Source organism: Miscanthus floridulus, chromosome 17 (assembly GCF_019320115.1).
Source record: "Miscanthus floridulus cultivar M001 chromosome 17, ASM1932011v1, whole genome shotgun sequence".
NCBI classification, from domain to species: Eukaryota; Viridiplantae; Streptophyta; class Magnoliopsida; order Poales; family Poaceae; genus Miscanthus; species Miscanthus floridulus.
Window position 1 is genome coordinate 76,106,804 of NC_089596.1, and position 72,089 is coordinate 76,178,892.

Below are 72,089 nucleotides of genomic sequence, written 5' to 3' on the forward strand. Positions count from 1 at the left end.
ATGCTTACCTTTGGTCGAGTTCTCATACAACAATAGTTATCAGGAAAGCATTAGAATGGCTCCATTTGAAGCACTCTATGGTCGTAGATGCAGAACATCGTTGAGTTGGTCTGAGCCTGGAGAGAGAAGATTCTTTGGAGTTGACCTTGTGAAAGAAACAGAAGACAAGGTTAGGCAAATACAAAGTAATTTGAAGATAGCTCAATCTTGACAAAAGAGTTATGCGGATAGAAGATGGAGACCATTGGTATTTAACAAAAGAGATTTTGTACATCTGAAAGTATCACCAATGAAGGGAGTTACCCATTTTGGTGTTAAAGGAAAGTTGGCACCCCGATACATTGGACCATATCAAATTTTGGAGAGGTATGGAAAAGTAGCATATCGCTTGAAATTACCTAAACATCTCGTAGCTGTGCATGATGTGTTCCATGTTTCTCAATTGAAGAAGTGTCTCCGAGTGCCTGAACAGAATGTTGAAGTTGAAGGAGTGGAACTAGAACTGGATTTAACTTATTTCGAATATCCTATCTGAGTGTTAGATTAGAAAGATCGTGTTCTATAAAATACAATGGAATCAACATTCAGAAGAGGAAGCTACTTGGGAATCAGAAGATTACTTGTTAGAAAAGTTTCTAGAGTTTCTAGCGTCAATATAAAATAGAATAATGTTAGTTGAGCTCGGTTACTACAAATGGTGTTTTGTAAAAGAACCTTAGTTGTATTATGAACAAGTTGTGAATGTTTTTGGATTGACACATTTCTTTTTCCATTACTTACCCTTGGACTTTGAATCTCGGGATGAGATTTCTTTTAGGGAGAAGGATTGTAACACCTCGGGTGTTTAAATACTAAAACATGCCATGTAATCATATGCATAGCACATCATTTATGTGTTAGTAAAATTTTTGATATGCATACACTAAAACAAGTTTACCTTTATGTTACATGTGTTGACTTGTATGGCTTGAATTGAGTTAAAATTCTTTGTATTGAATTGAATTTCCGAAAACTCTGATTTTCAGTATTTAAATTCTACCCAGAAAACCCATTTCAAAATCTAAGTATATTTTGGGGTTGAGCCTAAAAGCAAAAGTGTAGAGCTTGTTGAGTTGTACATAGTTTGTTTTTGGAGATTTCAAAGTTGTTATGAAAAATTTGAAGTAATTTGAAAAGGCGAGATTCTTTAAATGTTCCCTTTTTGAATTCAAATTTGCATTTCAAAATGTAGACTGAATTAGGGGGTGGTTATAAAAGCAAAGTTGTAGAACTTTAAATTTGGAGCAACTTTTATTTTTGAAGATTTTTGAGTTGTTACATAAATTTGGGAGTAATTTGGATTTTTAAATCGAATGGTAGTTTGGTAATTTTGATGAACAGTAACCACGGAAGCCAACTCACCGTCTACGGTCTTCCTTCTGCTTACAGACGCGATGGTGGCCGCCCTTGGCTTCATGCTGGCATGGGAAAGGCTCCTGCATGGCTTCTCCTTGCTTCTGAGCCACTCTATAAGGACTTCACCGTCACCATTTTTCTCCACTCTCCTCCTCTGTTTTCCAGTCGCCATTACCGCTGCTCCGTCGTGTGTTTGTCGTCGCCGTAGTGCCTCCACCATTTCAGCAAAGCTTGTTCCAACTCCGCCTACTCCTTGCACACCTAGCCAACCGAGTCTTGGTGCCTGATTCCACCGGGAACCCGCTGTGCGTGCCTTTCTTCCTCTTGGCCGGCAACCTCACCGTCGTGCTTGCGCCGTCGTGGCCAGCGCTTTCCAGTGAGCTGTTGCTCTTGCTCAGTGTACCTCCAGCTTCGCCTTGATGCCGTGGTGCTTAATACCTTGTTGCTTGATAGTTTTGTCCACCGCAGTCGCTGGAGCACCGCCACCGTCGACGTTTTGCTCCGCCATGGTTGCTCGGATCGTCGACCTGCTTCACCGTTGCTTCTCCAGCCCCGTTCTTTGCTCCATTGAGCTCAGAGTGAGCTACTGGTGCTTCCTGTGCACGTCAAACCACTCATCCGTTGTTCTTCCGATCCAGCTTTATGCTCCAGTGCGTTCAGGGTGAGCTCCTGATTCTTTCCGAGTTGTTTATGTGAGCTCCTGGTTCTTCCCGAGTTGTTTGTGTGAGCTCCTAGTTCTTTCCGAGTTGTTTATGTGAGCTCCTGATTCTTTCCGAGTTGTTTATGTGAGCTCCTGGTTCTTTCTGAGTTGTTTATGTGAGCTCCTAGTTCTTCCTGAGTTGTTTGTGTGAGCTCCTGGTTCTTTCCGAGTTGTTTGTGTGAGCTCCTAGTTCTTTCCGAGCTGTTTGTGTGAGCGGGTGTTTTGAAAATGAATTTTTCCTTTTTCAGAAATGATTAAATAGTGCTATAATTTGTTATTTTTGTGTAGATTTATTTAGAGCTAAAAAAATTATGAAATTTTTTGTGTGACCTCTCTGAGATGAATATTATTTAGTAAAAATATGAAATATTGATTTACAGAACTTTTTGAATGTAATGAAAATTGCTCAATTAATTAATAAATGGATTTCCATGATTTTTCTAGGCTCAATTAATTATCCAAAAATTATGAGATTTGTTTTGCCACTTAGTTATCATGTGATGAATGTTTACAAAAATTTTGAGGTTAATTGGAACAAGTTGATTTATTTCATAATTCTTAATTAAATAATTCATTCATAAAAGCAAATAGTAACTTTTAATGATTTAGGTTTTGATTGAATTTTTGATTGAGTGGTGTCCTTGGGTCATTAGTTGGTAATGATCTTTGGCAATTGATATAAGTAGTACGAAAAAGAATTGGTTAGTTTGACTTGTAACTGTACCGTGAAGGAAAGTTGTATTCAAGTTGTTAATTTTTGCATCCATCATCGAGCATCATGTTTTGTATTCTGCATCATGTTAAACATGTCATTGTTATTACATGTAGTGAACGAAGGTGAACACGTGGTAGTTAATCAAGTTGTTGAGGAGGTTAATCCGTCTGTTGAGGTCGGATCAAATACTTGTGAAACGTCGCAGGAGCCAGATTTTTCCGTTAACGAAGGCAAGCCCCAGATGCATACAATCCTACCTTGTGTTTTATAAATTAATTTCACTTTTGCTTTCCATTACTGCATTAAGTGGTTAAGAGTTAAGTAAGAGCCTAATTGGTGCATTACCACCCTTGTTATTCCATATTTACCATATTACCAGTTTTAAACTCGTATATGCCTAGTTTTGCTTAGCTATGCGTAGAACGATGAAAGTCGGGTGACTACCTGCCACCTGCAAATTTTAAATGGAACATTGGTTAATTATGTTAGCACGTGATATGGGAATGTGGAGTAATAAATCTAGACCGGGCGGACTCAGTGAGTGTGAGCCACCAGATATGGAGGTCTTGTGAGCGGGTTCTTTCCGCCTGTGTCGATTAAGGCACGTCTGTTGTTGAATTGCATGAGGTGAGAATTTGTAGTACTAACCACATACTCCGGTAAGCCTGAACTTGGCAATTCTATTACGAGAAGGGCTACTCGTGCACTGGGAGTGGAGAGATAGCAGGAATAGCGTGTACCCATGTGGCAATGGGCTGGATTGGTGGAGTACTGTATTCTCGGGTGGCGCAGACCCATTCTTGTTTTAGAGGATCTGAGGGGAGGTTGGTATATGTAGGTCTGGAACCTGCATATGTCATGTGGTCTGGAATTCCCAGCTAGGCTTAATCGGTTCGAATCGTCATTGCTCCTCGGTTATGGAGACTCAACTCACTGTTCATCATCGTAGTACTAATAACTGGAACTCGAATAAGGCTTGTGAAGGTGTTAGATATGAAGTTTCATGATCTCAGCGCGGATCGTGTCAGCTTTGTATATAATTCTTATGAAGTTTTCTATATAAAGAATTTTGTTAAAAGAGCTTTTATGCAAAAGAACTTTGATTATTGCTAAAGCCATACCTTGAATCCCTGAGCCTGCATTCCTGAGTCTTCTCAGTGTTATTTCGGTTAAGTCTTGTTGAGTACTTTTGTACTCAGGGTTCGTTGACCCTTGTTGCAGGTGAGCCTCATGAGCAGATCTATTTTGGATCGTGCTGCATGACTATTGTTCATTCTGATAATGAGAAGTAAATGTGTGATCCTTGGGCAGGATGTTTAATTTGTGTGTAATGTATATGTTAATTATGCCACTCCACTACTACTATGGTTTGTAATAATTATCGAACTTAGTTTACAAGGTTTGAAACAACTGGTTTGTAAACTATGTTATCGTAAGACTTCCGCTGTTTTTACTCTAGTACTGATATTTGAATAAATGTTGTAATACTACTTTGACTCTGTAACATGATCCTGCTCGGAAATCATGGATGATTCGGGGTTCCCCGAGGACACCCGATAGTCTTTTTAAGTTAATGGAAACATATGCATAGATGTCAAAGGTCGTCGGACAGTGACAGGTGCATGTGGGCCCTATAACTTAGGAGGTTCTGCCACAGAGAGCGAGCGATTTATCTTTCTAGTAACTAAGTGTCGGTGCAAAAAGTGACCAACAAGTAAATATTTGTAGTTTTGTCATACGTTGTGATCGAAGGTGGCCTAGCACTCAATGACATAGGGTTTATACTGGTTCAGGCAACGTGCCCTATGTCCAGTTTGAGTTGGTCGGTGACTTTATTCCTGAGCCTAGGTGCTCGAAGTTTGTAGTGGGGTTACAAATAGGAAGGAGAAAGATGGGGGGCACAAGAGGTCCGGTCGGGCTTCGGTCGGAAGGGCCAAGAGTGGTAGGAGCTCCGCTATGAGCTAAGTGTTCAAGCATGTGATTGAGGATCGAACCTGGTGGTTCTGTGGTTGTGTACTAGGGAACTTGATCGATCTAGTGAGAATGGAATGACTTGAATATTGGGAGAGAGCACATCCCCTTTTATAGATGAAGGGGATGGCCTTACAAGTGAGAGGGAGAGAGTGCGTATGCTTCTAAGTCTTGTTGCCCATGCCGATGGGTATAGGATGATGGCAGGTGCCCACAACATTGTTGGATGTCGGTTGCATGTGGGAGGTTCTATCGTTTTGTTCGGGTATAGCAGATGTCAGTACCTGCTATACTGTTGATGCCCAGAGACATGTGAGGAGTTTCATCATGTTCACTTGGTACGGTAAATGCCAGCGCCCACAACGCTGTTGATGCCCAGAGGCATGTGGGGGAGCCTTATCGTATGGGAGTTTAATGGCGCCCACAATACTGTAGGAAAAATGTCGGTGCCTACAACACTATGTGTTAGGGAGATTATAGAGTACTATTTCTATAGGCGTACAGGGTATGGTCCCTGGTATCATGGTTTGACTTGTGCATCCTACCTTGCTTTCTCTGTTCGTTCCCTAGTTCTTTCTGAGTGGGCATCCCCGGTCGGTTGGTCCCAGTCGGCTCTGATTGCGCCAGTCGGAGAAGAACGGTGAGCGAGGTTTTTGCGTACCCCAGTCAGAGATGTGGGGTTGGAGTCAGAAGTGGTGCTTTAGCTAGGCCTTCCAGTCAAAGATGCCATCCGGAGGCGGCTGGAGACCGAAGTGAGTGCTCCGGTCGGAGAGGTGGCTGGAGTCAGAAAATGGGCGCTGCTCCTCCTCGGCCAGACCTTCCGGTCGGTAATTAGATCATCTTTCTAGCCTGCTGTTTAGATACTTGGGCCAGTCCATGAGTTGCGTGCTGTCTGCTTGGGCCGAGCCTTTGCAAGGAAACCAGTCCACGAGGGACCCTAGGTTTATGAACCCGATAGGAGCCCCTGAGCCCCCGAGCCCCCGAGCCCCCAGGCGATTCGGGTAGAATCGTCTGGGGGATTTTTGTTTTGATGGCTGGTGCATGTGAGTGCACCCATGGGTGTAGCCCCCGAGCCCCTGGGTGGTTCGGGCAGAATCGTCTGGGGGGTTTTCACATTGCCAGCGGGGGAGGTTTTTGTTTTGTCAGCGGGTGCGCACGAGGGCATCCATGGGTGTTGCCCTCGAGCCCCCGGGTGATTCAGGCAGAATCATTTGGGCAGTGTTTGCCAGTGGGCATGTGTGCATGTTTGTTAGTCGAGATGAAGTCATTTAACCAAGGCATCGTTGCGCAGCCGAGGTGGTTGGTTTTCAGGGATCGGGTGAGATGAAGCTCGTGGATCCTAGAGTCGATGCACACCGCGGGATCAAACAAGGCAGTTAGTCTTTTGGGATCGGACAAGATGGAACTCGTGGGTCCTGGCGTCGGTGCGCACCATGGGATCGGGTGAGTTAGAGTCATGGATCCTAGCCTTGGTGCACCCCGCGCAGCCAATGCAATTAGTTTTAGTTAGTTTAGGGATTGGGCGAGCCAGAGCTCATGGATCCTGATGGGGCGAGTTCAGGGTCGCAAACCTAGGTGTTTGGTGTGTAGTCAAAGCATAGCCAGATGGGGCGAGTTTGGGGTCATAGACCTAGGCGTTTGGTGTGCAGTTGGAGTGTAGCCGGATGGGCGAGTTTAGGGTCGCAGACCTATGCATTTGGTGTGCAGTAGGAGCATAGCCAGATGGGGCGAGTTTGGGGTCGCAGACCCAAGTATTTGGTGTGTAGTTAGAGCATAGCTGGATGGGGCGAGTTTAGGTCGTTGACCTAGGTGTTTGGTGTCTTGAGCCTCCGAGCCCCATTGGGCTTTAGTGGGGTCGGTTTGAGTTGTGTGCGTTACCCTGTCCTCGGTTCCTCCCAACCAGAGGGGCTAAGTTTTGTCAATTGTCCCAATCTCTCGGGCTCGAGTGACGCGCTCGGTGAGTTCGCTAACAGGTATGATCGAGTGGAATCTGGGTCCATCGTTCATGACGGGGTTGGTATAGCCCTCTTATGACATTCCACTACTCCTTTACCTATCACCCGATAGATGCCTGGGTCATTCCGGAGACTGACCCGAGTGGCCGAATGGCCTCCCATCGATGGAGATTCTATGGGCTTGGTAGAGGCTTAGGATCGAATGAGAAGGTTTAGATGACCCTGTCTGCCAGACTGGGCGAGGGCCACATGGGGCTCATTTGTGTTTTCTCCCCTTTCTCTATTGTTGCTCATGTCGAATGAGGTAATTGCCGCTTCATGATGCAACACAGAGCATTGTGATGCATTTCACTACACGTGCGATGCTTAGTTCCCAGGCCCCTAGGTGGTTTAGGGCCTGAATCATCTAGGAGGCACGGGCGTATGGAATGAATGTGCGTATGGATGTATGAAATGATTATAAAGAAAATAGCGGGGGTCGATAGTGTTACCTTGATGACTCGAGTGATGGGGTTTGAAGTGCTTCAGATGAAAATGTCTGACCAGGACCTATGCTCGTCGTTCGTGACAGAGTCAGCATGGCCTACATGGGGTGTCCCTTCACTCCCTACCTGTCTCTCGGTGTGTTTCCTGAGCCGTTCGATCGACTTAGGAAGCCCAATGGTCTCTCCTGGCGGAGATCCCGTTTTGGGTTTTTTCTAAGTCCCGCCTGGGGATGCGGAGAGCCGCTTGTGTGCGGTGGCGCTTTGGTCCTTGTGCCCGGCGTGTGGTAGTGGCTGGTGTGCGGTAGTGGTGGGCCATACCCAAGCCACGCTCCATCTGATCAGGAGTCGTTCCATTGGGCAGGGAATGTCTCATCAGCCAGTGTGCGTCTCATCTGCATTAAATGGGAAAGAGAGGGTTTTTCGCTCTAATCTTTTGCCCCTCTTTGGCTGTGGCATTTCTTCCTTAAATAGGGGGAGGGAGAGGGCTCTCCGTCGTAGTCCTTTGCTTGTTCTTCAACTATTGTCTCTCCTCCTTCTTCCTCTTCACCAAGAGTGCCTGTATGTCACGGCAGTTCCTAAGTGAGAGAGGGGGAGGACTTATAGATCCTTTCATGAATCCAAAGCGTGATGTCGAGCTGAAGGCTGCCTGGGGCGGTGCTGGTCGTCTTCGCCTAAGAAGGGATGGCTTCTGCCAAAGGGGGTGGCATGCTGGATTTATCTGCGAGGCCTTCTTTGGGATGGAGCCATGTGTGGCCTTTCTCTGGTGGATCTTCACTGGGTGAGCCTTGTCGGAGGGGAAGTCGCTCAGGATCGTGCTGGTGGAGGGTTCCGCGCCTATAGCTGCTTAGGTTGGCCAGTTCATAAAGTTTGATGAGATCTCTCCTAGCCATGGTGGCCATACCTTGGTAGCAACATCCCTGCCTAGGAGCTGCCTCAACTACATGAGAAGGTTAGGAGCTCCATGTCCCTCTGCTAAGCATCTATGGGTGCGACGCCCTTGAGGTACCTGTTGCACTCACCGAAGTTGAGGGGACAAAACCGGGCAGGGGCCCTGTAGCGGTGGTTACATCTAGCAGTGTGTGTCGTAGTCTCTCCTTTGGCATTAGGCGATGTCGTCGAGGGGCCACAATAGTATTTGGATTAGAAGTAGTTTAGAAAAAATGTAATAGTTGTGGGTGAGCCCCCGTGTGAACGATTTTTGTATACTTAATGACTACAGTCGGTTTCATTTTTTGTGATGGAGTCACTCCTATTCGGGAAGCTTGTCCCTTTCGTTCCATTAGTTTTTCCCTTAGTATAATTTTGTTTTTTATTCTTTCTTTCTTGTCCTTGCTCATTCTTCCTATAGGACTACAACCCTGGGAGCCCGGGGCATGGCCCGCGAGGCTCAGCTAGTTCATAACCGTAGGAAAGGCGGGGTGCGATCGGTTCGGAATGTTTTAAAGCAAAGCTATGTAAGGCAAATTGAAGGAACAAACTACCCTTTTGTTTGGGTAAGAAGGAGTTTCACCATATGATAGTAAACGAAAAAGAGAGGAAGTGGTGTACCCTCGTGGAGCCCCCCGAGCAACCTGTAGCCGAAAAGTGTTCAGGGTCGGGGTGCTCTTATAGGAGCAAACACTAAGTAAACAATGGTAAGACTAAAATTTAGGTGAAGAAAAAACGCCATAGTTGTTCCAAGCATTTGGTGGGAATATCATCGTTGTCGTCCTTCAATCGGTAGACATCCGATTAGATTACTTCAACCTTCAGTCGTCCGGATCCCTGCCTGCTTCGCCCCCTTTCTTGGCTGATGCTTCTACGCCTTTTTCTTCCTTCGGTCCACCGATCTATCGCAGAAGGCGCTTGAGGAGTTCGCAGTGCTTGTAGAGATGTTTGACAGGGTAGGCATGGTTGGTGCACGGGCTCTCCATGAGCTCGTGGAAGTGGCCCAGAGGGTCCTGCTGGGGCTGCTTGCCCATGTGATCAGCCGTGGCGACCAACGCAGAGTTGGTTGGTCGGCAGCGATCTTTTCTATTCTTTTTCCCCCTCTACGTGGAGAGGCCCTTGTCCTGATCCTAGTGCTTGGCCTTGCCTTTGCCTCAGCCTTCGTTGGAGCATGGCGGGAGCGACGCTCGCTGGAGGCGTTGGACAAAGGTCCGTGGTCCCAAGCCATTAGGGCTAGGACTTCGATCGCTGCTGCGTGCGTCTTGGTTCAGCCCAAGCCGCGCGTAGACAGGTGGTCGGTGCGGAGCGGTCATCAAGTCAAGACGAGGCATAGGTGTGACCTCTTGTGCCGTGCTCGGTGGTTGTAGTGGTGAGCGGGTGGAGCGACTCGTCTGTTGCATCCCCATTCCCCTAGTGGGGAGTGAGGCCACGAGTCGGTGTCACGATACGGAGCTCTCCGCTTGTTGAATGGTGGCGGTCTCCACTAGTGCCTGGAGGTTGTAGTGGATCGCCTGTTCCTGAGGATTGTTTGGCTCGGGTAGGCCGTGCAGAAGCATTGCCACAGTGGTAATGTTCTGATTGGCCTAACCAAAGTGTGGGTGATCGTTCCCCCTATCCATGGTGTTGTGCTGGACCCGACGGGTGCGACCTCGGGCGCCACTCGCCGGTTTATGCGCACGGGGCATAGTGTGGTGCGCCGAGCGTGCTGGCATAGTTGGTGGCTGGTGCAGCCACTATTGTCGTAGTTCCTCGCCGTGCTCCCATGTGAGCTCAGGGGTCTCCGCATGAGGGTCCGGAGGGGTGTGAGTCTACAAGGACTCCGTTATCACCAGTGGCTGTCCCGAAGTGTCTGCCATAGCACACTCTTGGGACACATGGTGGCTAGGTGCCATGTCACCGATGCTAGAGCCATCACTCTCAACATCATCATCCATGAGGTCGAGGAAATAGGTAGGAGCATAGCTCGCCATCCCCATGAATTCGGGCATGAGAGGGGGCGGCACCGACATCCTTTGGAGCCCCCAGGCATACGGGTCTACAGGAGACGTGAGGCCATAGGGGAACCGGTCATATGGTGGTCGTAGCAGGGACAATGGGGTCCCTCTGGGTGATTGGCAAAAGATAGAGAATAACAAGTTAATAATAGCATGTACATTACTTACAGTGGGATTTGAGCATAGAGTTTGCTCGGAATAAAGCGCAGATGCCTCGTTGTTGAAGTCGTGTGTCCTAGAGTCAATGGGGGGTGCCCCTTCGACAGGTGTCGGAATGAGTGTCTCCTCATAGAGGTGTAGTACGCTGAGTTGGTCGACGATGAAGTCCAGGCTTCCAAAGAGGAAGGCCTGGGATAGCTCAAAGATGGGTGGAACCCACATCCCAATAGGTGATAGCGTGGGAAACTCTAGTGAGCCAAAGCGAATCAAATCGCCAGAGCCTACCATGGCGAGGGTGGCAGAAAAGTGGGCCATCCAATGACCAAAAAGTGTTGAACGTACAATGTCTTCCCCATGGACGGTGCCAACTGTCGGTGCAGAAAGTGACCAACAAATAAATATTTGTAGTTTTGCCGTACATTGTGATCGAAGGTGGCCTAGCACTCAATGACACAGGGTTTATACTGGTTCAGGTAAGGTGCCCTACGTCTAGTTTGAGTCGGACAATGACTTTATTCCTGAGCCCAGGTGTTCGAAGTTTGCAGTGGGGTTACAAATAGGAAGAAGAAAGATGGGGGCACAAGAGGTCTGGTCAGGCTCTAGTCGGAAGGGTTGAGAGCGGCAGGAGCTCCGCTATGAGCTAAGTGTTCAAGTGTGTACTTGAGGATCGAACCTGGTAGTTCTATGGTTGTGTACTAGGGAACTTGATCAATCTAGTGAGAATGGAATGACTTGAATGTTGGGAGAGAGCACATCCCCTTTTATAGATGAAGGGGAAGGCCTTACAAGTGAGAGGGAGAGAGTGCATATGCTTCTAAATTTTGTTGCCCACGCCGGCGATACAGGATGATGGTAGGCGCCCACAACACTGTTGGATGTCGGTTGCATGTGGGAGGTTCTGTCATTTTGTTTAGGTATGGCAGATGTCTGTACCTGCTGTACTGTTGATGCCCAGAGGCATGTGAGGAGTTTCACCATATTCACTTGGTACGGTAAATGCCGGTGCCCACAATGCTGTTGATGCCCAGAGGCATGTGAGGGAGCCTTATCATATGGGAGTTTAATGGCGCCCATAATACTATAGAAAAATGTTGGCGCCTACAACACTATGTGTCAGGGAGGTTGCAGAGTACTATTTCTACAGGCGTACAGGGTATGGTCCCTAGTATCGTAGTCTAACTTGTGTTAGAGAGGTTGCAGAGTACTATTTCTATAGGCATACAGGGTATGGTCCCTGGTATCATGGTCTGACTTGTGCGCTCTGCCTTGCTTTCTCTGTTCGTTCTCTGGTTCTTTTCGAGCGGGCGTCCCCAGTCGGTTGGTCCCAGTCAGCTCTGATTGCGCCAGTCAGAGAAGAACAGTGAGCGGGGTTTTTGCGTACCCTGATCGGAGACGTGGGGTCAGAGTTGGAAGTGGTGCTTTAGCTAGGCCTTCTGGTCAGAGAGGCCATCCAGAGGTGGTTAGAGACCGAAGTGAGCGCTTCGATCGGAGAGGTGGTCGGAGTTAGAAAATAGGCACTGCTCCTCCTTGGCCAGACCTTCCGATCGGTGATTGGATCACCTTTCTGGCCTGCTATTTAGATACTTAGGCTAGCCCATGAGTTGTGCGTTGTCTGCTTGGGCCGAGCCTTTGCGAGGAAACCGGTCCATGAGGGACCCTGAGTTTTAAACCCGACACTAAGGGTAAACAAATTACTAGGATAAATATGATAGTACTTCGGGGCACAGCCCAGCCTACCAACTAGGAGAGTTAAATAGACAAGGTCTGACTATGAGCCCCATGATTTAATAACTAGGTCCAACATGGGGGAATACAGAGGATGGACAAGGCTATCACTGACTTACCACCTACCCCAATCTATCCGGAAGGCCTAGCCGTATCCACAGGTAATCTATAGCCTAAGCACCACGCTTAATATATAAACTTACTACTTCGATCCGAGCTCCTGATGAAATGAGATCAAAGCACCCTAACTAGATGGTGGAACCAGGTACTAACTGAAAGACTACTAATGATAAGATAACCTATGCTACTAATGCCAAACAATAAGCATCTAAGCTCGCTAATGATGAACACTAATGACTAAGTACTTAAGTAAAGCAAGCAATACTAGAATAAAGTATTGAAATAAATAATAAATAAAGTAATGCAGAAATGAAGGAATTACAAAGGAGCTATACCAGACCCTAGAAGAGTTTTCTAGACTCCAAGAAGCTCCGCTCTTGCTCTACTCCACTACTAGACTACTGCTCTATAGCTAAAGCTATGCTAGAGAAGCTTTGAGAGCTTGGAAATGACTAGAACTGAATGGGACGTCTTCCACTGACCTCCACACCCCCCTATATATAGTGTAGAGTGAGGGGAGGGGTATTTGTAGGCAATGGCAAGGTTGGTGGAGCACCTAGGGCATCGGGCGGCCCTTGGATGCACCGCCTTAGCATCCAAGGGTGCTAGTTAGCTCCCAATGACGGTTGTGAAGCCAGCACATGGTGAACCTTGGCAAGTATGTCAGTTGGTAAGTCAGTGGAGAGCTCCATGTGTACGACATTGGGCCCATCAATCCACTGTGAGTTAATCTTGGCTCTTGATCAAACTGACTTGAATGGAGGCTTCCCGTTGGCTGAGGAGTGGCTCCCATGGATCACTGACATGGCATGGCCATAGGTGGGGCCAAGCGGCACCCTTGTGGGGCTAGGCAGTGCCTGCCTATGGGCCCAGGTGGCCCTACCACAGTCCTCTTGCTCCTATGGTCCATGTTTGTCACCTTTTTGGCCAAAATTTGCCATATTTCCTACATACAAATAATTCTCCAAGTACAAGTGGAACTCGGTGAAATTTAAACATAATCCTTCACATATGATGATGATTTTACATACTTTTGGTGGATTGTTGATGGTCAAAATGGGTGTCAGTGACCTGTCAACATCGTGCAGCTTGCCCATTATGCAGGATTAGACCCTGGTTCTAGGCTTGACCCTGCATGGCATGGCATCGGCTACTTGTTGGTTGACCCTACAATGACGCCACATGGTGGAGGGTAGTTTCAGTCATTTGCTGTGCACCCTAGTTCATTGTGTTTCGCTGGTGGTGATGCTGCCTATGGTGTGATTCTATCGTAGGGTCTAGTTTTGCCACACGACGAGTCTGGTTAGGGTATGAGCGGATGACAGGGCAGTTGCTCTGTTGGTTCGAGCAATCTCATGGTTCCCTAAAAGGATGTGGCCTCTAGGGGCCATTCCTTGGGTGAGATCGCTGTGAGCCATGGCCATCTGGCTTCTTAGGTGGAAGTCACGGCTATGGCCAGTAATGAGAGAGCGCATTGGGCCCCTCACGCAGGTGCACTCCGAGATGCAGCCCTCGAGGGTAGTTCCAAGAGTGTTCTGCCGTGGATCGTAGGATCGAAGCCTATGAGACAGAGGTTTAGGGTCGCAACTGAGGGCGGACACGGGCGTCGGCCCTTTGGTGCGGTTAACCGCGTGGTTCCCCAAAAGGATGTGGCCAGTTGAGGCCATTCCCTAGGTAAGTTCGTTGTGAGCCATGGACCTCTGGTTTCCCGAGCAGGAGGCCTGGCCATGGCAGGTGATGAGCGAGGGTACTAGCCCTCTAGGTGGTGAACTCCAAGATGCTACCACCGGAGGCAGTTTCGAGAGTGTGTCCTGTTGTGGGCTACATGTCCTGGATCTCTATGGTAGAGGTTTGGGTCATAGCCACAGGTGCAGTCAGTGGGTGCTGGCCCTTTGATACTGATGAACTTGTAGTTTCTACGGTGGATGTGGCTGCCATGGGCCCATTCCACCAGTGAGTTCACCGGCAGTGCAAAGAGCCATCGCTTCCTTCTCAACAAATGAGAGTGCGTGATTGTCCCCTACCTAGCGCGTTCAACTATCGGTGTTTTGTAAACCTAGACTAGTAAACTTATACGATTGTCGCGCTACTCTAGGAAGACAATGGTAGCATCTAATGGACACAAGCATTTATACTGGTTTAGGCCAGAGCCCTACGTCCAGTCTCTAGAGATGATCGAGTGCGTGTTCCTCGCTTGAATGCTCTAAAGTTCTTACAATAGGGGGTGCAAGAAAGGTGGAAGAGATGGAAGGATCTATGCTAGGCGAAGGGCTACCCGAAAGAGAAGCTCTAGGAGGCCTACTACAATGGTGAATTAATGGAATGGTAGAGGATGTGAATCATCCCTAGATGGGTGCCCTAGGCTACCCTTATATAGAGTTTGGGGTCAGGGCTTATACAAAGAGGAGGTTCTCATGACCGAAGGGTCGAGAGCCTGAGGGAGGGCCTAGCTAACTTGGCTTGCAAGCTACGCCGTCTTCTAGTGCACGTCTAGTCATGGCTATCGTCATGGTCTTCTAGCCACGTTGCGGCCAGATGTGACATGGCGCTACTATGCTGGCCATGGTGGCACTATAGCCTCGATGGTGGCTCGTTAGCCGTCCTATGCAATGCGTTGTCTGTCATGGCCTTTGTCATCGCCTCCTGGTTCCCAAGGGCATCATACCCAAAGTAGGTAGCTGCCCAAGGTCATTGTTCTCTTGGTCGCTTCATGGGGCCGAGGGCCACGACCCCAATCTTTGGGGTTGGGGAACTTTGCCGGTCTAGATGGCCTTTTCGTCGAGTCTCTTGTCGTGGATACCATCCCGTAGTGGGTGGGATCATACAAGCGTCTAGTTGGTTCGTATTTGGATGGTGGGTATTGTACCCATTGCCACCAGTGGTGTGGTGTTATCTTGTCGGTGCAACATGGCACAAGGATGGCGTGTGACCGGGCCGAGGTGACCCCTTGGTCCTTGTGGGGTCAGTGCGGCCTACTTGTTCTTGTTAGAGCAGGCGCGCCTAGCCGCGCTCGACCTCCCCCCATCCCTCTTGGGGGTCATGATGGGGAGAGGTTGTGTGACTAAGGCGGGTGGAAGGGGTCGGGGCTGACCCCGTCTTTAGCGCATGGCCTGCTCTGCTTGGCCTTGGTCGTTTGGGCCCTTGCTGACTGTTGCGTTGCAGGTCGCGCGCCCTACTAACTAATCAGTGCCTTGAGACACCCTAGGGTTACAACCCTGATAAGAGGTATGTTGCAAATGTTTTATATGAATGTTGCAAAAGTAGATCAAGGTGTTGCACATGTTGTAATGGTTGTACACATATGTTGCAAAGCGTTTGTTCCAAATGTTTCATCTATTTTTAGATATACGCTGCAAGTGTGTTTATTTTGATGTTGCATATGTTTCACACATATGTTGCAAGTATTTTATCTCAATGTTGCATATGTTTTGTATTGGATTTTTCAAGTGTTTTCAAGTGTTTTTGCAAGTGTTTTAGACACATGTTTCAAGTGTTTCATCTGTCTTCACATATTTGTTGCAAATGTTTCATCTAGATGTTTCAAAAATAGATCGGGTGTTGCATCTTCATCCTTGCTTTCTGTTGCCTCGCCTTGGTGTCTCCTCATCCTCTTGGCATCGGCTAGGCATCCGCTGCTCCCTCCCCCTCTTTCTCGATGCTAGTGACGTTCAGGATGGTGTGGGCCCCACGTAGGAGCACGAAACGACGCGAGAAATGGCTGCAGGTGCGGGCATCTGGACGTCGTGTCCTGTCTGGAGCCAGGCTGCAAGCAAGCCCCTTTGCCTTTTCCATGCACGCACCAAATAAGGTATGTTCGGGAATGTCAATTGATAGAATGGTAAATTGAGCAAATCATGTGGTAAAACACCTGATTTCGATCAATAGGCTAACTTTTCTAGGGTTTATTGCTATATCAGAAGTGAATCCTACTTGATGATTTTGGATGCTCCTCCTGAACGAGCCCCTAAGGAGGAGCCCTGCCATACACCCCCTTAGTATCAAGGCGAAGATCTACCTCTTTAGTATTACAGAGAATAAGGAGAGAGTAAGGAGGAAGCTAGGAAAGTGCGGGGCATGTTGGCACTCTCCCCACTTGTACCTCAGCGGATGCGACCTCCATTCGAGTAAGCATTTGAGATTCTTCTATGGTCTTTGGTAAGCATCGAGTAAGTATCACAGGCATGTCACAGAATAAAAGGAACATTGTGAGTTACATGGCAAATCATAACTCATACAATGGTATTAGACCACATAGTCCTAAATTTTAGCTTATTATGTGGTTGTTTCATGGAACAACGAACTCTTTCTCTCACCCTCGCTATCTTTCAACATCATCAAATTTTCTACATGGCTTTGCATTACTCCTATGGGGCCACTAATATATAGCAATATACTTGCTCTTTGCTAAATCACAATGACAGCATGCTCAAAAGCCAAGTAAAAGAAACACAAGGTCACTTGATACGAGGAAGGATCAAGTAAGCCCAAGTTAAAAACTTTTGGTTCCCAAAGAAAGAACGAAGACCAAACACAACCAAAGAGTCGAGTAAAAGAGACAAGAGTTTAATGCAATGTAGAAACACTCAAAGTCATTTCATCAATCGATGGAACAGGACTAAGATTATAAGTGGTAAATTTAGAAAATGGTTACATGTTATTTGATTAAAGCATATTACTCAAATTCTACTTAACTTAGCATCTCCACCTGGGCATTCGGTATTACCGAATCGATCGGTTTGATACTTCGGTTCTCACACAAATTTGGTTCCTTGGAAAACAGGTACCGATCGGTTCCTTCCAAAAATCGGTACCGAAGGAAATTCGGTTTCGGTACTTTCGGTTTGGTTTCGGTATATACCAAAAAATACCGAACTGATAACATAGACATATAATGGCATGTTCAAAAGCCAATTTTGACATAATTTGGACATGATTTCATAGAGAATAATAGTGCCAAATACATACATATAAAAGTCAAGACTATAAGAGTATAGTACCACAAATACATAATACAATAGTCTAAAATAGTATAATCAATAATATAACAACACTCATACTGGTAAATTCAGTATATTAGGTTTACCGAGGTAAAGAACCGAATTTACCTCGAAAAATTTGATTTCGGTATTTTCGGTTCGATATTCGGTTCTCAGTATTTTGTGCCCAGGGCTATTAGCATCTACCACATGAGTTTAGATTGAAAGAATGAATAAAAACATGAATTCAGAGTGACTCTATTCAAACAAATTTCATCAATAGATTTGTTTTTGTCCAATTATTTACAAATGGCCAAATTTCTTTCTTTTAACTATTGTCAGGAAATTGGTTTTTTTCTTTGTGCTAGCATAGTATGATCGGGGATGATCTGAAATTCTGAATGGACCAGCATATAATGTACTCCCTCCATCCCATTGAAAGTGTCGTTTTTTACTTTTAGACTTCTTGTTTGACCGTTCGTCTTATTCAAAAATTTGTATAAATATTATTTATTTTGTTATAACTTATTTTAGCATTAGAGATAATTTAATAATAATTTATTTATTATATTATTTGCATAAAAATTTTGAATAAGATGAACGGTCAAATAAGAAGTCTAAAAATAAAAAACGACACTTTCAACGGACAGAGAGAGAGAGTAGTTAGGAATGAGGACCATCGCTATGACTCAGTTGTATCTGTTTTTATATTCTGCATTATGCTAGGATCGACTGTTCCTATGTCTCGGATGATTTGTCTCTACTCTCTAGCAACGAACCTCTTCCAGAACCAGTGGTGCGCCCACAGCCTCTTGACCTGCTCGATTAGCTAGCCCTTGGTCTCCGACAGGAAGAGGTAAACGAACACGGTCATAATCACCAACCACGCCACGAAGAAGAAGATGCCGGCCTTCATATGGCATAGCACGGCTAGGAACGACTGTGCCACGGCCGTCGTGAGCAGAAAGTTCACCGCCATCGCGATTCTCTGCCCGGCCGATCGACCTCACCTCCAGCGGGAAGATCTCGCTGGGCACCAGCCACCCCAGCGGGCCCCACGACCAGCCGAACCCAAACTGGTACACGCCGATGAGGGTGATGAGCGCCACTGCGCACGCCTTGCTTACTTCATCGTCGTCACCGAGCTGGGACGCCATGATGCCTCCGATTAGGACCTGCGACACCAGCATCTACGAGCCGCCGGGCAGGAACAGCGTTCGCCGACCAAATGGGTCCACGGTGAACATCGACGCCAGCGTCGTGTCGACCGCGACGGTCTGCTTGGCTACCATCGCCAGCAGCGCCGCACTCTCGCCCAGGCCGACCGTGTGCAGCAGCACCGGTATGGGACACGGCATGCTGGTGTTTTTCCTAACACTTATTCACGGCAAATGAGCCAACAACACTGGTATCTTTCATAGTTTGCTAACCCCAGTGTTGCGCTATTTGCTTATCCCATGCTTTTCTATTGATGTAGGATGGAGGCCTAGAGAACTTGTGGCTCATTGATTCCGGATGTTCATGCCACATGACAGGAAATTCAAAATGGTTCTCCAACCTCGACCCCGTGCAATGTAAGGAGTACATCATATTCAGGGAGAATAGCAAAGGTCAGGTACATTCGGGTCAACGAGAGTTTTGTTCTGAAGGATGTTGCTTTGGTTTCGAATTTGCATTTCAATTTGCTTTCAGTTTCGCAACTCCTTCAGGATGGCTTTGAAGTGCTCTTTAAGACTGGCTTGTCTCGAGTTCTTGATTCTCAGGGAATCTTATTTGTCGAATTTCTCCATTTGGCCAAGTCTTTCGAGCTGATTTTTCTCACTCCTTTGGCTCTTCTCACTGTTTTGTAGCCAGATCTTCCTCTGAGCTTTGGAAGTGGCATAGGAGACTAGGTCATTTGAGCTTCGATCTACTTGCTGGGTTAAGTTCACTTGGTTTAATCCAAGGATTGCCCAAGTTCAAATTTGAGAAAGATTTGGTTTGCCACCCTTGCCGACACGGAAAGATGGTTGCTACTTTTCACCCTCCTGTCGACCAAGTCATGACCAAGGGACCATGCGAGCTTCTTCATATGGAACAGTTGGTCCAGCTCGGGTCCGGTCAGAGGGTGGGAAATGGTACGTTCTAGTGATCGTGGACGACTTTTCGAGGTATTCTTGGGTGTTTTTCATGGAGACTGAGGATGAGGCATTCTCTTTGGTTTGAGACTTGGTTCTTTGGTTGCAAACTGAGTTGTCTAAGAATGCCATGAGAGCTATGCGCAGTGATAATGGCACTGAATTCAAGAACACTCAGTTTGAAACTTTCTGTGCTTCTTTGGGTCTTGAACACCAGTTTTCCTCACCTTATGTTCCTTAGCAAAACGGTGTTGTTGAGCGCAAAGTTTTCTAACCATGTTTTTAAACTCCACAAAGCTTTGTATGGTTTAAAACAAGCCCCGAGAGCCTGGTATGAGCGTTTAAAAACCTTCTTGCTCAAAAAGGGTTTTAAAATGGGTTCTGTTGATAAAACTTTGTTTCTCCTCAAGCAAGGCACTGACACTCTTTTGGTTCAGATTTATGTGGATGATATCTTTTTTTGTGGCTCTTCTCATGCACTTGTTGCCAAGTTTGCAGAAATTATGAGCAGGGAATTTGAGATGAGCAGTGATAGGAGAGTTGACCTTCTTTCTTGGTTTGCAAATCAAGCAAACTCGAGAAGGGATGTTCGTGCACCAATGCAAGTACACCAAGGACGTACTAAAGAAGTTTGATATGGGCAAGGCCAAGCCTCTTTCAATGCCCATGTCGACAACGGACGGGCCTGGACGCTGATGAGGAAGGAGAAGCCACAGACCAGAAGGAGTACCACAACATGATTGGGGCTTTGCTATACCTGGCGTCGACGAGACCAGACATCCAGTTCGCGGTGTGTTTGTGTGCTCGCTTTCAGTCTTCGCCGCGCACGTCTCATCGTCAAGCCATCAAGCGGATCATGAGGTACCTCTGATTCACTCCTGAGTTTGGGATTTGGTATTCTGCTTCTTCTCCGCTTTCTCTTTGCGGTTATTCTGATGCAGATTTTGCTGGCTGCCGTATAAAAAGAAAGTCCATGTCGGGGACTTGTTAATTTTTTGGATCTTCCAGGGTTTCTTGGCCCTCTCACAAGCAATCCAGCGTTGCCCAATCCACCACAGAAGCCGAATATGTTGCTGCTACTCCCAATTGCTATGGATGATTACTACCTTGAGAGATTATGGCTTAGAGTTTAGGCGAGTGCCCTTGCTTTGTGACAGCACCAGTGTCATAATGTGTAGCCAAAAATCTAGTTCTCCACTCCAAAACCAAACACATTGATGTGCGCTTTCACTTTCTGTGCGATCATTATGAGAAAGGAGACATAGACCTGCGCCATATTGACACCCAAAACCAGCTTGCCAATATCCTAACCAAACCCCTTGACCAAGCCTAGTTTGCACGCTTGTGAGGGGAGCTGGGTGTCTGTTTCCCTTTTTAGAGGAGGGGAATTTTTAGATGCTGTACAGTAGTTTTTGGCCTTTCTTTGTAGCTTAGCTTTTTGTTTTGGCTATTGTGTCATCTTTGCATTGCATAGCATCATGTATGATAGAGCATCTTTGAGCTTCATGATTATAGTTGTTAGAATGAAAATATGCTCTCCTTGGTATGTTCTGTGCATACCTGATCGTGCTTGTAGCTTAGGCTCTCTTTGATCACTTGATACATGTTATGAGCTAAGCTTGCTTTATACATTGTGAACATGATTAATACCTGTTGAAACTTGGAAATTTGTTCACTGCTGAGATTGGCAACTAGCATGTGTAGGATATGTTGAGATCCCTGTTACTATCACTTATATGCTAGGTTGTTATGTCTCATGTTTTGAGTCATACACTTGCTTGGACAAGTCCTAATAATCTTGTGCTAAAATTTGAAATCCAAGTCAAGTGATGAGAAAAGATCGAGATGGGTCTGTACTGTCCTACATCAAGGTATCGAGACGACTTCCAAATGCACATATGGATGAACTTGAGCCTTGTAGTGGATGCCTGAAACCATTGTCTTAAGCTTCTGATTGTCTATGACATAGGCTTGGCATTGTTGCTAAATTAGGCCGACAGTACCAATAACCTCTCGCGCACACATGTTTTGACTAATTTTTGTGTTAAGCTGCAAACTCCTATAAAATTAAATTTGATGAAAACACAAGTTTGAGGTTCGTCTTTGACATGATGTGTGACCGCTGCTTGGGGTAGTTCACCTTGTATACACTTGTTAGCACTAGGTTAATTTTCTGCTTATATATGCTATGTGCTACTTTCAGTGGTGAATCCCATTTTGAATTGCCTAAAACTGCTTAAAGTTGCTTAACTGTCATATTTTGTTTCACTTTATTAGTTTGAGCATTTGCTAGCACTTGTATTTGTTACTACACACATAACAACACCAGTTTGCAGCATCTTTTCACTCTGATTGCTATACTTGTGAAGCTTCGACATTTCTGCATCCCTTTGCATCCATGGCATCTTTTGAGGGGGGGGTTGCAGTTTTCAGTGCCTGTTGTGAGCTTGTTTTAGCTTGATGTGTGCATGTGTCAACAAGGGGGAGAATGAGATCCACACACAAAGGGAAGAGATAATTCCAAGGGGGAGAATGTGCTTTTCACTCCAAATCCACCTAGTGTTGAGTGCATGCATTCATTTGGGAGATTGCATCTGTTCAAGGGGAGTTGCACTTTGAGTTGCTTTTGAGCTGCCTTTGCTAGTTGTGTTGAGCTTTTGTCTACTCTGGAGTGTCTAGTAGTTTTCAGGTGTTTTGAGCTTTGCTAGTGGTGTTGAGCATGTTGCCTCTTCTTGAGGGCTAGCTGTGTTTTGCTTGGATGCGTCGAGCCATTGCCCATGTTTTTGGGGACCAAGCTTTGCTCTTTGCTCATTTCAAATGACCCTGGTTTAGGCTTTTCTTGGCTTTTGGTCATTTGGTTGAGTTCCCTATTTTTCCTTTCTTCTTCTATTTTCTTTTCCTCAACTGTTCGTGTATTGGTGTTGACAATGCACTTATTAAGGGGGAGATTGTGAATACAAGGTTGATATGTGCCCTTGTGGTTCATTTTATGATGAGTGATTGTCAACGTGATTCACGTCTTGGATTGAGTTTATGAACTAGCCATGGCGTGAGTTTGGTTGTGTGACATATCTCTTGGCTTGTGGTACGTAGGTGTGGAGCTCGGAGGAGGTGGTCGACGGCGAGGTGAAGGTCAAGTAGGGACATGCCATACCGATGGACTAGGAGTGGTGAAGGATGGACAGTAAGGCTTGGACCAAAGGACCAGCAGGCCTGGTGACCAGTCATGGTGACTGACATCTGGGGACACCGACAAGTGCAAGTGTACATGGGAGTGACCATGTTGACAGAGTCAAGACGGCGGTCGAGCAAGTCGAGCGGAGGCTCTTGAAGACTTGGTGGTCGAGGACGGCGGTGACACGTGTCAAGTGGCGGGGGACGCGTATGGAGTACGCTACTTGTGAGCGGTTCTGTGAGTTAAGCCTCAAAACCATCGATGGATGGTTTCAGGATTTGGACCTCAAAATCCGGGTGCGGTTCCGGCGGGAATCGGAGGCAGCACGTGGAGTCATTGAGGAGTTCACGTCGAGGCGAAGCTATCTGATGAAGGGTGTGTGGGCATCGGATGCTTTTATCTCGGGTTGGACCATAACGTCCTTGGGGTCCTATGGTTCAGCTCAAAATATTTAGGAGCAGTCTTGGGAATGTGTAATAGCCTCAATAAAAAGAAAGAGGGCTGCCCCAAGAGCCCTCACCTCTCCAGCTTTTTATTTCACGGAACACTCTCTCTAGGTTTTGCTTTAGAGGTCCTTAGATGATTCATCTTGTGTTCATGTAATTTGGTCTGTGAACCTGCGATTTGTGTGGGAATGGTGGCACGAATCCTCCTCTTATCCTCTAGATTCATCACTTGTGTCTGTGATTTTCGGGGGCTAGTGTGTCATTCGTTTTTCCTCATTTACGTTCTTTGCTACGATCTGATTTTCCCTGGAGTTTGAGTCATTCCCAGATGATGATTTCTTGGGGATTTGTTTGTTCCTAGTTGAATTTCATCTGTGCAAATTTTGGGAACGGATCGCTTTGATTTGATCGAGTTTTTGTTGATTTTGTGGCTGGCTCCTTTTCTGTTCGTTCGCCTCTGCTCTCTGTGTTTGTCGAGCGTCCTTGGGCGAGCGTGTGCATACCCGCGCTGCTGCATGGTCCGTCTCCTGTCTGCTTGCGTTTCATCCAGGCCAGTGAGTAGCTTTGCACGTTCCTGTGTGTGCTTGCTTTCTGGAGCAAGTCAGGAGAGTAGCCCCTCATCGCTGTGCATGTACGGTCTGTGCTTGATTTTGGTTGGTCAAAAGCTTGCTTGATGCATCCGTGAAATATCAACTCAACCATTGGCTATTTACTGGAAGTGTTAAATTACTTCATTTTTATTAGAGTAGTATGCATGGTTGAGAGCTTATCTCCATCTGTACCTCTCTCTGGTATATGCAGTTGCAGCAGCAAGGCTACTCGGCCAAGTCTGCTGATCGGTCAGGCCATCCAGGCAAATCGGCCAAGCTTTTTGTGCAGCAGCAGCATATCCTTCCTGTGCTATGCATTGTCTTGTGAAGACCTGATTTTCTGATTCCAGCTCTTGGAATTTCCGGTCCAGCAAGCTCTTTCGTTGGTATCTTCCGCGTTTGAGTTTTGATTCTCGTTCCGTCATTTGCATTGCTTTCTACCAGTTCCAACGAACCTATCTAGGTACTCTCGTCACAAGTTGGCTTGGGTATTTTCATTTTGGGAACGATTGTCGTGTCTTGTTCTCGGTGGTGATTTAGGACAATGGCTGAATATTTCAGAAGCAAATTTGAGGCTCCCATTCACCACCCCCACTAGTCATCCATTTTCGGCCCTTCATACTCATCCAGAGTTATCTAATTCAGTATCATGTATATTTCCGATCCGAACAAAAGTACTGCCTTGGTCTACAAATATGGATTTTTTATTTTTAACACTTTTTTAAAACTTTTTTTAATTCTAACACTATTTTTTATCTAACATTTTTTGTCGTGCCTATTGCCACGGTGCGGGAAAACAACTCTGCCGTGCCATGCATGGCGGCGCGGCAGTGGCGATGACGTGGCACTTCCCTGGACCATGGCCGCTGACGTGGCAGGAGCTGCCGCACCAATGCACGGCCCACGGACGCTGGCAAAGCCCAACACAGGACCGCGGCCCGGCCTCCCTCTCCTCACTGTCTCTCTGTCACACAAACCGATCAAAGGAGAGACGCGATGGCCGCCGAGGCCAGCGCCCGCGCCACCCACCCGCATCCACCCGCCGTCAGCCTGGTCTAGCGCGCCAGCCGCCGTGAGGACGAGCTCACGCTGCTGTCGTGAGGACGAGCGTCGTCTTGTCGCCATTGGTGGATTTGGCTAGGCCCCAATCTTCCCCTCGTTGTCATGGTACTCTCCTTGTGTATTTGTTTATTGAATTGAAATTGTTGTTACTTAGGGTTAAGATGCAAAATTAGTTTGAATGATTAGTTAGCATAGTTAGTATAGTAAGTTAGTACAATAAGTAAAGTTAGTATAGTAGTAAGTATAGTTAGTAAAGTTAGTTAGTTTAGTTAGTATAGGTAGTATACTAAGTTAGTATAGTTAGTAAAGTTAGTTAGTTTAGTTAGTACAGTTAGTGAGTCTAGTTAGTTATTGTATTTAGTATAATTAGTTATTGTAGTTAGTCTTGTATAGGTGTTAATATTAGATTAGTTAGTATAGTTATAGTTAGTATATGTATTAATATTACTATGGACAGTACGTACGACGATTTCGATGACTTGATGAAGTTTCTTAAAATGCTTTTATAGATGGGGGATCATCATCCGCAGTATAGGTGTTAATATTAGATTAGTTACTCTTAATGTTTGTTCTAACATATCCATGTAAAATTTGAACCAGGATGGAGGATCATCATCCTGCAGTACCCCATTCTTGAGGTGCACTATGACAAGGACCACCGAGCCAAGCACCTGTCGGAGCTTCAGGAGGACTTGGTATCTCTTAGACTACGCACGCACCGGTCGCACCGCTAGGACAAGCGATACCGGTCCGTACATACAGCGTGCCTGGCTTCCTTGAGATCATCCAGGGTCTTCAACACTAGGCTATCGATCCTCAACCCTAGCACTTCTCACTGCTGCTAGTCGATATGTATGATTTGATACACGTTTGGTGAAGTACAAAACATTGATTTGTCTCATTGTTTGAATTTAAAAACTTCTTGTATTGAATTAAAAAACCCCACAGGTGGAGGCTAGAGACCCACACCTTCCACCTTCCTTGCGGTGAGATGACTATCATGATGCAGGACATGAAGATGATTCTGTGTCTGCAGTTGGGGGGTCTTCCAGTGACTGGGATCCTTGATAACGATCATTGGATGGACTTGGTGGAGCAGTTCTATGGTAGAAGATCACCCGAGGACGAGGATGCTAAGAGAGCAAAGTAAGAATTTCTACTGTTCCAAACATTTACCATTTTGACACCAGCACATGCAAGTCTTTGGTTGGTCTCTTATATCACAAATATATGTTATGGTCTAAGTCTGTCAGTTGATCTACATATTCTACAAATTATTTTGCTATTTAAATGGAGGGTGTAGTTACATAACTTTTATGATACGTATTGTCTTTGTCTAATTTAATGTTTATTTTTGTTCCCTCAGCTCTCATGTAATTGTCCTTCAAAAATTTCAGGAAAAGATCCGGTGTTAGTTCGATCTGGATAACGGAAAACTTTGGGGCGCCGCTGCACCCAGACACTCTAGAGTAGGAGATTCGAGAGGTATGTTAGGGTGTGGCTATGGCACTTCTTAGGCGCCTTCCTGTTCCCCGACGCATCGGGTAACACCATCAGCTGGGCCTTCCTCAACATACTGAGCTAGCCATGGGAGAATATATGAGCGTACAGCCGGGGCAGCGTGGTCCTAGCATGGATCTATCAGTCAACTCTATGTTGCCTGCCGACGCAGTACAGGAGGTTGTTCCCACCTACTACAGGTTTGGTGTTGGGAGTGATGACCAATTGGGAGGCCCGTTGTTCACGGTTTACCTGTAAGTGCATCGATTTTTTATTTTCCTTAAACTTGATGCCACACTTGTGACCTGACTATCATATTCAATGCAGGCACAGCTTGAGAGAGCCTCGCTATAGAGATACGTGGTAAGAAATTTAAATTTTAATACAACTGTACGTCGGCATTCTTATGAATTGTAGTGATACGAACTTACCTTGATTGTGTATGCAGGCAACACATTTGACAAGTCTGTCCAACGAAGAGTCGCACGGCATTCTACACGTCTTCGTCGATGTATATTCTATTCTCAAAGCTAGGATAGTGGTTAAATGGTTTCCATGACTCATTCATCCATGTTTTCTTTTTTTTGCAGAAAGTGAGAAGGAGCTGCAAGAAGCTGGCACAGAAGCTCAGCTGCATGGATACTCCATGGGAGATGCCCTATGACCCGGACCTGTCTAGTTCCTTACGCTCGAGCACTATGCCGACACGAGCAGGTTCCTCCGACATGACGGCTACTGGGACCTTTTATATTCGTACTCCCGGCAATGCAGGCAAGGGTCCTGCGGAGCACGACGTTGAGGAGGACGAGGATGAGGAAGACGAGGACGAGGACGAGGAGGAGGGCTACGATGAGATTGGGATGTGTCAGCTTGGTGATGCACCATTTCCTATACAGTTCGACGAACAGGTACTTGAAACAACCCTTCGCCATATATGTCACAATTACTTAAATATTGTAAGTAACAATGCCTATATTGTAATTGCAGGGTCCTAGTTACACTCAGCAGTACCGCCAGCGAAACCGTACCGACGTTGGGTTCACCCCTAACGTGTTGCCTTCACGTCCGAAGAGCCAACGACGCCCGCGATACCCATATACTCCTAGGTCGTAGGAGTTCTTTAGGATAACATGGTGCACTTATACTCGGATACCCATATACTAATGGAACATGTAGTATGTCAAGTAATGTCGAACTTATGTATTGATGAACTTGTGTCGTAGTTATGACTTGCTGAACTTATGTCGAACAGAGGTATTGTCGAACTTGCGATGAAGTTAGTATTGTTGAACTTGTGTATTGATTGTCTCGTGCACTTAACCTTCCTACTATCCTATTCGTTAAACCGACACGACGAAATAACTTGGCTCATGTGAGAACATAACATAAGTGCCTTGTTCCATTTGTCGCCGCTTTGACCGCCGCACCATGGCTGGGGGCGCGGTAGCTCCTGCCACGTCAGCGGCCATGGCCCGGGGAAGTGCCACGTCATCGCCGCTGCCGCGCCACCATGCATGACGCGGCAGAGTTATTTTCCCGCGCCGTGGCAATAGGCGCGGCCAAAAGTGTTAGATTTGAAGAAGAAAAAACAGTGTTAGAATTAAAAATAGTTTAAAAAAGTGTTAAAAAATCCTACACATAAGCAAATCAAATGAGTAAAACTAGACACTTTCTTAAACAGACAAAGGGATGGTTATGTGCATTTTGATGGAATTTGATATATAAACGAAGAATAAAAGCTTCATTTTATGATTGAAGGATTAAATGGAGTACTCTAACATATATTGCTGCATAGGACATACATGCTTTCGTGCCACTGCAAGGAAAATACACACTTAACCTCCAAAGCAAATAAAGAACGTCCCAGGATGTGAGACATTATGTGCAAACTGGACCGGAAACATTATTTCGAAACGAGGTTCCACACATTCCTGTCCACTCAACGTTCAAGTGCCTCAGCTAGCATCTCGCTCTTGATATTTTAGCTATCCAAAGATAAATTAAGAAATTCTAAAAAAAAGATAAATTAAGAAAGAAATCATGTCATAGCGGAAAGGAACACAAATTGCATGAATAATTTCCAACAAGCAATTGCAGTATTTAAACAGTCAGAGCCTAGGGCGTTCCTCACACTTATAAAGAAGCCTTAAGCACAAACAACAGATCAGCAGCTAAAGGAACTGCCGAGTGCCAACCAAGGTTTGTTGAGATCAGCAGTGGCTTCGATTTGAAATGGATTTAACCTGACAGAATCTATTAATCACTTGGCCTAAAAATATGAAACAATTTCACATAGGCTGCCTGATACAGGAATACTCAGAACGGTTAAATTAGGGGAAAGTTAATTGAAATCAGAGGCTGTGGCACAAACATAAAGAGGTATTGAAGAGCAAAAATTTAAGATCATGCAGCCACAAAGGGCATGTTCGGCTCGACTTGTTTCGACTTATTCTCTCTCACAGAACATTATTAAATCAGCCAAAACCAGCTGAAACAAACTAGTGTACAGTACTTTTGTCTACCAGCCGAACGTCCAAAGTCTACTACCAAAGATCCAGGAAACATTTACTAACACATCTCCACTACGCAAACAGCACAAAGTACCTCCAACATTGCACATCTAAAGTTCTAAACATGGCACAAATGAGAAAATGTGATCCTTTTGACCATTTACATCAAATAGGGCATCCTTATGGCTGGAAGTTCATGACCTTGACAGTTACAATATCAGGAACCAGTACCTCTAATTTTAACATTTTAACATTAACTTGAAATTTAACACCCCCAAACTGAAAAATTAACAAAAACCAGCAACACACGATTCAACCTGTAAATACTGAGCACTTGCAAATGCAATATCAGATATCATAATTAACCAAGACCATTCACTGAAATTAAATACACACGCACAAAGGCCCAAACAAACAGGTTAAGATAACCAATTTTTCCATTGCTGGTGAAAATGAGATAGTAACATCAGACACCTCATCAGGACATCACAAACAAGTTAAACCACTACCTCACCATGCCACCACGAGTCCACGACATAACACATACTACTAGAAAGCACATCTCTACATATCAGAAGATGAGGGAGGCACTACGAATGACGACGGACCATGACATCTAGCCTCTAGGCCCTCTCGCCATGGATGCGACGCGCAAGCTGGATGTCCTTGGGCATGATGGTGACGCACTTGGCGTGGATGGCGCAGAGGTTGGTGTCCTCGAAAAGCCCGACGAGGTAGGCCTCGGCGGCCTCCTACAGCGTGGAGACGACGGAGCTCTGGAAGCGGAGGTCGGTCTTGAAGTCCTGCGCGATCTCCCGCACGAGCCGCTGGAAGGGGAGCTTGTGGATCAGCAGCTCCATGCTCTTCTGGTACTTGTGGATCTCGCGGAGCGCGATGGTGCCGGGGCGGAAGCGGTGGGGCTTCTTCACGCCGCCAGTCGCCGGGGCCAACTTGCGCGCCGCCTTGGTCGCCAGCTGCTTGCGGGGCGCCTTGCCGCCGGTGGACTTCCTCGCCGTCTGCTTCGTGCGGGCCATCGGGAGCGGGGGCTAGGGTTTGCTGCGGGGGCGGGGAGCGGAGGGCGCGAAGTTGCAAAGGTTTCGGGGATTGAAGTGAGTACAGAGTGCAGAGGGGGGAGGTGTTTATGTAAGCGGCAGGTGGGTGGCAGGCTGGGAAAATTTTGTGTTTTCGGCGGCGGCGGCCGGCGGGTTTCGTTTTCGGGAGGAGCAGGGCCGGTTTGGAGCGTTGGATCTGTGGCAGATGGATGGTTGCCATTGCGTTTGGTGGGAGGCACGCGGATCGTGGGTGGGAATTTCCTTCGTTCTGATTGGCTGTGGTAGCGCGAAGGGAGGCGTCCGACTTGGGCCGTTGGACGTGGGTCAGACCTTCGTTCTTATAGTTTGGCAGCCCAATTTTTTTATATGGAGCAGTTTTTCTAGTGCTGAAACTATTTAAAAATAATAATCGATAAAAATAGCTCTAATAATAGTTTTGTAACAAGCTATGTTAAATTTGTGAGAAAGAACCAGTTCGTTACTGATAATCATTCAAAAAAATTGTGTGATATTTCGTATATTTACTTTCATCTCTATCTCTACCTAAAAAGGTTTCTTCTCCGTCAATGGTTGAAGGCTCCTTCAGGATTCACATCAAATATTCGGATTCAAACACAAATCCTACAAGGATAGCCTTGGAGCTCCAATCCACTTATAATTAATATAAGACAGAAAAGGGAGAAATTGTTTTTTCATCCGTTTCTAGAACCCCTCTTCATGATTCACATCAAAACCTTGGACAAAAACTCGACAAAGTGCACATCTATTTCTATTTTGATTCAATCGCAAGAACCTTGGAGCTCCACATATGACACTATCTATATGTTTAGTTGAGGACAAAATAGGTCAATACTATTTTACATAGGGTTTGGTCCAAGAGGATGTGGATGGATCCATCCCCATGTGAATAATGGCAAAATGTATAGGGTGAGCTCATCCCTCCAAATCGAGTGGATAATCCCTGCTTCACGCTGTGTCCTCTGACTTCGAGATGTGCGGGTTGCAGATGACATGGAGAGGACATGGGAGGGCAACATCGCCAAGCTTAGACACGAACTTCGGGTGACACTAGTGAGGGCGGTGCCAGCAAGCTTTGTCTTGGGCTTGAGCGACGAGTGTGTCTAACACCAACAACCTTGAGCCTGAGTTACGTGGGGTCTAGGGCGGATGCGATGGCACAGGAGACCTCAAGCTCCAGTAGATAATGGCGATAGTGATATGCGGGAGATTTGGAGCTCCCCACACCACACATGGGTTGATGAGGGTGACTTTGGCACAAGTGAGGCATGTGTTCGTGCAAACGAGGGCTAAGGTTGGGGCGGCGGTAAGTGTTGATCGAAGCATTGACATAGGATGTGGACGATGCAGGCAAGGGCTAGCGACGTTGTAGCAGGGGAAAAAAAGAGGAGAGGAAGGTGATGTACTTGAAAGTCTCTCCAGTAGGGCCTACTATGACAGATGGCACCCACAATAGTGTAACTGAGAATGTTAAAACTGTCATCCCTCTATTGCACTCAATCACCTCAGCCAAAACAGAAATAAAGATCATTTCATCCAAACACTAACAAGGGCGGTCCCATCTAGAGAAAAACAAGAATGATCCCATCCTGTACCACCTTGTCCCTAAACCAAACCTATGCTATATGTACATGCATTGAGATATATCTCATTTGAAAGCAAAGACAAACATGAGGTCAACTGACATATAAGTCTTGATTTTCAAACCACGACTCCCAAGCTACAAAACTAATAAGGTGCCTAGGGCTCTATCCAGCATGCTACCACTGGTTTGTGAGCATCTATAACAAGAAGGTGTTGGAGAAGTTATGTGAACGCACCAGCCCATAGGTCGTCGCCAAGGCACAAGATCACAACAGGGATGGTTAGGCGTGTGGTGAAGGCCACAACGATGCCATGAACCTTTGTGTTGTGGTCATTTATGAGGCAAGTTGCCACTCTGGTTTGTCAGTGAGTGCTTTATGGCTTATAGACAAGAACATTGTAACATACAAGATGAGTTGAGTCTATCATCGTTTCGGAGTTCGTTTGTGAGCCATGACTTTGGTAGTTACTCACATAAAGGTTGAGACATAGATGACAGTCCTATGTGACCTGCTTTGGATGGCGGCTAGGACGCAAACATAGTTCATAGACCTAGATGAGCAAAAAAGAGTTCATGAACCCAAGTGCGAAGAGGGAGGAAAGTTTAAAGACCCACATCGCCATTCATTATATATATATATATATATATATATATATATATATATATATATATATATATATATATATATATATATATATATTATCCTTACCTTTCCTATTTCTTCTTCCTATGCCCATCTTCACAGCATCATCCTCGTGCAAATGATTGCTCCTCCACACCCGATGGCCATGCCTCCTCCTCCTCGATGGGCATGTTTCCTCCTCGGCCAGCCACGTCTCCTCGCTAGCCAGACTTGCCTCCTCCTCGCCCATGGCAAACCTTCCACTCTGAGGCATGGGTGGAGATCTCCCTCATGGATCATGTTGTGTCACAATGGCGGCCACGCCCGTGCTGTCATGCTGTTGCGTAGGCGTGCGATTGTAGTTCTGCTCCACCGTGTCAACAAGCGTGCCATGTGCTCCCTCGTCTAGGCCATGTTCCTTGAACTACTTCAGCAGTACTTTTCAATGAACAAACAATATTTTCCTCTCACAATAAATCAGCATAAGCATCAGCATAGGCCAAAGTAACAGTAGTAGTGACTCTGATTCCTAAAGATGAGTCATATTACTATAGCAGGAAACAATAGCCTCCATGGCCTTGGAGCAAAGGAGGAGAAAGACTGAAAAAATTAAGAAAGGGTAGATCCCGCATAGTCTAGAAAGACACACCTATCGACTCTCACAATGTCTCAAGATGTTATTTTCTCTCTCTTCATTCCCGTTCCTACATACGTAGTAGCTCCTTATAGATAGGCCTATTCGCCTGGTGCCCTAGTAAAGGCATCCATAATCTGTCATCCCTTGTTAGGATGCAGAGAACAAGAGACAAGCGAGAGGGATGCAAATGATCTCTGGTTGTATTCCTAATGAACAATGTGTACATATATATACAGGGCCCATGTGGGCGGTTACAAGTGTGAAAGAAAGAGGAGGGTAAAAAGACACCCCTTAGAATAATCCCTAATTGAGCACTAAATAATATTTCTCAACACTCCCCCTTGATCAATTAGGTCCTTGTAGTCTTTATTGTTCATCTATTATGCATCTTTATGAATCTTTGGAAACCCCTGTGGGAAAAACTAAAGTAATACCAGTATACCCGACAAAACTCCTTAAAACCTAGTGGGAAAAATAAGGAGAAACACCATGATATACAATCACCAATGTTATTAGACCCTTTGAGATAAACCCAAAGCCTTAGTCTAAAAATACCTTGACCATAGGGTCAATATGCTTCAAATATCATCTTCAAAAAATCCCGGTGGGGAAAACTAGATGATATAGCATATATCTTTGTGTTGACATTGCCTCATCAAAAACTTTATATAAGAAAACCTTCTCGATATCCTAGCATCAACATTTAGGTGCACCTCTGAGCTAGGTTTGTAGATGACATCCATCCACTGGGTAATAACCAATATTTACCCACAAGGTATCGCCAACCATAGGTTGACTTGCATTTACTTATTATTAGAAGGAAAACCTTCTATTGCTAGCATGAATAATCCTGCTTTATGGCCATACTTCTCCCCCGCTTATTTACAATTAGAAGTTGAGTGGGTTTACTTGGCACCACCACTCTTTATGGCACATACTTGCAACGGATTAAAAAGTTTATAAGACACCTTAGTAATCAGTAAATGCATTTGACAGTTTATTTGTAATATTATGCAAATCAACGATTCTTTGAACTCAACATTTAATATGTAATCCTGAGTTTGAAATGCCTTATGCATTCCAAATAATTTCCTAGCGTTATGTATGGTACATCAAATCTCCCCTGTAATGCCTAAAAATGCTCATTATCAAAATAAAACCATCATATGGGTTGTAAATAGATCCTCCATAAGAGATCTAAATACTTAACAATCGATGGAGATTGAAATCTCACATTGATCCCTAGTTTCCTGTGTGTACCTATCAATGTATATGTTGTGGTGGTGAGATTGGTACGCATAAAATGTACTCAATCTTACGCAAATAGAAAATCTTCTTGGATTCCCACGTACTAAATGGATATGGGAGATATGCAGTTAATCTCAAATCAGGAGTGTGTAAATCTACCTAACCCCAACACGAAGTTGGCAAATAGCAATTCGCTAGCAATGGTCCTCTATGACCTTGGTGTCATACTCATATATTCCCTTTATCCTTTTGGATATGTAACTAAATTATTGTTATACCAAACAATCATCAGTGTAGGTACATAAATTCAGTAGTGTTCAGGATAATGAGCTCACAACAAGAGCCATTATTTACCAAATGCATGGTTGAGTGTGGATACTTTCACACACTCTAGATCATCTTATAGATGTATCTTTACAACCTTGAAATGCCTAAACTGTTCATATAATCTTTGTATCAGACCCATACATATTCTCTTGAATATGATCAAGGAATCTAAGACACTTAATCTGATTTTAAGATAAAAGGCTCTTAAAATCTATTTCCCTTGTGACACTTATCGTATCCACACTTTGGGAAAATCTTGATCAAAAGAATTGCCAATAATTTTTCACCTCATCCCATATGATGGCCAAGTTGTTAATTCCAAATCCAGAATGCATCAACAGTGTGAAAAATTATCTTACACGGCAACATGTTGTACGGGGATGGTTGTATGCATAAAACAACCAAAATGAGACTTATCTCATTACTTATATGCCATATCCAATGTTGTCCTTTTGTGTTCATATACGAAAACACATTTGGATATCTCTATAATTTAGTAAGATACGAGTTAAATTAGAACATAATTAAATATCCTCAATTACTAACTCAGTATCCATAGGAAGAATGATGGTGGCGAAATAGGCCAAACTATCATTGCATTGCATTAGCGATGGTCAAAATATTCCATCTTCTTGTCATAAGAACCAGAAATATTTTGCTTCCCTAATTATAGAGTTTGTGGTACAAATATCCACTAGGCATGTATCGTTCCCACATTGGAATGATTCCCATACAATCTATATATGACAAGAGTTTAATGAGATTCTCGTCTAATATATAGAAATCCATAAATATTGCCGAGTATCAAATACACCGATATGATACCCACAATACTTATGCGTTGACAACACAAGTATTACAACATCTTCAATGGACATTATCACATATTATCAACAAATCATGAGATTATACCAAATCTCAAAACAAATCATTCGACACATATTCGATGATCATGTTATCCATCTATGTGATGTTCTCTTTATGAGAAAAGGAGAAGTGTTGTTATGTGATCCCATAAGATCCAGCATAGACAACCAACCTACTATGTAGCTTTAGATTTTAAGATTGAAGGACCTTTCATATCTTATTTCTGTAGCTCATGTTTCATCCCTTATAGAATGTTGATACAGATCAACTACAAATTTAAGAGTATGACATTGTTTAGTGCTATGCTAAACACAACCACATATATGACATTACTCTTTGTCATTCTTGGGTTCACATTGCCATCACTCATATTGCACATTAGGCCTTTTGCTTTCACTAGTGGAAGCAAATTATATGAACAATATGATCGTAGTCTTCAATAGTTTGAAAATCTAGAGACATAATCCACTCATGATTAGTCTCAAGCTATATGAGTTTATTTATTGTTCATAAAACTCCTAAAAGAGTGAGCCACGAAGAATGTGCATTTCTTTCCACAAGATAATCTTATCGATGATCTTTATGGACATAGTACCTTAACTATAGTAAGACACAATTTCCTTTGATCTATAACAACCAACCCCTAATTGAGGTTCATTAAATTGTTCTATTAGTCCATGGGATAAAACCAATATTAATGTCCATTGTCCATGTGGGATATTGATGCCATCAAGAGCGATTTCATCAGACTCCTCTGAAGTCAGTATCCTCAACATGTGACAAACCATTGATTTAATTAATTTACGCCCAAGTGAAAGGTCCTAATATGGCTAGAGGGGGGTGAATAGCCTATTTAAAAATCTACAAACCAACTAGAGCAATTTGATTAGTATGACAAATAGCGGAAAGCAAACTTGCTCTAGCTCTACAAGGGTTGCAAGCCACCTATCTAACAATTCTAGTTGTTATGATCACTAGGCACACAATCTACTAGGTCACTACTCACTAAGAGCTCTTACAATTGCTACACTAAAGAGCTCCACTAGATGAACTTAATCTACAAAGCAAGCTCTCAATTCTAGCTACACTAAAGAGCTCACTATAGCTAGTTTGCAGGAATATAAATGAGTGAGATGATTATACTGCCACGTAGAGGAGTAAACCAATCACAAGATGAATACTTAATCAATTACTGGGAGAATACCAAAGGACAAAAGACAACCAATTTTCTCTCGAGGTTCACATGCTTACCAACACGCTACATCCCCGTTGTGTTGACCAACACTTGGTGGTTCGGCGGCTAAGAGGTGTTGCACGAACCTCGTCCACACAATTAGACATCGCAAGAACCTACCCACAAGTGAGGTAACTCAATGACATGAGCAATCCACTAGGGTTACCTTTCGGCACTCTACCGGAGAAGGTACAAGTCCCATCACAATCACTGGAGATGGTCACGAACAATCACCAACTCGTGACAATCCTCCTCCGCTGCTCCAAGCCATCTAGGTGGTGGCAACCACCAAGAGCAACAAGCAAATACTACAGCGAAACACAAACACCAAGTGCCTCTAGATGCAATCACTCAAGCAATGCACTTGGATTCTCTCCCAATCTCACAAAGATGATGAATCAATGATGGAGATGAGTGGGAGGGCTTTGCCTAAGCTCACAAGGTTGATATGTCAATGTAAATAGCCAAGAGAGTGAGCTCGAGCCAGCCATAGGGCTTAAATAGAAGCCACCATGAAATAGAGTCGTTGGATCCTTAGTCTACTGAAAATCGGGGCAACCGAACACGTCGATCAGATCGACCGAACGTTGGACCCCAGCTTCCGGTCGCGCGATGCATGCCATGTGGCACCTGCTTCAAATGCTGATCGCCCGATCTCAATGGTCATCAGTATATTTAAGTTGTGACCGGACGCACTGCTTCAAAGTGATCGGACGCAGGACCTCAGCGTCCGATCGTTTCTAGTAAGGTTCCATTCGTGACCAGACGCATCCGGTTGATAACGATCGAACATAAGACCCCAATGTCCAGTCACTTCCAGTAAGCATCCAGAGACATTTTTTCATGATCGGACGTGTCCGGTCAGTCACCCTCTTCTCTGTGCGTTGCCATGTCAGTAGGACCGGACGCACCCTATCAGCGTCCGGTCTCGAAGTGACCTAGCATCCGGTCAAAGACCGATGCCAGCGTCTTTCACTGCTTCCACTGACCGGACGCTTTGGTCCAGTTGAGGCCAGCGTCTGCTGCACTCTGTGAAAACCTGTCTTTTCTGTACAGGGCGCCGATGGCACCGTCGGACTATCCGCACTCTACGGGCGGACACTCCACCAGTGAAGTTTCTTACCCTTGCTTCCAAGTGCTAAACACAATGTGTATCACCTTTGTGCATGTGTGTTAGTATAGTTTCACAAACATTTTCAAGGGTGTTAGCACTCCACTAGATCCTAAATGCATATGCAATGAGTTAGAGCATCTAGTGATACTTTGATAACCGCATTTCGATACAAGTTTTACCCCTCTTAATAGTATGACTATCGATCCTAAATGTGATCACACTTTCTAAGTGTCTCGATCACTAAACTGAAACGCTCCTATCAATTTCACCTTTGCCTTTACCTTTTTGTTTTTCTTTCCTCTTTTCCAAGTCCAAGCATATGATCATCACCATGCCATCACCATCATCATCATGTCATGATCTTCATTTGCTTCACCACTTGAAATATGCCACCTATCTTATAATCACTTTGATAAACTAGGTTAGCACTTAGGGTTTCATCAATTTACCAAAACCAAACTAGACCTTTCACCAAAGTAAATTAAAAATCACTATGGTGATGTTTATAATCTCTAATGCAAAATTTAGGAGGTTCTATATATTTGTCACTTTGTTTTGGATTGTTGGAGATAGTCAACAAAACTGTTAACTTTTCAACAATTAGAGGTAATCACAAGATGTATAGACCTCATGAACAATCATTATTAATATTGACACACACATTATAGATAATCTCTATGTTCGAAACATAAAGTAGATCTCTCAGTAGTAGGCAAATAAATTGCTGTTATAGGCACGATCTCTGGGCTGATATATTCGTAGGAATATACCGCAGCCAATGCCTAAGACTCTACTACCTGTGTATAGCCTTTAATAATGAATGATGGTAGCCACCATAAAAGTGTACCATTCTAATATTTTCAAAACACTTATTTGGGACAACACAATGTAGGTAATCATCAAGTTTAAATAAACATGATGTAGACCTCTCAGTAATGGGTGAATACTCACTGCCATAGGCACGGTCTCTGGGCCAAATAATTCAAGATGAATTAAGCGCAACCAATGCCTAGGACCCCATTACTTATGTTAGAATCCCAAATGTATCCAAGATATGAATATAACAACTTTACATAATCCATCATTAATTAAGAAACACTTAATTAAGAGGATCTACCGTTGTTAAAATACAATTTATGGAAAATTTGATAAATTAACAAGATCAACAAAGTACAGGAATAAACACTCTACTGTATCGATACTGTTAAAACAGGAAAACTTACTGAGCACATAGTGCTATAGTGGGCTAGTAGCATAACTATGCAAAATCCCATAGGATCAAAGCAAAAATTCGCTTCCTATGTTAGCCTCGATAGCAAAAATGGTTTGGCTACCATTTTGCCTTTTCAAATTAGGCACATATGAGCCTAAATCATCTATCCTTAATTATTAATTAATTAAAATGATCCGATTTTGTTACAACCAAAATTGACTTGCCAATCAACAAAATCGACGAACTATGTATGCTTAGACATATATAATTTTCTGGTCTAAAAACAAAATAATGTATAGGAGTAAAAACTCTACTGCATACTGATACTGTTAGAGTTCATGACTAACACAGAAAATTATAGACGCCAAAAAACATGTCTAAACATTATCATAGTAAATCATCTGCAATAGAATAATCTATCATGATGTAATTTCTAAGAATTCATGTCTCGAAAAATTGCCTATTTACACAAGGTAAATATTGTGCATCATAATTATTTAAACCAAATGTCTAAATCGAGCATTTATATAAGGTATAAAAGCAATATATATTGCAGTGATACATGCAGGGCGAAACATAAAACCGGAAATACTTGAATAATCTACATACATTATTATGCAGTTGACATAAACAATGAGGTGCGTTTGTGCAAATCGGCACAAGACCTTATCCCTTGGCAACGCACGTACGGTTCCTAGAGCACCAGGCCGCCTCCGTGGTCCGTTCATCGGGGAAAAGGCGTCCGCTGGGGGTTCGCGCCCCCCCCCCCCCCCCCCCCCCCCCCCCCCCCCCCCACCCCACACACACACACACACACACACCCGCTCGGTCCATCGCCGGAGCCACGGAGGCCTGCAGGGCCGCTGGTCGCCGGCGCTAGAGGCCGCGAGGAGCGGAGGTCGCGGAGGCCGTCGTCACCGGTCGTGGACCCCAGGACGCGCGGGAGGCCATCTTCGGGCCGCTTCGGGGGTTATGGGCAGCGGCGCGATGCCACGACACGGAGGCCGCTGGCCGCCGAGTCGCCAGCCGCGGGTGCCGACCACCGACGACGACACGGCACCAGGCTCACGGGCACAGCCACCACTGCCACGACCGGGCGTACGGCTACTGCCGCGGTGCCGTGGTGCGGTGTCGTGTCAGGCTCTGGCCATTGCCGTCGCTCCAAGCCACGACAACCTTCGTGCAGTGCGGATCGGTCCGCTTGCGAAGGACGGCGCAGAAAGGCAACCGCAATGACAAGTGCCGAGCGGTAAATGATGATGGTTTTACCGTGATTCTTCTTCCTCCGAAGATGTTCTTCATGCGAAGGAGACGTCTGGATCCTTGTTTTTGTGCAGAACGCTGATGATTGAGAACTGAGAACGCAGGCGATCTTGCAGCGAGGACCAGCGTGAACTTCTTCGTGCTTGTTCTCTATCTTCGGCGTTGAGTAGCACTGGAATGCAATTTCTCCAGGGATCTGCTTGTAGGCCCACAGAAGAACAACATGCCTTTTCTCGAGTAATGCCAATTTGCGATCGTGATTCACTCGGTGGAGAGCGAAAGTGCGTGATAACGTGTTAGAACGTTGAGAACGAGAGACAAGCGAGAGGGATGCAAATGATGTCCGGTTGTATTCCAACAGCGCGTGTGTGTGAAACGGGGGGTATATTCACTGGAAACTCGAACGGATTCGAAAGTTGAATTCTAAAATTTTGAGTTACTATTCACAGCACTATTTAAATTCGACGTTCACTATTTAAATTCTTGGTTACTATTTAAATTTGGAATATGAATAGTGCGCGAGCACTCATCCGGGAGTTGCTCAACCACTTTACTATTCAAGGTACAGGGCCTCTGCAAATATGGCGTGATGTCGCTTTCACGCGCAATTATTTTATGGATGCTGGATGAGTGGGTGATTAGTGCGATTAGTGAATATGAGTATGCGGATAAATATTTCTCAGGATCTTTTGCAGGCTGGCGAGACCAACAGTTCAGCTGATCGTGCGATTATGCTTGTGACAGTCCTACTCAGTACTCACCGTATGCATCACTAGCTCGCTTCAAAACTAGGCTAACCCGGTCTCCTCCCTCGCTATCCATAGCCACGCACACACAGGACTCAGGCTCTATCGTCTCCCCAGGTAGTTCCACCCGAAGGAAACACTTCTCTACGCACATAGGGTTCTCTACAATCGCCGCTACTAGAGCTAACACGGGAACAACACACGCAGATGTCTCTCCTATAGGGTTCCTAGCATAGAGACATCACCATATATGAACGAGCTTAAAAGAAAGCGGGGATTAAAACAGTAAAGCTTAATTCATTTCCACAGAGCAAGCTTACATATGGTTTTTTCTTTCGGAAAACCCCAAGCACTTAGCACAAACCTTAGGGATTACCTTTCAAGCGCAGGAAGATCACAGGACCTCCTTTATTCTCAAATTTACAAAGGTGGAGTGATACAATGGTAATGGATGATTACTACTAATGGTGGATGATTCTCAGAGTCCTTCTGAGATCATGTCTTCATGGTGTATGTGTGAGTGGGGAGTTGGTGGAGTGGGTGGTGGATGAGAGTGCGATGTCTGAGGCTGGTGATGCTTGGCTCTTGCTTCTTCGGTCGATGCTAGGTTCTTCGATCGATGATGAATGCATGTGCCCGGCTTCTCGCTTTACAGCATGAAGGAAGTGTCCTTCATGCTTATCGTATGAAGGAGGCTTTGAGACGAAGTCTTCAATTATTCTTTCTTATTGTTGTCTGGACAGCTGGACAAAGAATAATTGTCCTGGCTATAGTAGAGTGACTGTATATTCCTTTTATGCTGTCCTCCATCGCGCATGGTCTTATCCTTCTGGATATAGATATTCTTTGGTATGGTCTTCCACGCCCGAATGATTAATGTTGCAAACATCAAATCAAGGACGATGGCATCCATAGCATGGCATGTAGTATTATCTTCCTCTGACCAAATTGTTGATAACACCTTATCAACATAGGGAGTATATTTCTTGTATATATATATATATATATATATATATATATATATATATATATATATATATATATATATATATATATATATATATATAAATGAGTTTATATTGACTCTTCAATATTTTCTTCGTTCACTTCTTCAGGTTGTCATATTTCATGCCAAGACAGCAATTCACGATATTCTTTTCGTAATTGATATTCTTTGCCATAACTAGGCTTTATTAGTTTACCAACTTCTCTTTGTATTATACTATATCTTCCATAGTATTCTCGTAGGAATACTTTTATTATTTTATTTTGATACATCATATAATATTCAGGAGCAAATCTGGTATTTCCTTCTAATTCTTTTGCTTCACTGAAAATTCTCCAATTATCATGATTCGTGTATTTTACGAATAGCTCTTCATAATTTTGCCATGAGTCTAAAGTCCATATAGTAGGAAATTTGTATGATCCCTTTGTGATATATATATATCATGGCATGTTGGTCTTATTGGTTGTGTAAATTTTGGTGGATTAGAACAAAACTTAATTTTGTATTTCTCTTGAATACATGCTAATTTCTTACAAGCTTCTTTGATAGCTATTCCAAGGTCTGATTGGAAAATTTCTTCAAGTGTACCATATATATCATGGACTAATCCATGATCAATAATAGTTTGTAGGGAGATATCATCTCCAATCTTTCTTTGTATGCTTCTGAAATATTTTAAATTTATATCAGCCCTCAATATTAAGAATCTTTGATGAGGCTTAACAATTAATTTATCATTGAGATAAAGTAAAGGAAAAATATTTGCATTCGTAATTATTCCTAGATGCCTTTCTTTTTCTTGGTATAGTTTCATAAAATAGTTTTGTATATCATGAAAGGTTTTATGATGTCTTTCAGCATATTTCTTCCAAATTAGATCTATAATATCTCGAGTAAAGTATGACAAAATTTTTTAGTTTTAAAACTTAATCTAGGAATGAGGAATTCTTGTGGAATATTATTTAAATATTTGTTACTTTTTTCTTCTAGAAATACTTCTTTTTCTAATTGCACTTTATTTTTCTCATATATTATTTCAGCTTCTGAGTCCTTTTTCATATCACTTTGTTGTTTTAGACATGACATACATGCTTGTCTTAAACATAGCCTACATGTTGCTCTTTTTGCTAGATCTTGATAATATATGCAAAATACACATTTTATATTAGAATCATCTTTTTTATGATCTCGCTTGTGTTCGCAGTTTATTTGATCCATCATTTCTATTTTTAATCCTGCTAACTCATCAATTAAGTCTAACTCTTCATCACTTTATTCTTTTTCTTCATCATATTCTATTTCATCTGTCTCTATAATTGAGTATATTGATTCATCGTCCATTATATCATCATCACAAATTTTCATTCACGCTATCTATTATTTGAACCTTTTCTTGTTCTTCTTGCTTATTGGAATACCTTTTCTTATCTTTGTTAGGACATGTTTTGCTTAAGTGATCTAGAAAGTTGCAAATAAAGCATCTACATGTACTATCATAATTTTTTCTAGGATTATATCTTCTTATATTTCTCTTATGGAGGAATGGAGCTCTATTATATGATCTTCTTAGAAAATAACGTCTCTTTGTCCTTACATTTCCTTTCTTATAATTCTTAGGATATTTGTTGTTTCTAGATCTCTCTTCTCCATATGTCAATGGTATTTGGACTATTTTATTGCAAAAATTATAATATGATTGTTTCATTGATCTTTGGGCTTGTATGTTCATGCATATTTTTCTTAATTGTTTGAAAACAAATGTTATAGCCCGAGAGATATATATTCTCTACCACTAGTTTCTTTTTTATATTCCTCGAATATCATAGAACCTAAAGGATCCGGTAATTTATTAAAATATCTTTCAACTATACCTTGGTTATAGCCTTGCTTGGCAGTCATAGCATTATACAAATAGTATTGAGAAAATTCTTTTATTCCTTTCCAGCTTGTTAGTGACAATTTTTCTATTTCTTTTAATCTTTCATTATGTAAAACAGTAAATCCTAATTCAGGATCTTCACCTATTACAATGGTTGATATAATATTTGCAAAATTATATGGGTTACTACCAGCCACTTTTAATTGGGCATAATGGTTAGGGAAAGCCTCTACCCATTGTTCCCATAACACTTTGACTGATTCACCTAAGAATGTTTCTAAATATGTAATCATATCTTCTACTCTATTTCCAATATTATGTTAATTTTGTATACACTTTTGGACTATCAATCCTTTCTATATGCTAATTAAATTCAACCAATCTATAAGATCATGTGCTGCTAAATTTAATATAGCACCATCACTTCTATAATTCTAGAATTGTACCTTCTTTTCAAATTCTCTTCTTTTTGAACCCATATGCTTAGATTGTCCAGGGATATATGTATATGCAGGTTCTTCTTTTTCTGGTGGCCAAGTTCCTGGTTTTCTAGTTGGTCTTTCTTTTTCTCCTTCTATCTTTATTTCAGGACCTCGTCTTCTTTTTGATGAACTTGGATCTATTTCCATTACTTCTATAGCATTATTTTTAGGCAACTCTTTATTTTCTAAGGGGTTTATGAGAGTTACTAAGTTACTGCATATCTCAATTGTATCATCATCCTCTTCTTCATAGCTTTCTAGTAAAAACTTATTATTAATTTTCCATTGCTACTCTTCGCTTATATCATTATCTTGTATGTCTTTTATCTTATCTTTGCTATGTTCTAATTCTTTTTGGGCTTCCCTTACCCTATTTTCTATTTGTTTTGACACAAATTCATTTTTCTTTATTGGAGTGCTAAATTTCTTATTATTTAGCTCTCTATCTTTCTTAATGTTATTAAGTATATATAACTCTCGTCTAAAATAAAGTTCTTTTTCACTTATAGCAGCCCATTGACATATCATAGAGGTTTTGTATTCATCATGAATTTTGTTTAACTTTTGTTCATAATGCTTTATTTCATTATCTGTATCTAATTTTTCCATAAATTCACATATGCTATGACTTCTATTTTCTTCTAATTTTGCCTCCAAATTGGATGCTTATAAATCATCTAAACTTTGTTCTTTATAATCTACAAACCTAATACTAGTCATCCCTCTATTATTTTCATAGCTTATGTAATCTTTAGGTTGTTTTAAAATTTTTGGTTCTATTAAAGAGCTTATATTCCATTCTTCTCCTACTCTTTCTTCAGAACTTATTTTTAGAGAACTCATAAATTTTATTCTTTTAGATTGCATACTTTCTACAACATTGTTCACATTTACCTTATATCTGGTTCCACTTCTGTTGGTTAACCTTCCTATAAATTCTATGATTACTAATAGATTCGTTCCTTTAAATTCTTCATATCCTTTAGTCTGAAATCCAAATGCCATCTTATCTATAAATTCTTTAACTGGCATTATTAAATTTGGAGCTATATATGTTATCAACATATTTTCATTCATATCACCTTCTAAAAATCCTAATGCTGCTTTGTTTATTGAGTCCCATCTTTTATCTAATAAAGTTATTAACACCTTAGTTCCTAGTTTTTTTTCTTGTCATTCCTTTAATTCCAATGATATACATTCCTTGATGTATATATTTATACCCTGAATATTTTAAAGTGTTCTCAAATTGCTTACTAACAATTCTTAGCATAACTGGTTTTGTCAATACACTTAATTCTACTTCTCTAGATATTCTATATAATCTATTTTTATTTTCAAACCAACCCATTTGATATATTTGTTGAGGCCTTATTTTTCTTAAAGTATCTTTCTGATATCTTTCAAGATCTCTTTCTACGTCTATCATTTTTTCTAAGGTTTTAATATCATCACATTCTTCTTTTAGTTTATCTTTAAAACCTAGAGGTCTTATGTCTCTATTTACTAACTGGAGTGACTTGTCTCTTCTAGAGAGGCTCTCAGATACTGCCATCTTTCTGAATTTAAAGATCTAGCAGACTCAACTATTCGTGTTGATGATAACACAATTTCTTTGTTATGCTCAACAATATTAATATTATCAGTCTTCTTATATAGATAAGTTATATCTTTTTTAATATAATCACTATTCTGACTAATTCTTTCTAGAGAAACTTTACTCTCTTCTAAAATTTGTAAAGCTAATTCTAATTTATGATTGGTAGCTGAATATTGCTCTTCAAGGTGCTTATGTTCCTTTTGCAGTCTGTCAAATTTTAGTTCTAGCTCGTCTTGCCTCTTTCCCCAAGATATGTAAAAGTTATGTATCAAATCAACTATTAAATTTATCTGTCCGTGAGAAGTATATCAAGTATGTTCTTTAGAGCTATTGAGTCTGCACCTTATATTTATATTCTCTTTAGTATTGACTGTCTTTCCTGTATTAACTTCTAAATTTAGATAATGTAACTTTTCAATCTTCAACAAGTTGTAGCCACCTCCATTTACGATAATTTTATATACTAATTTACGATAATGTCAATACGTATTTACGATAGTTGAGTTCCTATAACACATGGGGATATTTACCATAATGTTATAGTAAACCACTTAGTAAGGAGTTACTATAATCTCGTAAATTAACATAGTAATTATCGTAACTCAAAGTGGCTACAAAATAAGTTATTTTGTAGCCAGCTACATGGTAGTGTGTGTGTGTGTATATATGTGTGTGTGTGTGTGTGTGTGGCTCATGTGAACAGTTATAAGTGTAAAATAGAGAGCATGGTGAAAAGACATCTCTTGGAATAATCCCTAACTGAACACTAAATAATAATTCTTAACAGTCCCACAACCTTGAAAAGATAGTATTGTATTTTTTCTTAAAGGGCGAAAGCAGTATGTATTGCTCCCTGTGGTCATGGTCACAAAATGAATGATGTTTTAATTGTAAAAATAATACCTTGGCTATCGATCTTCCCAGACAATAAATAGACATTACTATAGTTGCAAATCGCAACTTTCAATTGATATTCTAAATTTATATCTAATATCAAAGAATGGAAATCTAGAGTTTTGTTTTCATTCGCTCTCTTCTCCATGGTCTCTCTACACTTCTGAACATAAAATCTTAACCTATTTTACCAAAAGATATTCAGCTTATGGTTTTTGCAGCTGATAAGTCGGTTGATGTTGTTTTATTAGCGAGAGAAAAATACTATGACATGGCTGACAAGTTCAAGCGAACAGGTAACACATGATGAATTAATATATTAGAGATAAGAATCTTAATAATTGATTTACATTACTAAAAGATAGTATACCACGTGTTGAATTAGATTAGAGATAAAAAATCTTAATCAATTTACTATCCTATATGTAACCTAAATTCATGACTTATACGACTTTACATAGCACGCGTTCAGTCATGATATAAAGTACATGTCTGCTTATATTGTAGGCCTGTTTGGCACAACTTTAGCTTTGAGGTCTATGATGGATCTATAGTTCATAAATTAAGAGGGTGTTCGGCAAGACTCCTCATGTAAGGCTTCTCTAGAGGAGTCAGAACCGTTTTAGAGGAGCCACAACAAAACGGCTCCGGATCCTCTGTTTTTCACTAAAAACGGACTTCTCCTAAATAAACATTTGGTACGACTCCTCCGAAGCTAAGCCGAGGAGGAGCCCTAGCAAACAAGCCCTAAATTAAAGTGATTTAAATATTTTTATTAATCTAAAATATAACAAAACTGATCATGCAAATGCACATAACATGCTTACAGATCTAGGATTCCTAAAGCTATATGTAACCAGTTGTAAGAAATCCACATATTTTTATTCCAAGAGCTAGAGCTCTAGGAGACGGAGCCTATATTATAGACCTGTTTGGTAGAGCTCCACTAGTTCAAAAAAGTACTCCGTGGAGTAGCTCTACCGTAGATTTGGGATTTACTAAAGTGTTTAGTGCATATCCGGTGTTTCTCTCTATCTCAGTAACACCTGGTCCCATGCGTTAGGGAAAAAGCATGACTCTTCTTCCTTATGAAGTGCTCGCGCGCTAGGAGTCAGAGCTTGCGGGGGGGGGGGGGGGGGGGGGGGGGGCGGGACGGGACACCGTAGCCGGGGCAAGACCAATCGGAGGTGGGGTGTAACCGCCGGGGTGAACACCCCCGGGTGTGGCCGGCCTGGCTAGGGCGAACGTAGGGCAGAGGCGGGCGGGCAGCTTCCAACCAACGAGGCACTGTCGACCGAGGGCGGCAGTTGGCTAGCCGATGGGGGGGGGGGGGGGGATGTCCAGGCTCGCGTTGGGCAGAGGCGAGCACGACGCACGCCCGAGAACGGGGCGACAAGGAGTACTAACGACAAATAAGAAGCAAAAGAAAAGAATGAATCCGTTTTTTCTGTGTAATCAGTACATGGTGCGTAATTTTTCTCTAACCCCACCAAACATGAATTTTATGGAGCACCCCTTGAGCTGCTCCACCAATTTGATGAATCTAAGAGGCAGATCCAACATTTAGTAGAGCAAATCCATGGTGGAGCTGCCGGAAAAAAACATTTGGCTAAAAAAACTAAATTCAGATCTGGTTTTAGTGAATCTCAAGCTAGTGAAGCTTTACCAAAGAGGCCCTACATCAAGACCATACACGCCACATGTATCATTTTGCAAATATGAAAAACCAAACAATTAAACAAAAACATTAAAGTATTCAAGCACAACATAAAAATAATTTGTTATTACAGTTCCAAATAAATGACTTGCAGCCAAACAAAAACAGTACTTATTTTTAAAACGGAACTAGCTAAAAGCAAACTCTGAGGCAACACGTTACACCAGTGCAGCACGGTGACGAATATACAATCGCGATCCATTTCATACAGCAGGGAGCACGGGCACCAGACTAATAGTAATATGACTCATCTTCAGGAATCGGAGTCACTGCTACTGTTATTTCTGCTTACTCTGCTTGACTGCTTATAACCCTTATCATAGCAGTATCATGTATTGACTCACAGTTGCCGGTAACGCCTTACGAACCATATCGAACTTCCCCAGAAAACAATTTTTTTTTGGAAAACTTCCCCAAAAAACTTAGAAGCACTTCATGTGGACAATGCCTGGACCGGTTTCATCGTACTACGAACCATATCGAACTTCCCCAGAAAACATTTTTTTTTTGGAAAACTTCCCCAAAAAACTTAGAAGCACTTCATGTGGACAATGCCTGGACCGATTTCATCGTACTCTCCCTTGGAGATCCACATCTGCCAACACAGTTGCCCATTGTCAAAGAGTTGAAATGGATTTTTTTTTTAAAAAAAAGGACGAGTAGAAGGAATGGCAATCATGCTCCAAAAAAGAAGGAATGATAATGCAAGAAAAATGCTCAGTGCTATCACACTAGTAATTTCATTTCCACATCCCGCTTACATCTATTGTGAAGAAAAAGGCCTTAAAATCTTTTCATTTCCTCAAAAAGGTGTTACTATCACATTGAAATCTATGTCTGTATGAAGAGAAGTTGATCGTCTATGCTCGACAACTGGAGTAATTGACTAAAGCATGAATTTATTTGTGTTCCCATTGCGTTTTTCGGAAAAGAAGTGTGCATACCCTGCCAGTTTAACCTAAATTGAGTTGGTATATAATGGGTTATATTTCCACTTTAACTAAAAACACGACATGGTCAAGGATGCTGTAAGCTCTCATGAATAATGAATGATAAAAGGCCTACTACTTATAAAAAAAGAAAAAAAAATTAATAAAGAGAAAAGCCTACCTGCTGAAAAGTGCTGAGAGAAGCCAAAATAGAGCCACCAATCCAGACACTGTATTTCCTTTCAGGTGGTGCAATCACTTTAACCTTCATGCTGCTAGGGGCCAGGGACGTGATCTCCTTGCTCATACGATCGGCAATCCCAGGGAACATGGTAGATCCTCCACTGAGGACAACGTTGCCATACAAATCCTTCCTGATATCAACATCGCACTTCATGATGGAGTTGTATGTGGCTTCATGTACGCCAGGTGATTCCATACCAACAAGAGATGGCTGGAACAGCACCTCGGGGCACCTGAACCTTTCTGACCCAATGGTGATGACCTGACCATCAGGCATCTCGTAGCTCTTCTCAACAGAGGAGCTGCTCCTGGCAGTTTCCAGCTCCTGTTCATAATCAAGGGCAACATAGGCGAGCTTCTCCTTTATGTCCCTGACAATTTCCCGCTCAGCGCTCGTAGTGAGGGAGTACCCTCTCTCTGTGAGGATCTTCATTAGGTGGTCGGTGAGGTCACGCCCCGCAAGATCCAAACGGAGAATAGCATGAGGAAGTGTGTATCCTTCATAGATTGGAACTGTGTGGCTCACACCATCACCAGAGTCCATCACAATACCTGCACACAGAGATATTTGAGAAAGAGTCTGTGTCAGGATTTACCGTATGATTTTTGTATAGTGCATATTACTATTTCTGAGGCGACAATTATCTTACCAGTTGTTCGCCCACTAGCATACAAGGAAAGAACAGCCTGGATAGCAACATACATTGCTGGGCATTCAAAGGTTTCAAAGCATAATCTGTGTCATTTTCTCTCTGTTGGCCTTGGGGTTGAGAGGGGCCTCGGTCAGCAGTACAGGGTGATCTTCAGGCGCAACACGGAGCTCGTTGTAGAAGGTGTGATGCCAGATTTTCTCCATGTCATCCCAGTTGTTGACAATGCCATGCTCAATCGGGTACTTCAGTGTCAGGATGCCTCTCTTGGCCTGAGCCTCATCACCTACATAGGCATCCTTTTGGCCCATGCCAACCATGACACCGGTATGGCGTGGTCTTCCCACAATGCTGGGGAAGACAGCTCTTGGTGCATCATCACCGGCGAAACCCGCCTGTAAATATTAACGAGTTGAACAACAATCAGGTCGCAGGAGTAGAGTTGCTTTATTGAAAAGACTTTTGAGGAAGATAACAACCTTGACCATTCCAGTGCCATTGTCGCATACGATAGGCTGAATATCCTCGTCAGCCATTCTCAACTATTCTGTAACAAAGACTAATGTTCAGCGTTCAGTACACATTCAGGAAACTGCAGTAATTGAGTATCAGTTATGCAGCCTGGTCAGGGTTCCTTATGTTTCTATAATTGTCTTTCGTTTAATTGTGACTTCTATACAGCTACTACAGGAGTACAAGTGTACAACAGCCTAAAACATCGAAGATCTTAGTATTTGCGCATAAATGTAGATGCAGAGTCAGACAAATTGTACTCTCCGGTGATCTCAGTTTTCAAAATGAAGAGATATCACCAATGGTCACACATAAGTTCACAGGAAGTAACTTCTTTTGGGGATATTTGCCAAAACAGCAAGAACTGTCGTCTCTACACAATCTGGCCTTCCTGTTGCTGCTGTGTACTACGGCAATAAAATCAGCATCATCCCTGCTCTGTCAACATATGCTTGGTATAACTCTTGACAGGCATTTCTAATTAAAAAAAAGTTACTACTCCTACTACCCCAGGCAACTACAGATCAACGGGGAACCCAAAAACCCCATAGCAGCAGCTTCTACAAAGTCAACCCTAATTTATTTGTTTTTTGGCAGGGAGTAACCATACGAAGAGCTACGAGATGCGTAATTCAGCAGCCAGTTAATTCGTAGCTTGTTGTTTCAAAAAAAAAATCCTACCATATCAATATATCATAATCCAACCTGAGGCGACAGCACTGGCAGCGGGTGAACCTACGGGCAACAGTCGGCCTGCTCGCTGGCTGATAAAGTCCGGCTGATGCTGATTCGTTGGGAGAGAAAAATCCCTGAGCGAACAGGCTGAGTGTTTCAGTACTGACGGCAGCACGACGCCATAGCATAATCCTAGCTAACCTGGGCTACAGCACGTCTTACTATCCCAGCGAATTCGTTTGCCCTTTCAAGGAAATCGCCACAAGCCAACCGAAACCACGGAAAATCATCAGCAGCGCCAGACGCAGAAACCACAAAAAGGTTACCAGACACCACCAATCGGAGGCCCGGCGACTGGTGAGCGAGGCGATCAGTCGGGGGATAATAAGCAGTACGGTTCCGCAGAGAATTTGAGATCGAACAGAAGAGCAAGAGGGAGAGAATCACCTGCTCGAAGTGGTGCGGCGATCGCTTCGGCCTCTCTGGAATCCGGAGAAACTCGATCGGCGAGCAGTGACGGCAAGGACTCGAAAGGAAGGAAGCAAGCGAGACAAAAGTAAACGCACGGACGGGGCGGCGTGACGGGCGGGGGGTTTATACCACACGCCGCCGCCGTCTTCGAAGAGAAGAGAAAGGGTACTAGTACTTGCGTGCGTCCACTGCACCGCCCGTAGAAAACGGCCGGTGCTGCGAGCGTGACGGCCTGACGGGCCGCGCGGCCCGCGGGGACCGGTTCCGTACCTTTTGCTCCCAACTCCCAAGCCGCTTGTATCCACGTAATACTAAGGAATCGGCACGTGTTGTTCTCGATCGACACGTCGGAGCGTACCCGCAGCTTCGAGACGTGCAGGACTCGTCTCTGTATGTATCTGGGCCCGGCCGCCGGCCCGGCCTGATACCGGGGGACGGCAGACAAAGAAAAAGGCCTGAAAGGCTCTCCACAGGTCCAGGTCTAGCCGTCGCCGTCGCAGAAAACTTTCGGTGCCCAAAGTGGTACGACCACGTCGGCGCCAGCGTAGAGTTTGGCAAGCGTTAGGGCCCCCGACGCCGGCGCCAGCTGGTTCGTCGCTGCCGGCTGAGTGCTGACGCGACAATTTTTCTCGGGGAGCATCAGCTTCTCGCACTGCACGGAGGATTGAGCTTGTCCGATGGCCCGATGAAGTGGCCTTTTTTTTTTTTGAGGGAATGAATTGGCCTTTTGCTTTGTTGTTTTTTGTTTTTGGAGCAGATGAAGTGGCCTTTTGCTGGGCTTACTCAGTTGGGGAAAGGCCGAAAGGGCCAACATCACTCGGATCAATGATCAGAACTTATGGGCCCAATACATTTCGTGCTTGCGGCTGGGGCAGCGAACATTCCCTAGGGGCTATTTAGATTGGAGCCAGGCAAACTTGCCTGGTGAACGGAGCTCCTCTGGGGTCGAGATCGTTGCCTTGACGAAGACAGCAGGCTTGATCCAAACAGTGCCTGCAACCTTGATTAAGGGGAGCCGAGCAAACATAATGACACGAGTGTGGTAATTATATATATAAATGTACATCTCAATAAATTTTCTGTGCTTTTACATATGTAGTTAGTGTCCATAACAAAAAATAACAAGATTATGGTAAAATATGAGTAAAAATGGCCAAAATATATTTATATTGTAATATTTATTAAGAGTATTTAAGAAACTTTCACTGTTTTTTTTGGGGGGGGAGGGGGGGGGGGGGCACGGTCCCTGACAGCCCCTCCCTGGTTCCGCCACTAATTCATCAGCGTTGTATATTATTGAAGTGATTGCGGCTTACAATACAAGAGCATTCTTTATGCAGCACAATTAGGCATGTCACGAATCATATTAGAGACGCATTCCATGGTGCTTGCTAATGCTCTCAAGCTGTTAAGTTTAGACCGAATTGGTGCTCTGATGTTTCAGATACAAGACATCGTGCAATCAGAGTTATTTTGTTTGTTGTCACGCTATGTAATGGATCCTGTAATAAAGTTGCAGATTTTAACTGTCTATGGAGCTTATGCGTTGGCTGTCAATGAGCCAAGTGCCATCGTATGCAATGAACCTTGAATCTGGCGATTTTGATGAGGCATGGAGTGCAATGCACGTGGTGCTTTGTTATAAAAAAGACACATTTCCAGGCACATACTACGCGACGCGCATTGGAGTGAATTGCATTGCACGGTGGACTCGGTTGATTTGGTGCGCATTGGAGTGACTGTATTGCACATGTTACGTTTGAAATGAATATATCTATATAAGAACTTTAAATTTGAGGGGTGTCACATCGTCGCACACGGTTTATCCGCCGGTCTCACAGACTCAGAATCCTGTAGATCAACAGTACCGGCGCGCTACTGTTCACCCTGCGCCCGATAAGTTTCATTTTCTTTAAAGGAACAGTGTCAGTCCGATAAAAATTTCCCAATTTTTTTTCCCCACCTCCTTCCCACGCGAAGCGTGGGCACCCACGCTAGTAGAAATCTAAATTTATGTATTCAGGAAGATCAACCTCGTGGAAACCGGTTTTCAAAACCGGCTATTCTGGTTAAGCGATTTTGACGACTCAAAACCGAGTTGAAATTATTTTTTTGCATGGGGATTTGGTGAGAGTTTCGATCACCTTGGGATAAGTCCACCCATCCTATAAATATAAAGGATCATGAACCATTGAAGGCATATACAGGGCTAAGTCGACTGAGAGCATCCAATGGAATAGAATAGTTATGCGTTTTTTTTATCTTTTGTCCTTTCTCTTCATTTTTGCCTTTTTGCGTCTTGTCACCCGCCTAAATTAGGGGGTCATTTCCCCTTGATTAGAGGTAGAATTGGGGAGGGGGGGGAGAGTAGAGGGAAAAGGGACGGCTGCACTAGGGTTGGCCCTCTAATGGAACAGGAAAAAGCGGCGGCAGCAGGGTTCTACTTGCCAATCTGGCGAGCAGGAAGACGACATGTTGAACTTTTTTAGGGGAATTTGGGGGAAGAATTGAGAAGAGAAAAGAGAGATTAAAGGAAGGAATTGCTTTAGAACAAAGATTGTTCTTAGCAAGGGGAGGGGACCGCGACAGCAGGGGGAGGAATTGCTTTAGCACATGAGGGGAGTGGTGAAGGAGACTGAGATAAATGGATGACATGGGGGCCTACACAGGAGGGAATGAGGGAAAGAGATGAGAGAGGGATGAATGTGGGCATGCAAGCAGTTTATCGCAAACAACGATAATTTAGACATCATATGGCCCGATTAACAAGTCTGGGACTTAGATCTGTACTTTTGGAAGTTATCAACCTATATAGCACGAGCATATAGCACGAGCGTGCAAGTTTAGTATCTCGTGTAGCAAGTTTTGAGACTTACCTAAATGACACTACTAATGCAAAGTGTAGTTACTGAACCCAACATACCATATTCGAATCAGAGAGGGAGTTAAAACCTATATGGACTAATATTGAAGCCCGAGACAAATTGGGACCTAGAAATAAAAAAATGAAAGTTTAGTATCTGAATAACACTGCCTCTCAAATTTAAGACCACCGATATATTCTACTCACAAGGTCTCAAACCATGTAACACGCTGCCAATATTCTGTTAGCACACTGCTAATGTACAAACACTACTGACGATCGCGCCAAGTGGAAGTGATACAGGGCTCCACAAGCACAAGGCGGGCCATGCACGCTATCGCCAAGTGATACGGGCTCCACAAGCACGACGCTGGCCAGAGGCCAGAGCTGTCCTGGCTACAGAAACGCTGTGGGCTCGGCAAACGGCGCCTGTCTGCAGGTGGGGCACGTCGGCCGCGCCGCGAGCCAGCGGTCAATGCAGCGCGCGTGGAAGCCGTGGTTGCAGCGCGGCAGCACGCGCACCGCCTCCCCGCGCGCGAAATCGGCGAGGCAGATGGCGCACTCCGACCGCGACGACCCGGCCAGCTCCAGCCCCGCCGAGAACGCCAGGCACGGCAGCGCCTCCACCAGCGCCCCCGGGAGCCGCTGCAGCTGCTTCCTCCCGTGCGCGTGCCGCGCCGCCGCGGCCTGCAGCTGCTGCGCCAGCCCCGCGCCTCCGCCAGCGTGCCGCTGCTCCTGCTCCTCGGGGTCGTCGTCGTCGTCGTCGTCCTGTGCGTCGGCGGCTCCGCCGCAGCACGCGCCGCGCGTGACGCGGAGCGCGCACTGGAGCACGACGCGGAACGTGAGCACCGCGACGAGGCCGCACGTGAGGAGCGCGAGGGTGAGGATCGTGTCGGAGTTGAGTTCGCCTGCCGCTGCCGGGCCCGGCCGAGCGTCCGGATCGGCGGCGCTGGGCGCCGCGGGGACGGGCGACGGGCACGCGGGCGGCCCCTGCAGCTGTAGCAGGAGTCGCCTGGAGTAGTGCAGCCGTGCATCCATGGCCGAGTCCAACGCTGGAGCTACGAGTGCGCGAATGAAGGACTGCGCGCGAGTGGTTCTTGTGGGGAACAGAGGCTTGTGGCCTTATATACAACGTGACGACTGACGAGCGTATGTACGAGTCTACGAGTGAGGTGCCATTATGGTTGATGAGTGATGATAAACTATGCAGAGATATATGCGAAGTCGCTGTCTTGGGGTGCTCGATTAGTCAGCAAACTACAAATTAGAGACGGGCTTAATGCTGTGCGGCTGTAAGTGTGCGGAAGACAAGAGTCTTATCATAAGACGCACGTAAAGGTGCATGAGCAGGCAAATAAAAACACTTGAAAAATCGTGGAGGCACAGCCCCGGCACGTCTCGTCTCTGGATCGTCTGATGGGATCATGGGAGGGCCGGAAACAAATTTGAGGAGCCAAACTAAACCGTGATCCGAGGAGAAAAGTCTGGGAAAAGCTGAAAAGGAAAGATAATGTCAATGAGTGTAGAAGACCAGGGAGGGCGAATGACAGACAGAACAGCTAGCATATCCGCAAAGCGACCTGCTTAAACTAGATTTCCCGTGCTTTTTAAACTAGAATTTCCAGGGCAAATCTTAACCCACATCTCCTCTTCGAATGCGCCAACAACGACAGGAGCTCACAGCAACTCGCAGGCACGAGGCGTTTAGGGATCCTGGGCCCCGCCACTAACCGCGACTCGCCGGCGCACGACGGGGCCGCACGTGGCCGGCACGGCAGTGACTTGTCAATGTGTGGCTGGCTCGTTCCGGCCATGTCAGGCAGTCCGGACGTCCGACGTGTCTATGCCCGGGTCTCCGCGGCTCCCGATGCCGTATCATGCGGGCCTGCTGCGGCTGAGCAGCATGGGCCGGCAACTCTGGTATTCTTTTCTTTTTGAGGGGAGGCAACTCTGGTATTCGGCTTGTGGGTTCTGGTACTCCTCCTTTTGGGCTTCAGGTTGCAGCTTGGTTGGGCTGCCAGGTGTTAGGCCGAAACAGAATTGCACATTTGCACCACTGTTTTTTTTAAACTACCACTATTTTTTTTGACAAAGTACAAGAAGTTGCATGGTTGTCTCATCGACACGGCCACGACCACTACCTGCCGCTCAACGAAGTCACGACGTCACAGCCCACAGGCTATACGGCCAACGTGTGATGTGAAGCATGGCTTCGTGGCGCCTGGCGCGCGGGGCAGGCGACGTGCGGGCGTAGCGTAGGGCATTGGAGGGCCGAGAGCCCGAGATCAAGCCGCACATGGCTCGTCGAGACGTCGCCTCCTCTCGCCACCACAAGCGCAGCCTCTCAGTCGCTTCTTTGCTCCTCCTGTTTCTCCTCTTCCTTCCTCTCCCTGCTGCGTCTCGTTAGCTGCGGCAAGCCTGCTTAACATGGCGGCGTCCTGCCACCGGTTCAGAGGATGAAAAAGAGAGCTGCCCCGTGCAGGTTAAGAGGGCACAGCCACAGGTGTCAACTGCGTACGGGGAGCGGGGGTCTCATAGGCAGCCTCACCTGCAGCTTCGGCGGCCACATTATGCTGCTCTTCATCGGCTGGGACCTGGGAGACATGCATATTGTCTCCTTCCAGCACGCCAGGATTGCCTTCACCGTCCTCGTCGAGTCGTCGTACCGCTTTAGGCCACGAGAGCTCTTCATCGATGTGCAGCCGTGAAGCAAAGATTAAGGTACACCATCCTCGACTTTCTCCGACTTTGTTTCGCAGGGTAATGCAAACTGGGTGTCTTGTCCTGATAATTTCAGAGATAGAAGAGATACTGCAGATCAGAGAAGAAATGGATCCAATTCACAACAAATGGCTATATTCAAATGTTACTGCAATATGTAACTTAGATATTCTATATCAAATCATGAATCAGGAATGGTACCGGTCATTTCTTAAAATTGAGAAAGCAAAAACATAAAGGAAATATGGGTCGATCCACTTAACATCTTGTTAAATTTATTGGTTGTAGTAAGATACTATCAATTTGGTGCTTTACAAATTGACCATGCCTTTATTACATAGAAATGTAATTTAACGTGAAGGAGGCGTCGGGCAAGAAGAAGGCGGGATCAGACGGGGAAGAGACAGGATCGGTCGGGAAGAAGGCGGGATCAGGCGGGAAGTAGCGGGATGCGAGCACGGTGACAACAACGTTGAGGAGGTGTGATCAGCCAAGGAGTTGCGGTGGTTTGGGTGTGGCACTGGAAGAAACCGACCCGCCTCCCTACTCACTTGTGGGAATATGTAGAGGGGGAGGACATTTAGGTAGCCCACAAATTTTACGCGGGACAAGTAGGTAGCCTGATGGAGGCGTTTTTTCCCTCCACCACTCAAATATAGAGCTCGGAGGTCTGCTTAGCTAGTCTCTTGGAGATGCTCTAAGGCTAGTGTTGGTTCAGCTTTGGTAAAGTGTTCCTCCTTCTAAAAAACAGAAAGCCAACAGAACTTGAAACTGCTTTTTTTTAGAAATAACTGCTTTCCGTGTAGTTTAGTTTTTGCAACAGCATGAACCCTGGTTTTGGCTTTCTGCTTTGTGCCTTTTCACATGGGTTTAAGGTTGTTTCAAGTGAAATAAAGAGAAGAAATATGTTTTATGGTTGTTTTAACTAAGTAACTTATAGTTTTTTTACAACACATAGCTCACAATAACTTTTTCCACAACCGATAGTTTTTTTCATATCTCTAAGCTAAATCAAACATACGCTAAACATAAGTTGGGTTGTTTTGGGCCATCATGAAAATCCATGGTGGGGATCCTCCACAGACGACCATTAGGGAACGACACTGCTAGCATCCAGGTGTCCAACTTTTTTTATTTTTAGCCTTTTTTTGAATTTTTTTTCACAAATATGCCTCTAGAGGTATGATTTCAAAATCTGGACCCTTAGCTCGGCGCCATCGTTGGTGGTGCCGAGCTTACACGTCTCGGCACCATAGATTCTGGCGCCTAGGTCTTGGGCTCAATGCAGACGTGACGGTGACTTAGCTCAACGCAGACGTCTCGGCACCGTAGATCCTGGCGTTGAGCTTGGCGCCAATACCTATGTCGCCGAGGTGGTGTTTTAACCCGGCCCCCAACCTTCCTGCCTGAGCCTTCTTCCTCTTCTTTCTCTCCCTCTCGGGTTTTTTCTGTCCCCACTTCTCCCTATCTCACGAATCGGCATATTGGACCTTGAAAACTTTGATTTGATCCGTAGATCTTTGAGAGCAAGATATCCTCGCTCTCCTCCTAGTTTTTTTCACATCGATTCGATATATATTAGTCGAATTTTTCAACCTAAGAATCATCATTACTTAGGGTTCTATGCAATTTTTAATATTTGTATTATACAACCGTAGGATGCCAATGCATGGAAAAGGTAGCAAACCAAGGTAACCTCAGCGCATATTGTTATGTTATGGGTTTATTGTTGTGTATTAAATGGGAACCCCTAGGTTTAGGGTTTAATGTTAATTGCTTTTGGTTCTTAAAACGAAATTGGTTGAATTGTAGTTATGACCAGGATGACTGGAAATGCCTTCGGCCCATTGCCTCTGCCTAGTGGTGTTCTAGTGCCCATGTGCTTATGCGGCGATCCTTGTAAGGTAGCCATGTTCGATGAAGAGGACATGTATAGGCAGAGGTATTGGATGTGTTCTAATTTTGCGTTTGAGCCTACAATTCATCAGCGCCTGCATTAACAAGATGGTGAGGAATTGATGTTTGTGTCATATGACATCTTGCATGATTTTTTTGTTTTGTAACAATTGTATTTTTTGCAGACCCCTCTGTGGCAGAACCGCCGAATCTAATACCTCCTAGGAGTACTTGTCTTCCATTAGACACTAAGTACTCAAGGGAGAACACCAAATTACGCAGTTCTGTCGGGCACACCCCAAGGGAGAACCCAAAAATCCACATTTTTCCTATCAGGATCGCAAATGAGAGAATAAAGCTTACATCATTATTAACCATGTTTTACATCACTTTTAATACAACATCAGAGAGTAATATTTATTATTTACAATAGCGGGATACGAACATGTTATCAGAGTTATGAACAATTTAAATTAACAACGGAATATAAACATGTGATCAGAGTTACACCAGAAATAAATATCTATTCATGACATGATGAAACATCGATATATAAATTATGACAACAGATTATAAAACTTTCATTTATAAAAACATTTAGTAAGAGTTATAAATAAAAACTATGATCGCAGCGTAAAGGAAATCCTCTCTGAGTCCCACCAGGAGGAATCCATACAAGAGTCAGCTCTAGCATCCACCTGTCACCTGCAACAGGGAGAAATAAACCATGAGTACTCAATTGTACTCAGCAAGACTTACCTGACAGGAGAATAGAAAAGACTCCAAGGATATGCAAGGCTATCTGGCTTGTGGGTTTATTGCATCTGCAGGAAACATTACTAAGCGTGCGTCCTTATATTCGATTTTTATTAGCAGTCGTATTAGTTCATTAACTAACCATTCTATGTAAGTACCTGTGCTACTTTCAAACAGGTGGTAAGCAATCAGATTTCCTTTTACCATCTTTCATCTGCCAGTTCTTACTACGGTGCTAGACCATAGATAAGCCGTACCAGATTGCTCGGCGATTCGCGAATCAATGCCCCCAGCTGGGTACCCCAAAAACACACGCCCCACTTATACCCTAAGCACAAGCAGGACCAACCCACTACCCTCATATCATGGGGTCTAGGTCCCCATCTAAACTGGGACTCCAAGGCTCCGCCCCTGATTCCCGGACTCAGTGCGGTGTAAGGACCTCCTACCCAAAAACCACCCTGACAGTTGGTCTGGAAATAGCTGGAACCCGTGACAAGAGAGTAACAGGTCTTTCCTACGCCCATACCTAAGTATGTGCTCGGGATAATAAGTCTGTGACTTGTCTAGAGTCTAATGCAACGACCGGTCCTTAACCGACACAGACAGGGGAAAACAGTGTAACCAAGCTATGCCCCGTTGGCCATAGGACACAATCTCTTACACCCACCAATACCCAAACCATATCCCTGCCCGATCACCATTTTTTCTTTCCACCATTTTATTTATTCCAAGTGATAATAGTACAGTAATATATTTTCTATCTCTCGTGAGTGACAGGCAATCACTCGACTTCTACCAGAGTCCTGTAGCATAGCAATCTACACTGATCCTATCATACTAGTAAGACTCATAGGATAATATATATATATGCAAGTGGGTTTCATTCAACTCCTTAAAACTTAATGCACAAATATAATTTAAAGTGTAGAAAAGTAGGGGTTATGCACCGGGGCTTGCCTGGGTAAGATTTAATCAGAAGTTAGCTTTCTATCATGCGACACGATCTCCAAAAGCACCATTTCTCTAGCAACTCCCGATGACTCCGCGATCCATCGACGTCCCTATTATGGTATGCAATGCGATGCAATGCAAAGACGTAATTAATCAACTGCAATCGTGACTCGTAAAATACGATTTACGCCTCTCAAGTTAACTGAGCTAGTCCTAACGACTGACCGTACTTAGGCTACATATCCATGTTGTCGAATAAGGCGTTATTTTCCAACAATTATTTTAGTTATACAAACCCAAGTTAGTTTCTTTATTCTATCCTATCGATTTAATCTTTATTCGAATAGGGCATTATTATCTATCTAGCAACTAATTATTCAGGAGCTACAAAAACTTACAGTGAGCAGCTAATAATATTAGTAATTTACTTTAAAATTCTTAGAGTTAACACTATCACCAATTTATCACGAAAAATTCCTACAAGTTCACATTTTAATAATTTTAAGCATGTTAAAATAATTAGAGCAACCCTAAAAACATACAGAACCTATGCAAGCAAAATACACTATTAGAAAGATCATGATTTTAGGAGACTAACAAAATTAGTTTGACATTTTTTGGACAACTACATAAATTTATACTGATTTTACAAGTTTATTTCTAAAACTAAATTAGCTAAATGTTTTCTAGAACAAACAGGCCGACGGTGGCTAAGCGGCCCAGCAGCCCCATCGCGGACGCGTGGCCCAGACGCGTGCGGCACTAGACCGGCCCAAGCGGGCGCATGGCCGATGGCCCAGGTCGTGGCCCAATGGCATGGCGAGCGCTGCCCAGCTAGCCAGCCCAGGCGTGGCGTAGGTGCGGCCCAGGCGCGTCGATAGGCTGGCCCAACACGGGCGACACAAATCTGGCCCAGGCGGGCAAGTGGCGCGACACATTTGTGAAGCGGCCCCTATACTTTCCTTAAATTAACCTACGGTACTCTAAACACTATTCAACCCTATTAACACGAGTCACGTATTTTGCAATGAGAACCCCGTATTAGTTTCTATTCACCTTTCTCACCTTTTCTCCTTCCTCAAAATAGAGCACCGGCAGGGGAGGTCATCCGTCGACCAAGGGAGCGGCTCGCCGATGGTAGTGCTATCGTAGGGTGGCATGCGGGAGCATTAGCGGCTTCGGCTGCACTCGAGGACGGCGATAGCACGGCCGTGCGGGGCCAAAGGAGCACCCACCACACGCGCACACGTACCGCCATCGAGCAACGGTGGCGGCTGCCTCACCGGTGCTAGGCAGCAGGCGATGGATGGCGAGGGTGGCTCATTGGCACCTGGCAGACACGGCGCACCCCTAGCCAGGCCCTACTTGTGCTGCGGTAGGGCGCAGTGGCCTGGCCGCCTGTGCACAGCGCGGCGATGGCCCGAGCAGGAACCATGGGCATGGCAGCGGCCATGCTACGCCAAAGGTGGCGCATGGTAGCGGAGACAACACGACGCATGGAGGTGCATGGCCGTGACCAGGCTAGCCAGGTCATAGCATGGACCGAGGTGGAGCAACGCGGGGCTCGGGAGGGGCAACGCATCGGCGGGGAAGCGGGGGAGTCGTGCGCGGGCAGGTAGTGCCGGGGGGGAAGCTATGGTGTGGAAGGGGCGGTGTAGAGGGTCTACAGCTCCTGCGCCGGGGCGCTTCACCGGCCCAGGTAGCAGGTTGATCAGCGCATGCTCACGGTGCGCCTTGGCGGCAGAGGGGTGCCGGCGCGCGGGGAAGGCTCTAGGGTTGTGCTCGGTGGTGGCGGCTACGGGGCAATGTGGGCCTAGGTGCGCTCGTGCGCACGATGGCTGGTGAAGGAAGCGGCCGCACGGGGTGCGATGGTGGCGTGGCCACGACGAGCGCTGCGGTGGCACGACATGACGCTGCGAGTGGGAGGCGCAGCGACTGCGGCCTCCAACGATAGAAAGGCAGCGAGCACACACTGGGAAGAGAAGAAATGGCATGGGTCTAGGCATACCAAGCAGGGAGAGAGGGGATGCGAGCAAAGCAGTACACAACAGCAGCAACTCGGCCATCTTCTTCATAAACACGGCGTGGGCAGGACGGCCTGGCACAACATGGCCGGCATGGCCAGGCCAGGCAGTGACAAGTCCCATCATCACTGCGACCAGGTGAAAGCATCTAGGCCCCTAGTTGAGTTTCGGTGATTAATGATAGTACGTGATTACTGTGACTAACGTGTGTTTTGCAAAAACAATTAAGTTAGGTCACAGTAATGGAGATCGAATGGGCAATCAAGGTTGTCATGCCCCTACGATGGAAATCGTTTTGGTTTTCAAAGGATGGATGACAAGGTTAACGATGGACTAGTTCTAATTGTCGATTGGAGTTGGAGAGACACTTAGAGTAGTTTAGGACTTTGTTTTTCCTTTGGCCGTACTATTAAGGGGGGTATGAACGGGTAGATTGACCTAGGTGAGTCTAGTGAGTTAGGTGTGGTGCACACATGTTATAACTAGCACTAGGTAGCTCCATAACGGCCCTTTGATCCAATGGAGCAAACTTCATTCACATATGATCGAGAGTTGAAAGTGAATGGAGGGTCAAATACTGACCGGACGCTGGCTCAGGGTTCGGTCAGTTCATTTGACCAAGGTGAAAGCATCTGGAAGTGACCGGACACTGCGAGGTCATGTCACCAAACGCTGAGGGCCAGTGTCCGGTCGACTCCAGTAAGGTCCTAGAGAGGGAGAATCCTGATCAGACGTGTCCGGTCAATGCTGACCAAACACTGATCAGGTTCTGGCTACTGATCGAACGCTGCTCAGCAAGTGACCGGGCGCTGGGGGTCCAGAGTCCGGTCGACATTAGTAAGGTTCCAGTGAGGGGAAAACATGACCGGACATGTCCGATTAGTGCTGATCAGACGCTAGCCAGCGTCCGGTCAACACTTAACCACTGGAGTTTGGGGTGTACTGACCGATGCGTCCGGTCACCCCGCAGAGGCACATAATTGTTCGTTTTTCAGCCGGTGTTATAAATACAACCTCCACTCGTGTGTGGGGGTACTTTTGCTCATTGCAACAGCTAAGAAACACCTTAGAGAGTGACAAGAAAAGCAAGGTCCTAGTGAGGTGATTGAGATTTGAGAATCCCAAAGAGAGCCCTCATTAGTGAAGATCAAGAGTAGCAAAGCGTGTATCCACCCTTCTCATTAGGCATGTCGTGGTCAAGTGAGAGTTTGTGCTTGTTACTCTTAGTGATCGCCATCACCTAGATGGCTTGGTGGTGACTGGGAGCTTGATGATCATCTGGAGAGCTTGTGGATGACCCAACTCAAATTGTGAGCGGTTGTGGGTGATTCACCGTGATAGAGTGTCGAAGAATCAACCTGTAGAGAGCACTTGATCCTTGCGCGGATCAAGGGAAGCTACACCCTTGCGTGGGTGCTCCAATGAGGACTAGTGGGGAGTGGTGACTCTCCGATACCTCGGTAAAACATTACCGTGTTCCTCCTTCTCTATTTACTTGGAGCATTTACTTTGAGCAATTCAATTCTTGTCTTTACATTCATAGAATTGCCATGCTAGAGTAGGATTGGAACTTAGATTGGAAGTCTTTTGTGTGGTAGAACAATTAGAAACACTTTCTAGGCACAAGGGGTTAATTGGGCTAAATATAGGATTTAATTATTGCAAAGAAATTTAGAATTAGCCTAATTCACCCCCCCTCTTAGGCATCTTGATCCTTTCAATTGGTATCAGAGCCTCGTGCTCACGTATTTAGGCTTAACCGCCTAGAGCAAGATGTCTCACAGGGATGGATGTCGCAGAACCGACCAATTTATAAGAGTACAAGTACAATGGATGCCCGCAAGCGGTCGCACTGTCATACTTGAACCCATATAAACCCGGTAGTCCGTCGAGTACCACGACGGGTCTCGATAAATGATTTACAACAACCAAGATCATACATGATTCAACATATATATCACATATTACATAAAGTTCATAGATACATTTTCATCATCAGAGTATGAAACCAAATTATTACAAACCGAGTTTAATAGATAAAAGCGGAAGCAAATTAAGTTTGAAAGTAAAGTTGCCAACATAGTTTAGTACAGTGCCAAGTAGGATCACAGTCCATAAAAGCAAAGATAGGAATTAGTAAAGAAGCCTGCCCAAGGCTTACTCCTCATCCACGGCGGGATAGAAGCAACTCTTGCAATAACCATGATACACAGTGCCATCTGCAACAATGGGAAAATAAAACCCTGAGTATGAGAAGGTACTCAGCTAGGCTTACCCATCATAAACCAGAAATAAATTGACTCCAAGGATTATGCAAGGCTGTATAAGTGGAGATAGCTTGACAATATTTTGCATAAAAGCAATTGACTTAGTTGTACAATTATGATCCCTTTATCAAGTTAATTATAACTATCCATCTCTAGATTAACAACTATCCTGTGCCAAACATGTGGTATATCCATTTAAAAGCATACAATAGTAACCATAGCAGGTATTGTAATTCCATATTCATCTGAACCATCATGTTCCATAACACAGTCACTACAATGTTGGAGCTAGCCAAGTTTCTCACTATCCAAGAGAGACGGCGATTCGAATCGATTTTCAACCAGCTGGGAATTTATTCCTAACACAAACCCAGGCATACCGCGCGAAGGTAGCCTTAGGTCACCTTTGGTACAACTTAGGTACACATTTCGTGGGTCCATACCGTGCTGCACAATCTGGGACACTAGATGCCAGGACGTTTAGGCCTAGCCTACCCTTGGGCTCAGTCTGATCGCCCCCCGCAAGGAGCGCACAATAGAACGGGGCCCGGCCTGAGTTGAGCTACTCGGCTTCGCGGTCGGAACGAGTTATCCGCCCAGCTAAGTGATAGGCATGTGTTCAATCTCGTCAGAAGTTCCAACAACGGTACGGTCCTTGATCGGCACAGACGGAATCACATGAGTCATCCTACGCATAGACTCCGCCCGGCCTTGATTTTCTTTTACCCCATGGTTCTGTTCCACGATAGCAAATATAGCCAACCATGATCCGGTATCCACCTATATCTCGTAGGTGACAAGACATCACCCGACTTCTACCGGTCTAAGCATGGCTAAGCATATATTCGATCTTGGACCTATACCGGTTAAAGGTAGTATTTCTGGACAAGGAATTTATATGCATCAAGTCGTTCCATTCAACTCCTATAACCTAATGCATCAATCATAATTACTTAAGTAATCATTTGAAAAATGCTGGGAGACTTAAAATGCTCCGGGGCTTGCCTCGTAGAAAGGAAGTGGGGCGGTGGTCAGGGCACTCCGGAAGCTCTTCAGGATTCTACTCCTCGCCTTCAGGAGCTATGACTTGAGGATTCTCCTGCTGGTCCCCTTCCTCTACTTCGTCGAATTCCAGCAACGTTATTTCTTCCTCCGATCCTAGATGCATGAATATGGCATAAGATATTGTGAATACATATATGTTAACAAGTGTGGTATGATGATACATGAAGAATGCATTCTTGCAATTATTCTTAACAGCATGTGGTTTAAATAACAACAAGTGCATCGCGTTTACTGAGTAGGTGCATATCTCTTCTTGATTATGTAATTAATTACTTCAACAATGCATCTACTATTTCACAAACAACAGCTACTTGGTTTACTCATAACTGGAGTTATAATTATCCAAATGCAGTGATCCTAGATTTTCTGGAAAGCTTACAAAATTATCTACAACTCTTATTTAATTAACAAAAGATAATTCACAACTCATCTTAGCCAAAACAGACAATTATATCAGCGCTGTCTAGAAATTCTAGAGAGCAAGCAATTCGGAAATGTTAACTTTAAACAGCTGTAACTCCTAAACCGTTTGACCTATGGTCCTAAAATTTTAACACAAGACATATGATGAAGCTATCTACAACTTTGTTATTAACCATTTTTATAGCAACCATCATTTTTATTATGCAACTTATCAAACTACAGAATCTATCCGGAAACTATTCCAATTCGCATTATGAAGCAACAATACTTCTATTTCGTGTAATCATTCAAAGTTTGACCATACCAAGTCTACCAACAGTTTAAGCATACCAATTACACTCAAGAAAACATAATGGTGAAGCCCAAACTATTTATTTAAAAGCATTTATCATTTTATTTATGTACTTAGGTTAAATAATAAACATATACCAAATGTGTATCATAAATTCTCAAAAAATTACAGTGCCTTACTAATGCTACCAAAAGACAACTATAAAAGTTTCATGCCATTTTATATAGTAAAACATTCTATACAAAAAGGACAAGGCATAAAGGCTTAAAATAGCATAAATAGAAAACCTTAGTGAAAAGTGTCAAGCAACAGATTTTATATTTTTCTTAGCATCCTTTTGGTACTATGATGACCTCCAACAAGTTTCATGAATATTGCATTCCTAAATAATTTATAAAAATTCACACAAGGATTACCTATTTATAAAAGAAAAATCTATAACTACAAATCTATACCTGCACTGATCCTCAAATTTTTACCAGAGCTCATACATGTCAATAATAGCTTACCACAAACATTTCATAATTTTTGGAGCAAAGGAACTCTAGATATAAAATAAACAAGTTTTCATGCATTCAAAAACACATTTCAAATTTCTATTTAAATCTGCCAAAATTTCTACTATAAGTGTCAAGATCATATTTTTCTTAAATACTACACTTCCTAAGTAACACTACCAAATTTATTTCACAATTTTTGAAGCTATACAACTGGAGATCTAAAAATCACAAAACGCATGAAATCTAGAATCAAAATGAACTATCTTAATCCCTACTGTCGCTGACCGGTGGGACCCGCAAGTCAGACGACCCCGCACGTCAGTGACCCGAAATAGGGCAGCAGCGCTGTGCGCTACTGGCGCGGCCAGAACTCGTCGACGGCGAGTTCGCCGGCGGTGACATCTTCACCACGTGATCCTCATGACCTAGCACCTCGATTGGTCTACTTGGTTGGGCCTCTCGTCGACGCTAGCGACGACGGCGGCGGCCATGGCGGCTCAGAGGAGTGGGACGGCGGCGCTGCATCGGAGGAGGCCACGGTGGCTCAACCTAGAGCTTGGATGAGCATCACTGAACTACGGGGAACCTAGCGTATGAGCTAATGTAGCGAGAGGTGGACTGTGCCCCCCCAGCCACGGTGATGGACTCAGTGGTGGAGCTCCGGTGAGCTTGTGCACGGCGCTGGAGCTTACCGGTGTGGCTAAGGAAGCGATTGCGGGTGCGGCATGACGGTGGGATCACGGAGGAACTATTGCGGTGGCAAATGGGTGGCTCAACGCGAGCTTGCGCTGGCTATGGCGATGGCGGAGGCAGGGAAAAGCTCGGCTGTCGCTATGGTGCTTCGGCCAGCGAGGGAGGAGGCAAAATGAGAAATGAGGGCGCTGGGTTGAGTGGGCGAATGCAGGGGTGTTAACACCGGCTCAGGCCTGGCTCTACTGCGCGGGGCAGGACGCCGGTGACGCGCGGCCACTGCTGGCCTCCACGCGGCGCGTGAGACCTGATCGGTGTCGGCCACTGAACGGCGTCTTTTAGTTCATCAGTCAAGCCATGCAGTGCCTGACAGCGAGTTTTCTCATCGATGTGTCATCTAAACCGTGGCTCCAAAGCGTAAACGATCTACATGACTTTTGTAGCCCGAAGTACCAGCTCCAATTCTTGTTAAGGAGTCATGCTCTAATTCACAACCAAAACCAAGTTATATCATCTCAAAGTTGGGCTATCAGCACTGTCAGTTAAAAAGGACTTAGACGATTTAGCTAAGTGATGAAATGTTGGTTTTGCTGATTCTTGTGAGCTAATTTCAAGCATGTTAGGAGCTAAATCAGTCAATAACCCCAAAATAAAAGTTGTTCACTATATCAAATACTACAACTTTGCTTTAGTGACAACCTCCATGCAAGGTCCCTAACATATAGTTCAAACTTGGTCAAACATGTTACATTTAAATGGTGGTACACTTCAAACTAGGGCTTAATGACCTATTTACCCCTAACCATGAATATCAAAGTTGTTCATAATGATACTCTAAACATGTTTAAGCTAATTGCAAGGTCATACAATCATTTCATGTATTAGCTACTCATAGTGCTATCTAGGTTAACACATGAAATCTTAAGTGTTTGGTCATGAAAGGTGACCTTCATGAACAATGTCCTATTTGCTAACCTATGTGTTGCTACATGTTGTTGTGATCCATATCAACTAATTACATGTATACACTCATGGTCATTTGCATATGTATAAGGAAACATGCAATAACAAGCAACAGTTGCATACGTTTTAATCCAATGTTTCAATTGTAAATGCTTGTTTATGAATGCTTGATGCTCATGCTCATATTATGCAAGTCAAGTTATGTAAGGCTAACACCTAGGGTGTTACAATGGACCTCCTCCTATCTTTGAGGAAGATGATTTTCCTTATTGGAAAATTCACATGGGGGCGTATCTAGAAGCTCTAGATGTTGGTATTCTTAGAGCCGCCTCACAAGGCTTCCCAAAACCTCGGGATGCTACTCACTTACATGGCGATGAGGTGAATTATGAGAAGTGGAATGCAAAGGCTCGAAATACCATCTTTAGAGGCCTTTGCAAAGATGTGTTCAATCGGATGAGGAACCACAAAGACGCCCATGCACTATGGTCGGACGTTTGTGCACTCCATGAGGGAACTAAGAGTGAGCGTGAGGAACACTATCATCTTATCATGAAAAAGCTCAACTCTTTTGAAATGCTTCCTAAAGAATGTGCTAATGAGATGTATTCACATTTGAATGTTCTTGTAGAGGAAGTCAATGAGCTTGAACTCACTCAAATGCAACCATCCGATATTGTAAGAAAGATTTTGAGTGTCCTCCCCATTGATAAATATGGGCATATTGTGACTGTGCTTCATCAAGGTGATCTTTCCACCGCTACACCAACACAAATCTTGGGAAAGATCAATGCTCATGAGATGTACATGCACATCATGCCACAAGATGGCTCATCCTCTACCAAGAAGAAAGATAAGGACTTAGCATTCAAAGCTAGTCAAGAGAAGAGTAAAGCAAGACTTGAGTATGAGAGCTCAAGTGATGATGAAGTTGATGATGAAAGTCTTCATCTCATGGTGAAGAAGACCACCAAGATGCTAAAGAAGCTTAACAAGAGTGGCATCAAGTTTGATGGCAAGAAGAAGTTCTTCACTAGCTCTAGAAGGAAGTCAATCTTCGAGATGGATTGCTTCAATTGTGGAGAACTTGGTCATCTAGCACACCAATGCACTAAGCCCAAGAAAGATAAGTTCAAGAACAAATACAAGGGCAAGAAAGATGACTCAAGTAATGAAGAAGAAAAAGAAGAGAAGAAGAAGAACAAGCCATACAAGAAGAGAGATGGCAAGAAGAGGGACTTCCACAAGAAGAAGAGTGAAAGGCATACATTGTCGGTGATTGGCTCACGGACATTGATTCATCTAGTGCCTCATCCGATGATGATAGTGAAAATGAGAAGGTGGCCGCAATTGTTATCAACTCTTCGTCATCTTCATCGCCACCACCACCATCATCCTCTACACACCTATGCCTTATGGCCAAGGGTGACCGCAAGGTATCAAACAATGATGATGAGCATGCTAGTGATGATGATAGTGATAGTGATGATGATGAATATGAATCACCTTCTTATGATGATCTTGCTAGATTGCTAAAACAATACACTAAGATCATTATAAAAACTAGAGCTAAAAATGAAAAGCTAGAGGCTAAAAATGATGCACTTTTAGCAAAATATGATATAGCCGAAAATGCTAGTGTTGAGCTTAGAGAAGCAAATGATGCTATATCATCCAAACTTAAGGAGCTCAAATCTTCTAAGAAAGAGCTTAAAGATAAACATGATAAACTTGAGAGGACACATAATGAGCTCATCACTAGCCACAACAAGCTAAGAGAATAATATACTACTCTTAAGGTTAATCATGATTCTCTTGTTATTGCTCAAGAATTCTTATCCAATAAGCCATATGATGCTACTAATGATGTTGTTAAGATTGATATAGCTACATCATGTGATGACTTGATTATTGAGAGCATTAAGCAAAGTTCTAGTAGCAAGGGCAAGCAAGTGGTTGAAGCCGATGATTATGATGAGTTTGTCAAGCTCAAGAATGACAATGCAAAGCTCAAGAAAGATCTTGAAGAGATCAAAAGCCACAACACTATTGTGCTAGAAACTCTAGATCATGATGGTGAGTTGATGCTTGAAAATGAGAAGCTTAAAGAAGAAAACAAGAAGCTCAAGGAAGAGAAGAACAATGATGCTCTCAAGGAAGAAAACAAGAAGGTTAAGTTGGAGAAAGAGTATCTTAAGATTGGATTGAGCAAGTTCACTAGAGGCAAGCATCTTCAAAGTGAGCTACTAATGAACACCGTCATGAAGCGGCATCGGCAGCGCGGTCGCATTGGCGAGACTAGCAACGAAGCTAGCGCATAGCAAGGCAGCGATGAGGCTAGACGTGCGCCCAGGCATCCATGAGTGAGTTGCATACGTGCGTGGTGTGCGTGTGGTTTGCTATTTCTTTCTTTTACCAAAATATATAAATAATTATGTAATTACAAATTTGTCATTATTTCTTTATCCCTAATATCCATACATACATGCATATATTTATTGTATGTTTAAACGTATACTTATCTATAGAGATACACTCAGGAAGAAATAAGTTTGTACCCTACTTTAATTAATATAGCAACATGCTTAATCAAATAAACAAGCCATTCGCCCTTTTATTTGCTATCAGATATTTTTAAGCACTAGTCCATACGTCATACTAACCCATAGAAACAAAACATCTAGGAACTAATTAACCCGTTGTTCAGTATAATTCACCAAAATGACACTTTTAAACATAAGTTAATTTTTAAAATCCGAGAAAATCATTTTAGTAAATCCTCTTAGGTCTAAACCTGGGTGCTAAGCAAACTTGTAACACCAGAGGTGTTACACACTCCATCGCTCTATGATTTTGAGCAGTGGATCGACACTGAGATCAAGCCTGAAGACAAGGCATGGATGTAGAAAATATTGCGGTGAGAGGCAGAGGACAAGGAGATGATGGAAAAGAGACACGGAGAGGAGGCAACAAAAAAGGAGAACAAGGAAGAGGAGGAAAGGAGGCGTGTTGCTGCGTATAGGGAGGAGACGGAGAAGATGCTTGAGCGTGCACATCATGCGAAAGCAGCGATGGAGGAGATTCCCGGTGCCCTAAGGAAGGGAAAGTGGCCTCGTTGCACTCAGTAGTCTCCATGACTTGCTAGTTCTATGGTTTATTCATGAA

The 72,089-nt window shown here is 44.1% G+C and overlaps 1 protein-coding gene, 1 long non-coding RNA gene and 2 pseudogenes across 2 annotated transcripts; 1 reads left to right on the forward strand and 3 right to left on the reverse strand.

Annotated features, from left to right (window-relative positions):
* Positions 1 to 25,453: 25,453 nt before the first annotated feature.
* Positions 25,454 to 27,311, forward strand: LOC136519005 (uncharacterized). The gene is made up of 6 exons (XR_010774671.1): positions 25,454 to 25,658; positions 25,910 to 26,266; positions 26,340 to 26,375; positions 26,461 to 26,523; positions 26,603 to 26,920; positions 27,000 to 27,311. It is a non-coding gene; the product is annotated as an uncharacterized lncRNA (long non-coding RNA).
* A 1,834-nt stretch (positions 27,312 to 29,145) lies between these two features.
* Positions 29,146 to 29,556, reverse strand: LOC136514794 (histone H3.2-like; annotated as a pseudogene).
* Positions 29,557 to 48,067: 18,511 nt separating this feature from the next.
* On the reverse strand, positions 48,068 to 51,682 carry LOC136517624 (actin-1-like; annotated as a pseudogene).
* Positions 51,683 to 54,516: 2,834 nt separating this feature from the next.
* On the reverse strand, positions 54,517 to 55,446 carry LOC136514785 (RING-H2 finger protein ATL72-like). The gene has a single exon (XM_066508494.1). It carries the CDS (start codon positions 55,409 to 55,411, stop codon positions 54,770 to 54,772), a length of 642 nt encoding a protein of 213 aa, XP_066364591.1. The 5' UTR covers positions 55,412 to 55,446; the 3' UTR covers positions 54,517 to 54,769.
* Positions 55,447 to 72,089: the final 16,643 nt, after the last annotated feature.

Excerpts from the sequence above, each read along its gene's own strand:
- LOC136514785 (XM_066508494.1), bottom strand. The coding sequence starts at position 55,411 with ATGGATGCACGGCTGCACTACTCCAGGCGACTCCTGCTACAGCTGCAG.